The sequence below is a fragment of the Gastrolobium bilobum genome, unplaced genomic scaffold (assembly GCF_033153095.1).
Source record: "Gastrolobium bilobum isolate Gb01-03AN ecotype WA unplaced genomic scaffold, APGP_CSIRO_Gbil_v1 utg31796, whole genome shotgun sequence".
NCBI classification, from domain to species: Eukaryota; Viridiplantae; Streptophyta; class Magnoliopsida; order Fabales; family Fabaceae; genus Gastrolobium; species Gastrolobium bilobum.
Window position 1 is genome coordinate 432,636 of NW_026898399.1, and position 72,089 is coordinate 504,724.

The 72,089-nt window shown below is 34.9% G+C and overlaps 3 protein-coding genes and 1 non-coding gene across 5 annotated transcripts; 2 read left to right on the top strand and 2 right to left on the bottom strand.

Moving 5' to 3' along the window:
• Positions 1-3,396: 3,396 nt before the first annotated feature.
• Positions 3,397-3,503, bottom strand: LOC133315758 (small nucleolar RNA R71). The gene has a single exon (XR_009752130.1). It is a non-coding gene; the product is annotated as a small nucleolar RNA R71 (small nucleolar RNA).
• A 1,929-nt stretch (positions 3,504-5,432) lies between these two features.
• On the top strand, positions 5,433-6,628 carry LOC133315732 (zinc finger BED domain-containing protein RICESLEEPER 3-like). The gene is made up of 3 exons (XM_061517394.1): positions 5,433-6,221; positions 6,326-6,378; positions 6,484-6,628. Exons 1-3 carry the CDS (start codon positions 5,433-5,435, stop codon positions 6,626-6,628), a joined length of 987 nt encoding a protein of 328 aa, XP_061373378.1.
• Positions 6,629-24,383: 17,755 nt separating this feature from the next.
• Positions 24,384-25,604, bottom strand: LOC133315733 (uncharacterized). Its single transcript, XM_061517395.1, has one exon. The coding sequence runs from the start codon at positions 25,602-25,604 to the stop codon at positions 24,384-24,386; it is 1,221 nt and encodes a 406-aa protein (XP_061373379.1).
• An 11,849-nt stretch (positions 25,605-37,453) lies between these two features.
• On the top strand, positions 37,454-47,392 carry LOC133315750 (protein indeterminate-domain 5, chloroplastic-like). Of its 2 annotated transcripts, none has more exons than XM_061517414.1 (4): positions 37,454-38,011; positions 38,345-38,741; positions 41,707-42,722; positions 47,091-47,392. In XM_061517414.1, exons 1-3 carry the CDS (start codon positions 37,861-37,863, stop codon positions 42,701-42,703), a joined length of 1,545 nt encoding a protein of 514 aa, XP_061373398.1. In that variant the 5' UTR covers positions 37,454-37,860; the 3' UTR covers positions 42,704-42,722; positions 47,091-47,392. The 2 variants fall into 2 exon arrangements, with proteins under 2 accessions (XP_061373398.1, XP_061373399.1); XM_061517415.1 differs by having other exon boundaries at positions 37,960-38,015.
• The last annotated feature ends 24,697 nt before the right edge of the window (positions 47,393-72,089 follow it).

Below are 72,089 nucleotides of genomic sequence, written 5' to 3' on the forward strand. Positions count from 1 at the left end.
TACACGATACTTTTCGAGATCTACGTGCTTTGGTAAAAAAAATTTCCAAAAAATATTTTCTTGTGCCTTGTTTAGCATATTTTATCTTTGTAAATGATATTATTTAATTCTTATTCTTATTTTCACTTTTCAACACTAATAAATAATCCTTCGAGAATTTGCTAACGGGTAAATCTCTAAAATTACGTGGAATAAAAGAAAATCACTTGATTCGAATACCCTAGTCCCAAAAGTTATGGTATTTCCAAATTTTACGGTAAAACTACCAAAATTTTATGTCATGTGTCATCATAGTGTGAGTCTCAAAACTCGCTGCCAGTTCCAAACTGCCTGCCACGTGTCGATTTTGTTAAAAGCACTATGGTTACTTTGACCACCATAATTGTTGCCACTAACAGCAAATTTGGTAGCCTTAAGAAATGTGCCACATTGCAAACGAAACCTGGCGACAACCGGTAGCGGATTTGACAATATGGTCAAAGTCCCTTTGTACAAATGTCATGTTTATGTTAACGGAAACATTGATTTAAAATCACTATCATGAACTTTCAATTTTGTGTAAGACACCTGAACTTTTTTTTATGATGAGAATTAAACACATAACTTAATACAAGCTACTCAAATTTCTTATCACTAGATCAATCCTAATCTCTTTTAACTTCTTTTTTTCTTTGGATACAAGACACCCTGAACTTTGATACACTTTAAAAGAAATATTTTTATTATCTTTTGTCTTGAAATGTAAAACTAATTAAAAACAACAAACAAATTAATAAAAAAAAAACCAAACGAATTCATCATTATTGTAATACTTTAAGTAGTAAACACTAAAGTTTAAAAAATCAAAAAATTTAGCTATCCTCCGTGAAAAACAGAAAAATAACAGCAAAATTAAAAAAAGAAGTTGTAATCACTATGAGATAAAAAATTCACTTTAAAGGTGTTTGTACATTTCTTCACAACAAAAGTTAAATTAAAAAAATTATACATATATTGAAAAAAAAATGTAAACCAATGGTATAATTCTTCATTTGTATTAATGAGCACAGGGGTAATACTGTTTAACATAATTCGTTGACATGACATGAGAAATTCATATTTGGATCGAATCGTTTTCAAATTTATGTTATGTTTAACTTTTCATGATGGTAAAAATTGACATTAAAATGTTCGTATCATATCGGATGTCAACTTGCAAAAAATGACATTGACCCAAATAATATTCTTCTATATTATTTATATAGTGTTGTGTCGTTCAACACGACATTAATAAATAAAATATACAATACATTGATTATTTATATTATATCATGTCGTGTTAATTCACATAATAAATAATTCATTTTGAGGTGACGGGTTATTCATGTAGTATTTGATATGCCTCCAGCATATATATGATTTTAAGCCAAAAAGAGAAAGAATCTTGATCAATCTTGAATGAAAAGGCCCATAATGGCTATTAAATTGATAAATCGTAATAAGGTATCTTGTCACTAATTTTTTTATATTTTTTTAGGAAAAAGTACAAGAAAAGGGGCCCAAATTAATAGCAAAGGGAAGACACAAGTCTGAAGCCACCGCGCTACTAGCGCGACACTGGCGCTATCAGCGCCAGCATCACCTTTCAACATAGTACAACCGCGCTATCAGCGCGAGATTCACGCTAGTAGCGCGAAGCCACTGCCTCCAAACATAATTCTCACGCCATCAGCGCCAAACTGGCGCTAGTAGCGCGGGAAGCACGTGACAGTTTTTAATCAGGACTCAAAATGTATCTGGAGGAGATTCTAAACAAAGATATGATCAAGATTTGGACCAAGAAAACAAATTCTAAAAAAAGGGACTGAAAACCCTTAGAATATAATCTTTGGCTGGAGAGAATTGTGAGAATCAGAGAATTGAGAGAATTTTTGGAGGCTCACGCTGGAGATCAGGATTCCACAGAATTTGAATATCGAAGACAATTGATTCTTCCTCTTCCTCTTCATCTTCATCTTTTCTATTTCTTTTATGAATTCTTTTTATTATTTTGAATTGTTAATGTCAGATATGTCTGACTAATTTCTTTTTGTAGTTGGGATCACAGATCCAATGTGAATCCTTTATAGTTTTTAAATTGTTTTTATAATTAATTTAATTTGTTTAGTTTTATTCTGCCTGTATTAATTTTTCTCTATCCTTTCTAGAATTGATCGCTCTATTTATAGGGTTTTGAGGGTTAGAGCTCACAATAAAAATATTGGGGTTTTAATCTTGACAAGGGTAGAATAACAATCTGTGTATGATCTAGACATATGCTTACATAGATTGCAGACTTTTTAAATTCATTTGCTTAATGCTTAATTCAAGAGGAATTACTAGGACACTAGGATTCTAATTGGGTAAAAGGGTTGAATACACTAAGACATCAGGGTTCAAGTACTTAATAGGGAAATAATGAATTATCTGAGCTAATAAATTAATTGGTTATAAAATTCAGTTTAGAATTATAAGGGAGGATCGGAGGTGAAGTGAATCCTGACTGTAGTTTCTCTTACAATTTTAATTACTTATATTTTCTTTGACATTCTTGATCTTTTCTTGCATGCTTTTGATTATCATAGTTTCTTTAATTTCAGTCAACAAATATTATCTCAATTAAACTGGATTTTTCAAATTAAGGGAAATAGTTAAATTAATAATTGGTGCATTAATGCTTGAGGGAACGATACTTTACTTCCACTTTTATTACTTGAAACGAATGGTATACTCAACAAGTTTTTGGTGCCGTTGCTGGGGATTAATTACGCCAATATTAATTTTAACTTTCAATCTTTGAGATTGAAATTTTATTTTTCTTTTGTTACTGATTTGATTTCTCTCTTTTATGCAAGGTAAAGTTAACCGTGAATCTTTACAGTTTGATTCAGAAATTGAGAAGACTGCAAAGAAGAATAGGAAGCTAGCCAAGCTAAGGAAGCAAGATGAGTCCTCGAGTTCAGAGCCAAAAGCAGAACCCGAGATGCAGGAAATAATCTGTCACATCATGAAGAGGAGTTGATGGAGTCCATCCTCACTCCTAATTTCACATGATCAAACTCGAGTATCGTGAGACCAACGATCGCGACTAATAATTTTGAAATCAAGCCAGTGTTGGTCACACTGATTGAGCGATATCAGTTCAAAGGAGAGGATGCTGAAGATCCTCATGAGTTTCTTGACAGATTCTTGATGGTCTGTGATACTGTCAAGAACAACGGGGTGTCAGAAGATGCACTCCGACTGCGTTTGTTTCCATTTACAGTGATAGAAGGAGCACTCAGATGGATGGAGCAGTAACCAGCAAACAACATCAGCACGTGGGAAGATTTAGCTGCGAAGTTCTTAGCTCAATTCTTCCCAATGACGAAGTATAACAGGTTGGTGAATGAAATCACCAATTTCATCCAATCTGATGGAGAGACTCTGTGTGCAGCCTGGAAACGATTCAAAGAACTTCTAAGAAAGTGTCCTCAATACAAGTTGCGACCTGGAGAAAAAGTTCGAATCTTCTTCAACGGGATGACACCATCTTCAAGAATGGTTGTCAATGGTGCAGCTGGAGGTTCTATCAGGCAAAAGACACCTACTCAGACTTTGGAATTGATAGAGTCTGTGGCAAGAATGGAGAATGAGAGTATAACAGCTCAACCAAAGAGAGGAGTCCTCCAGTTAGAAAGTAATTATGCCATGCTAGCTGAGCAGAAGCTAATATCACAACAAATTGCTATTCTGAATAGTAAGCTTGAAAAACTTCAGGCTTCTATAGCTCAAGTTAAATCAGTATCCTGCGAATATTGTCAAGGAGAGCAGGAGACTAATGAGTGTAATGTACTCATTGGATCAGATCCAATTCAAGTTAATGGGATCTGGTATGATCAGAGAACTCAGCAGAATCCTCCAAGGAATCAAAACAATGCATTGGGGAATACTTTTATCTCTAAGTGGAAGAATCATAAAGGTCTGGACTACAAGTCAAATCAATATTTGCAACCTCTACCAATTCCACAGAATCAACCTTCTGAGTTAGAGAGAGCCTTGCTGCATTTGACAAAGTCCACTGATGTATTTATGAATGAGACAAGGTCTCATCACAAGTAGAGGTGGCAATATGGGTTGAACCCGACGGGTCAACCCGCCAACCCGCCAAAATGGGGCGGGTTGAGTTACACACTTCAACCCATCAACCCACTTCAACCCGCCCCGCCAAGATGTGGGTCAAAACGGGTTAGGGTCGGGTCGGGGCGGGTTAACCCGCGGGTTACCTTTTTAAAATTTAACATTAAAAATTATTGTTATATAATATTACTATTAGTAACCATTGTCTTCCGTAACCCTAAGACGCAGACCTCCAGCTGAGTGCCGACCAGCCGCCCCACCAGGAACCAGCGAGCGACCAGCCTCCGCACCGCAGTCCGCCGCCTCCTTGTAACAAATCTACTCGTTTGTCTTTCTCTTTCTCTCTCAGCTTTTTCTTCTCTGCTCTGCTCTGTTTCACAGTTTCTCTCTGTTCCCATTTGCATGCATTGTAAGTTTTGGTAACTTTTCTAGTGCCAATGGATTTGTTTTGTACTTATTTGCTTCAAGGGTTCTTTTTCTTTTCTTTTTTATTTTGTTCTGGCTTTTGCTTGATCATTTCAGAATTGCATTTGGAAAATTTAATCTTTTCCTTTCCGTGGCGTGTAGGTTGCTAGGATTTTCTTTTTAGTTCCAACCCACATTTTCTTTTGCGTTCTGATTATATAGGTATTGTTTAATTTATGTGAAAGTTTATTCTTTTCGTGAATTTTATTTTCATGGGTGATATTTCAAGTTATGTTTGTGGATGTTTCGTTTTATTAAATCAATTTTGCATTTTTCCCACTCTATTCTTCTTATTCTATCAATCGTTGTTTGTAATGGTGTGCTATTTGTGCAGCTATTTTATGCATAACTTATGGTGAAAGCCCAATGCTAATATAGTGAAGGAGGGGTGGGGTTTCTGTCTTTGCCATTACTGTAGGATAGGGTAATGGTAATCTATTTTGGTGTTTTGCTTATGGGCAGTTTCAATTTTCAAATGTGTCCCTGCTAGACATGCATAGGGGTTTAAGGGTTTTTATTGTATTTCTGCTTTATCCCTCTCTGTTCTGACTAGATTCCTTAAGAATTGTTCTGATTTTATTCTCTTTTCATGTTTGCTAGCTGTTGATTCATGTTTATAATTACTCTTGTTAGCTTTTGTCAATGTACATATGAACTCCAATACTCATAGCATATGTTGAAGCTGTTATATAGTCAGTACGCTTGGCAACTTAATTTAATTTAATTTTTTTGTGGCATATGCAAATCCAATTTCCAAATACATGTAATTGTTTATTGTACTTATACTCACCCAATCTTATTATTTTGTGCAGCACTTACTGTGTTAACAAATGGAATCAGTTAATAATTGTATTGATGTTGATGATCATGCTGAAAAGTTGGACTTTGAGATTGAAGAAGCATCTGCTTCGGTTGAACCGTCTATAAAAAAAGCCAAGTCATCAACATCAGAGTGTTGGAAATATTTCACAAAGATTGGACCGGGCAAAGATGGGATTGATAGGGCAAGATGCAATGCTTGTAAGCAAGAGTACAAAGTGGGTGGAAAGCAATATGGTACGTCAACTTTAAACCGCCACCTCTCTAAGTGCAAACAAATAAAATTTGAAGATGTTGGTCAAGTAATGTTAGATATGCAAGGCAAACTAAAATCTATGAAAATAGATCAAAGGATATCACGTGACATGTATGCTGAAGCGGTTATTGAGCATGGTATGCCCTTTAGGTTTGCTGAGTATAAGAAGTTTAGGCGTTGGCATTCCTACATATGTCCTGATTTGATTCATATTTCTAGAAATACTCTTAAAAAAGATGTCTACAATCTCTACTTGAAAGAAAAGGAGAAGCTTAAAAACACATTGGTTAGCATCCGTAATAAGATATGCCTAACTTCAGATTTATGGAAAACTGTTAATGGTAATGGTTACATATGTTTAACTGCTCATTATGTTGATACAAAATGGAGGTTAAACAGCAAAATTCTCAACTTCTGTCAGATGCCTCCTCCTCACACTGGATTTGAGCTGTCACAAAAAATACTTGATATGTTGAAGGACTGGGAAATAGAGAAGAAGATTTTTAGCATTACTTTGGATAATGCATCTGCTAATGACACTATGGTAGGTCTTTTGAGAAGTCAACTCAATATGCAAAATTGGTTGTTATGTGATGGAGTTTTTTTCATGTGCGTTGCTCTGCACATATATTGAATCTGATTGTTTAGGAAGGGTTGAAAGTTTCTAATGACGCTTTGTACAGAATCAGAGAGAGTGTCAGGTATGTAAAATATTCAGAAGGTAGAATGAAAAAATTTAAAGAAGGCATTGAACAAGTTGGTGGTGACAATACTTCAATTTGGCTGCGTTTAGATTGCCCTACTAGATGGAATTCCACTTATTTGATGCTTGAAAGTGTTCTAAAATATAAACGTGGGTTTGTATCTCTCCAATTGAGTGATAGAAATTATAAAGATTGTCCTACAACGGATGATTGGGAAAGAGGAGAGAAGCTTTGCCGGTTCTTGTAGCCATTTTATGAGATAACCAATTTGATTTCTGGAACTTCTTATCCTACTTCCAACTTGTATTTTCTGCAAGTTTGGAAAATTGAGTGCGTTCTAATTCGTATGGTAAGTGATGAAGATGAAGTTGTAAAGACCATGGCTCAAAAGATGATGAAGAAGTTTGAAAAATATTGGGATGAGTATAGTGTTGTGCTTGCACTAGGAACAGTTCTTGATCCTCGGATTAAGTTTTCTACAATATCTTATTGTTATAAAAAGATTGATGCTACTTCATCTGATGAGAAAATAGAAAATATAAGGACAAAGTTGTACGAGCTCTTTGAGAATTATACGAGCACAACTTCTTCCACTATCAATGCTCAAGTTGATGTTAGCTCTCAAGCTTCAAGCCAAGGATCAAAGGATAAGAAGGGGTGGTCTGATGAATTATATGAAGTAAGTTTATCTATATTTTAACATGATAATTTAATTACTTTGTATCTTGTAATTTTTTGAAATTTATCATATTTTAATTTTCATGTGTTTTCACTTGTAAAATATGATAGGAAATGAAAATGCACAACTATAACCTTGCAACTAATTCTGGAAGGTCTGACCTTGATGCTTATTTGGATGAGCCTGCATTGGTTTTTACACATTGGGAAAGTTTAGATACATTGCAATGGTGGAAGGATAATAGTAATCGCTACCCAGATCTCTCAGTAATGGCGCGTGACTTGTTAAGCATTCTCATTACCACTGTAGCGTCTGAATCTGCATTTAGCATTGGGGCACATGTCTTGAACAAATATAGAAGTAGCATGATATCAAAGAATGTCTCAGCTTTGATTTGTACTCGCAATTGGATGTCTGGTTTTGTTAGCGATGGTAACTTATTTAATTTAAATAAAATTATAATTTTATTTTAATTCATGATTGTTTGTCATTTTGATAATTCCACTTTTTGGATTGTTTTATGTAGATGAAAGTGATGATGACACTGATGACGACGAAGACGATGATGGGAACAAGATTTCAAGAACTAGAGTTCTAACTTCTAAAGGAGCATCTAATGCTGAATTATATTGTGGATGAGAATTTTGTTTTGTGATTGAGTGATTTTGATTTATCTGTTGTTGATTTAAATATGATTACGAGGGTGCTATTTTATCATTAGGTTTCTATTTTATCATTATATTTGTTGGTTGTTGTATTGTAGACTTGTAGTGCGGGATTGTGGTGCTGTGATGCTGTCATGTTTGCTTGATGTTGGGTTGAGACGTTGAGTTTTATTATTTATGCAAGAATTGAGTTCCTTTAGTTAATTAAGTTTTAATTGAATGAAATTACAATTAGGACACATTTGAGTTAGTGTTCTCTGCATATAAATAGTCATTTGCGGCATGTAAATAGTATATGGAAGAATGAGTAAATTATCTCTATTTTTTTCTGATTTTTTAATTAATATTTTGGTGGGTCAACCTGCCAACCCACCAACCCGCCAACCCAACAAGTTTTTTGGTGATTTGGCGGGCCAACTCGCCAACCCGCCAACCCACCTCAAAACGGGTTGGGTTGATATTTGCAACCCCCCATCCAATGGCGGGTTGGCCCGCCCCGCCCCGTTTTTGGCGGGCCGGGGCGGGTTGACCTGTTTTGCCACCTCTAATCACAAGAATCAAGATGCATCTATCAGAAACTTGGAGAGTCAAATTGGCCAACTTTCAAGACAACTAGCTGAGAGGATTCAAGGAACATTCCCTAGTGACACCATAATCAACCCAAGAGAGCACTGCAATGCCATCACTACCAGGAATGAGGAGCTAGAGAAAGAAGAAGTAGAAGTTTCTACAAGCAAGGATGAACAAGTTCAAAAGGATAAAGAAGAAGCAAAGGAGCAACCTCTGACAATTCAAAAGAAGCAATGAGATTTCTCACGTTTCGAAAAACCTCCATATCCCATGAAGCTCAAGCAACATGAGCAAAAGGAGAAATTGTCTAAATTTTTAGATATTTTTAAAAAATTACAAATTAACATTCCTTTTGCAGAAGCTCTGGAGCAAATGCCTTCGTATGCCAAGTTCCTGAAGGAGATATTATCTAAGAAGCGGAAGCTCACAGAGGATGAACCTGCTACACTAACAGAGGAGTGTAGTGCAATCATATAGAAAAATTTGCCTCCAAAATTGAAGGATCTAGGGAGCTTCAGTATTCCATGCACCATCAGCAAGACGACTATAGAGAAAGTCTTATGCGATCTTGGTGCCAACCCCTCAACCTAATGAAGAAGCTGAGAATTGATGAAGTAAAGCCAACGAGGATGAATGTTTAATTGGCCGACCGCTCAACAAAGCAAGCTCATGGTATTGTGGAAGATGTGCTCGTCAAGGTAAACAAATTTTTAATTCATGTTGATTTTGTTATTCTTGACATTGATGAAGATGTAAGTGTGCCTATGATCTTTGGGAGGCCATTCTTAGCAACCTTAGGAGCGCTAATCGATGTACCTAAGGGTGAATTGATAATGCACGTGGATGGAGAGCGAGCAACATTCAAGGTACTTACAAATGGAGCTCTATTGCCTGCATCTCAACCTAAAGATCAAGTTAACTTCATTGCGAAGAAAAAGGTTGAGGAAGGAAACAAGAAGGAAGTCCATCAGCGACATGAAGAAAGCAAGCCAAAGGTTAAGATAGAAAAGCCCAAGAGCAAAGAAAAAATGTGAAAACTAAGTTTAAAGTTCTTGAGAGTCCTCCTCCTCATCCACATGCATATGATTGTTATGGAAGGACATAATACTGGACCAAGAAGATTGAGTCATCAATAGTAACGTGCTTCCAACCACCATAATCACAAGGGGTACGTCAGGCTCGAGACGTTAAACAAGCACTAATTGGGAGGCAATCCAAAACCCATTTTCATTTTCATTTATTTAATTTTGATTAGGTAGTTTTAATTTTAGAAAGTGAGGTAAATGGTGAAAACAATGACAACAGGTGAAAAAGTATAAATCTGGGAATTGGCGCTATCAGCGCCAATCTGGCGCTAAAAGTAAGAGTGCCACAAGACTAAGAAAAAACAGTAAGCTCGCGCTTAAAGCGCGAGAGTGGCGATGTCAGTGCCATAATTTTCAAATATTACAGTAAGTTTGCCCTAACAAGCGCCAAGGAGGCGCTGTCAGCGCCAAAATCCCAGAAACTATTCGCGGTATACGCACGAAGTCCGCGCTTAAAGCGCAAGAAGGTCCACACTTCACCATTTATTTTGACTTTAGTATTTTCTTTTTATTTTGCTGTTTTGAGATTATGGTTTGATTATGTCTCTTCTTACATTCTGCTTTTATGATTATTCTGGTTGACGTTTAACAAGTGTGTGTGTGTGTGTTCCATCTGCATAGAAGTAGCTTCACTCGACTAATTTAGCTTATTGCTGGGGACAACAAAATTCTAAATCTGGGAATTGGGGCGCATATCAGATGCGGTAACTGCGAAATCACACAACAGAGACGTCTAACAGAAAAATTTTCTGTTAAAAAGGGGAGATACTTTAACCTTTTTTATTTATTCTACTATTTTAATTCATTTTAAAAAAAAATTAAAATAAAAGAGTAATAAATTCCTGAAAAAGCATTCCTGGATTTGCAAAAGCTTAATCAGTAATCAAATGGATTAAATCATAAGAAGTATAGGTGATATCTGTGGAGTAACAAAAAGTAATTGATGTCATAATCTGTGAGTCAGGATTGCTCGTTTGTATAACTTCTTTGATGAGGAATTTTTAGATAATGCTTGATGTGAAATTTCAAAATTAGATTCTAGCTTGAAATTAGACCTGTGAGAATTGAGCCTAAACAGTAATTTTCTTTAGAGAGTCCTCACTGTAGTAGTCTTCTAGAACTTGATCTATTTCTCCATATTGCATGAATTTACTGAGATGATAAAGGCACATTATTCTTATTAACTTTGAGCCAAATAGCCTACCTAGAAAGAATTTTCCATTGTTAGCCCCTTTGAGCCAAAGACTGATTGATTCAAATACCTGATGAAAGTTACTTAACCGTTTCCAAGTGACACACCTTGAAAGAAGTCGAAATGCTGATAAAAAGAAAAATAAAGGAAATTCTCAATGAAAAGTTAAGTAAGTGAAAAATGGAAAAAGAAAAATGGTCTGGCAAAATGCAGTTCAAAAGAGAAAAGAAAGAAAACATATGCAGACATGGAAAGAAAGAGGTAGTACAAAGGGAATAAGAATCCCAAGTTGACAAAAAGTGGCAAAAATTATGAATTGAGAAGTTGAAAGTATTATCAGAAATCTCAGTATTTCAGTCTCAAATATTAATCAGCCTCTGTCCAAAAGATTCTTACCCCCAAACCAGACCAAGTTACAACCCTTAAAGACCTTTTGATCAGTTTGTGCATGTCAAATGTGTTCCTCAAATCTTAGGAACCTGAGAATATGATCAAGCCTATGGAATTACTATTACATTGATGGAATGAGTGTTGAAACCTTCAAATACTAGAGTGATGAGAGTTACATATTTATCTGGTGAGGAACATTCAAGTTATGATCTGAATTTCTTGATAAAACTGAAAAGCATTGTTTGGAGTTATCAATAGTTAAGATATACATGCATAGCATTCTGATCTCTTGAGATGTTTGTGTTCCATATTTTCCCTCCATAGAGTTAATCCTTGCTGATTTTGTTTTTATCTAGTTTATTGCTGAGGACAGCAATGTCTAAATCTGAGAATTGTTTGATATGCCTCCAACATATATATGATTTTAAGCCAAAAAGAGAAAAAATCTTGATCAATCTTGAATTAAAAATCCCATAATTGCTATTGAATTGATAAATCCTAATCAGGTATCTTGTCACTAATTTTCTTATATTTTTTGTAGGAAAAAGTACAAGAAAAGGGGCCCAATTAATAGCAAAGGGAAGACACAAGTCTGAGGCCACCGCGCTACTAGCGCGGCACTGGCGCTATCAGCGCTAGTATCCCTTTTCAACACAGTACAACCACGCTATCAGCGCGAAGCCACTGCCTCCAAACATAATTCCCACGCTATCAGCACCAAACTGGCGCTCGTAGCGTGTGAAGCACGTGACAGTTTTTAATCAGGACTCAAAGTGTATCTGGAGGAGATTCTAAACAAAGATATGATCAAGATTTGGACCAAGGAAACAAAGTCTATAAAAAGGGACTAAAACCCTTAGAAGATAATCTTTGGCTAGTGATAATTGTGAGAATCAGAGAATTGAGAGAATTCTTGGAGGCTCACGCCGGAGATTAGGATTCCGCAGAATTTGAAGATCGAAGACAATTGATTCTTCCTCTTCATCTTCTTCTTTTCTATTTCTTTTAAGAATTCGTTTTAGTATTTTGAATTGTTAAAGTAAGATATGTTTGGCTAATTTCTTTTTGTAGTTGAGATCACGGATCCAATGTGAATCATTTATAGTTTTTAAATTGTTTTTATAATTAATTTAATTTATTTAGATTTATTCTACCTGTGTTAATTTTTCCATATCCTTTCTAAAATGATCGCTCTATTATAGGGTTTTGAGGATTAGAGCTCACAATAGGAATATTGGGGTTTTAATCTTGACAAGGGTAGAATAATAAACTGTGTATGATCTAGACATAGGCTTACATAGATTGCAGACTTTTTAAATTCATTTGCTTAATGCTTAATTCAAGAGGAATTACTAGGACACTAGGATTCTAATTGGGTAAAAAGGTTGAATACACTAAGAAATTAAGGTTCAACTATTTAATAAGGAAATAATGAATTGTCTAAGTTAATAAATTAATTGGTTATAAAATTCAATTTAGAGTTATAAGGGAGGATCAGAGGTGAAGTGAATCCTGACTGCAATTTCTCTTACAATTTTAATTACTCATATTTTCTTTGACATTCTTAATCTTTTCGTGCACGCTTTTGATTATCATAGTTTCTTTAATTTCAGTCAACAAATATTATCTCAATTAAACTTGGTTTTCCAAATTAAGGGGTATAGTTAAATTAATAATTGGTGCATAAATCCTCGAGGGAACGATACTTTACTTCCACTTTTATTACTTGAAACGAACGGTATACTTGCCGATTTCGCAACAGTATTGTGTTGACATAAAATAAATGAGTCATATTCATATCAAAGTGTATTTATATCGTATTCATATCCAATGTTTTTGCATCCGAGTCATACCTGATTCTGACGCGACCAAGACTTTACGGGTCTATTTTTCTTTCATAGGATGACCATTTGATGTTAATGAGCAACGTTAAAGATTCATAATCCTCCAAGATCATAGACTCGAGAAAAGCAAGAGAAACAACTTAAAGCCTATGCCAGATTGAAAGAGAACAAACATAATTGTTAATCAATGATGGGCCTGAGATAATAATTAGTTAGTTAGAGAGTTATTCTAGAATATTCTCAAATAATAGGATATAAGGAAGGGAGTGTGAAGGAGGCATGTATTCAGAATATTTGGAGTGGGGTTTTAGGAAAGGATCTCTTGGGATCTCTTTGCCCTAGGTCTATTGGCTTGAGAGTGAGTGATGTCTTTTGGTGTGTATTTTCTACATTTTATATTGTATTAGTGTATGTAAAAAGAGGTTATGCCTCCATTGTTAATGAATTCAGCATTGTATTTTTCTGGGTTCCATCAATTTGGTATCAGAGCACTTCCGATCTAGGGGTGCTTCTGGTCCAGATTTGAAAAAAAAAAGGAATACAGATTGACAAAGGTTGAGAAGAGCTTGGATCATGTGGAGGAAAGAATGGATGAAGTGGAAGACTCTGTTCATCAATTGAGAGAGACAATAATGGAACTCATTGATCGAGTGGACCCATGGGAAAAGAGGTCAGTTACCGAAAATAGAGTTATTGCTCATGGTGATGATCATGGAGAGAGGGTCCTGCATGCAACAGTGAACCAAAGGGAAGAGGTGCCATACTTCACTGGCGAATATCCATATGTGTGGATTTTTCAAGCGGACCATTATCTTAGGGTGAATCGAACCCCTGTTGAAAAACAAGTGGAGACAGCTTCTAGTGGTTTTGCGGGAAAGGAGAAAGGTTGGTTCCAATGGTGGAAACCCAGAAATCCGACGATCAAATGGGAGGAATTTCGCTCGGCAGTTCTGCAAAGGTTCAACAGCTCGGTTTGCGGGAAACCATATGAAGATTAGACGACGTTCTTGACCGGTCTGAAGGAAAAAAATCAAGCGGGAGGTGCAGAAGTAAAGGCATACGAAAAAGGAACAAAAGAAATTAAAAAAGGAAGAAAAGCGAAAGGCAGAGATTGAAGAAGAACAACAAGAATATCATGAGGAAGAGAGGAAGGCGGAGATTTGCGCTGAAATCTAGTCACATTCAGTAGCAGATATGGTGGGCATTAGGTTGTTAGCTCAATGTGAGAAAGAAAAGCGGGAAAGAAACGAAGAGAAAGAAATCGTTGTAGGGAAGACAGTGAGCAATGTTGGCCGACCTGGATCAAATGGAAATGGGTCATACACACAATTTGCACTTACTACCCATTCCAATTTATAGATGGAGAAGGAATTGGGAGAGGGGGTTCAGGTTCGCGAAATGGGCCAAACAATTTTAACCATGAGCCCAATCCAAATAATAACACTAGGACCAATATAAACACTCAACTGAATGGGCTGGGAAGAGAAAAAAAGATAGGGGCCAAAGCAAATCAGCAAAGGCCCAATATGAAGGGCACTCAAGGAGGTGCGGGGGTCTCTAATTTGGGCCATACAAACAACGACAAACCTATTGGAACTCTACAGGAAGCAGCGTCTTTCCAAGCGTCCTTCGATGGAGGTGCAAACGGCCGTGCAAAGGGCGAACAGGGGGCCACGAGATTCAGGCGACTCTCACCAGCAGGGCTTTACGACAAACAATGGCAAAATCTGGGTTTTAGGTTCGACGCACCCTTCTCACTGAACTGGTATGTCCGACACTAATTATGATTTTAGGACCAGGCGAAGCAATAATGGTGCAGGTTGCGAAGTTTCACGATGAAGGCAGAATCTTGGAACAAGAGAGAGGCAGCTTACACACAATGGCACAAGAAAAAGAGGGGATAATACATGGCTGGGATTTCATGTCAATGCACTCTATTTTTTGGCCAGAAACACTGCAACAAACAGAGCTCTGGGACAACACGGTTATACCCTGTTTGGTGACCAAAAAGGCTACAAAAACAAAGTACTAGTGGGCAACAAGGGCTCAACAATTGGTAAGGTTGCAGTAGGATCCAACGACAGTTCTTTGACTTCAAGCATAACTTGGTTTATAAGCTTCAAACAATGGGATCCTGGGGGAGGTTTGTTCGTGTCACATATCTCTTCTCTTCTTCACCTTGAGGACAAGGTGAGTTTTGGAGGGGGAGTAATGATGGGCCTGAGATAATTAGTGATGGGCTTGAGATAATAATGAGTTAGTTAGAGAGTTATTTTAGAATATTTTCAAATAATAGGATATAAGGATGAGAGTGTGAAGGAGACATGTATTCAGAATATTTGAAGTGGGGTTTTGGAAAAGGATCTCTTGAGATCTCTTTGGCCTAAGTCTATTATTGGCTTGAGAGTGAGTGAAGTCTTTTGGTGTGTATTTTCTGCCTTTTATATTGTATTAGTGTACTTAAAAAGAGGCTATGCCTCCATTATTAATGAATTCAGGATTATATTTTTCTGGATTCCATCAATCATTAAACGTAATCAGATTGGTCTTACCTAGGGATTAGGCTTCCTATTTATCCTGAGCTGGTTGGTCGTGGTGATGAGAAAATGAAGTTAATCTGGGGTAAAAACTTCAATACTGTAGTAATTAGTACTTAGTGCAGTGCAGCAACCTCTAAAATTAGAAATTTGATTTATTTAATTATATTTATTCCATTTACTTCATTATTTTTTAATGGCATATGAGTCTCACGTATTTCTAATTTTAATAAGAAAATATGCTATAACAATACAGAAAATTAGTTCTTTTGCGGAATAGTTAGTGCGAGTTGAGGGCATTAGGAGTTCTACAGATAATGTTGTTGATGGCTTCTTCTTAGATGGGCTGGCCTTGGTCTTCGATGGGTCAAACTCTTCATGGTGGCCCAATATATCGGTGATGTATAGAGACGAGGGCTGAAATTGCCCGGCCCAAATTAAAAGCTCGGCTGCCCGGTAAACCGAAGCTTCCAAACAATCAAGCTAACGGCTTAAAAGCTATAGAAAATTTTGGAAGGTATGGCTTTTGATTAAGTGAAACCTGTTTAATTATAACAAAAACATCTAATATATATATATATATATATATATATATATATATATATATATATATATATGTAGAAAAACATTTGTCTTTTTAAAAGATATAATTTTGTGTCATTTTAGATCATAACCGATGATTTTCGTCAATTAATGATATGATTTATCGCGAATTACTAATTAATTAATAAGTTTGACTCAATCAATTAAAATCGTTGATTGACGAAAATCAACGATTAAGATCTAAAATGACACAATGTTATATCCTTTAAAATGACAAATATTTTTTCCATATATATAGGTAGTTATTAATCTTACGTAACATAAGATAGATATCTTATGTAAGTGAAACAAAGTAGTGGGCCCATAATTTTCAAAAAATTTAAAAGAAAAAATGAGCACAAGTTTTCATGAGTGTGCAACATAAGACAATTATCTTATGTGACATAAGATAACTATTTTTTATGCAATACGAGAAAATTTTCTTATGCTATAGACATATCTTGTGTGGGGCCCATATCTATTAAAAAAAAAATACTGGACGAAAATCGAAGGATCACTAGTAGGAGAAAATAATTCTCGTATAACATGAGAATATATATATATATATGGGTATGTTTTTTCTAAAGTTACTTTAGATAACTTTATCTAATGTTCATTGAAACGACGTCGTTTTAGGGCGGAAATCATGGTATTTTTGTAATTTTAATTTATTTCAGGGTTATAATAGTCTTTGTCATTCTAATTTTTTAATTTTTCAACCCCAAAACGACGTCGTTTCGATGGACAGTAGACAAATTTATCTAAAGTAACATTAGATACTTTTTTCCCTATATATATATATATGATAAGTTATTCTGCCTACTCTTATTTTGCCTACCTTTGCCTACCCCTTTCAATAACGATAGATTACAATCTCATCCAACGGTGGAGATTGACATAATAAAATAAACCCTTTTACCCCTTTCTCTCTCCCACTGCCTCACACTCTTTCTCTCTCCTCCCCTTTCTCTTTCTTCAATGGTGTTTCATCATCAATAAAAGGTGCAACCTTTTTTCTCAATTCATCCAACCTAGCCATTGTTATGAGCATTTACATAATTAATTGAAATGGGATGTCAAGAAGAAATAAACCCAAATGCCCTATGTTATGGAATAGGTAGGCTTGTTGTTGAGCGTAACATAGAGAAATAAAAATGTTACGGTAATCGTGGATTAATTCAAATGAAGGGTATTTCGTGGTTTTTGGTTTTATTTTTTTGTAATTTTGTTATTTCTTCTGTGTTCAATTATATCAGATTTTGAAAATTATACTCATCAAGCAGAACCATCATGCCATTAATCATTGCATAGATTTAGATTCAAATATAAATTCTTGTTGTAAATTATGCAAATTGATAGAGAGAAAGGGAAGGAAAGAGAAAGCGTGTAGGAGACAGTAAGGAGAAAGAAAGGGAAAAATTATTTATTTTATTATGCCAATCTCCACCGTTGGATGAGATTGTGATCTAACGGTATTGAAAGGTAGGCAAAATAAGAAAAGGCAGAATAACATATCCCAATATATATATATATATATATATATATATATATATAGAGGTAGGATCCTTTGACACCAATGTCAAATTTCAAATTTGACACCTCATCTGATAGTCGTTAGATCAAAAAAGATCAACGACTCTGATTTGCAAGCATGTGACACCGTTGATATTTTCTTATTTAACGGCTATCAGATGAGGTGTCAAATTAAAATTTGACACTGGTGTCAAAGGATCCTACCTCATATATATATATATATATATATATATATATATATATATATATATATATAGGGATGATATCTTTTGTCATCGGTATCAAACTTTAAAATTTGACACTAAATCCTAACCGTTGATTGATAAAAATCAACGGTTATCATTTATTGAAAATTTCTAATTAATTAATCATTTATCCGAACCGATTTTCTTTTTTTAAAATCAGTTCATAATTTTCCAAACTGGTTTATGGTTCATAACCGGTTTTGATTGAAAATTGGTTTTAATTCAAAATCGGTTTTAAATCCAAACCGGCTATGAACCATAAACTGGTTATCAAGTTCAAAACTGGTTTTATAACAAATTCAAAATCAATTTTCGATGAATTATGCTATTTTTATAAGGAGTGATTTCTCCCGGTTATAGGTAGTTGACTAACTATTTCTTACAAGTATCTTTGTTTTGGAACTCTGTGGACGAAATGATTCTTATAGAAATTGCTTCACGTTGTTCCTAAAGTTATTGATAGAAGAACAGTTGAATTATTTTAAATTATAAAAAAAAACTACTCTTTGTTCTCTCAAAATTTATGTTAGTGAATTTTAATCTCACCAAAATACACTACCATCTGAAGCAAATCTGAGAATGCAAAATCCACACGAAACCCCAAATAGAATTGGAAAAATTCATCCGATTAGTCAAATGTTTCAACCTTTTATCCGTAACAATTACTCAACACATTCACATAATTAAGCTAAAGATTAAAGGATTCTTTCTTGAGTGTTTTAACACTTCCAGTGCTGATCTTTTGCTCCCTTTCTAATTAACCAAATCGTAATTAGGAAGTACTGCAACGGAAAACCTAACAACCGAACGTGCAAAAAGGAACTAAGAAATAAAAAATAAAAAGAGAAGAAAGTGGAAAAGGAAATCCTACAAATCGGTGCTTAAAGAAACGTTGAAGCAAAGTAGATCAGTTTGGTCATTGATAACTAATTACTTTTATGATTTGGTAAATAACCAGTTTATAAAATAAAATGCAGTTTCGTATGAAATTGATTTTATAAAAAAATTGTTTTTTAAATGTGGAGCACTTTGGTTATGGATTGGTTTGATTTTTTTGAACATTTTGAACACCCCTAATTTTCCACATTTAATGCTTTCATCTTTTGTATGGTTATATGATTCCCCATATTTAATGATTTCACACACACACACACATATATATATATATATGACAAGTTTTTGACTGCTGCACGTACAACAACTATAGAAATGCAAACCCCATATATATATATATAGGCAGGGTTATATTTACAAAAAAAAATTGCAAATTTTTGTAAATTACACTATGTACTCCCGGAAGTACATAGTGTAACAGAGTGTACTTCCGGGAGTACACAGTGTAATTTGTAAACAAAAAGTTTGTGAATATAACTCTCATATATATATATATATATATATATATATATATATATATATATTAAGAGAAATATTTTTCTCATTTTATGTGAGAAATTTTTTTCATGTTACACTCACAATTAAAAGGTGGGTCCTGTTATGGACTTGACAAATGCTCATATTCTAGAAGGTCAAATAAAGGACAACACAAAAGGAAGGAAATTTTCTATTAATGACGATCCTATCCAGACAGCTAAGCAGTTGGACTTGAGCCCTCAATATTCCTAAGAGGCCCAGAAGTACACTTTTGTCAGGTAACCCATCTATAAATAAGGGGTGTCGCAACCGGATCGCGACGTGACGTCAAAAGATTGAAAGTTTAAAAACAATGGAGTCGGCACCAAGGTTTATTTGAGAAAACATTGGAAAAACCCTTTTTGTTTGAAAATTGGTCTTTGAAAAACAACAAAAATGGATTCGGGAGTCGATTACGAGTAGGGAAGGTACGAGCACTTTACACCGTCCGTTTTAAAAACGATTACCTTATATTAATTGTGCAAATTATTGATAAAATTTTAAATATTTATTTCACCCCAAAGAATTAAACAAAAATGATTAAAGAAAACAAAACTAATTTTTTTTAAAATTTATTTTTGTGCTTGACGAGATGAGTCCCGCTCCGACGTATCCCTTGGTATAATAGAAAAATCAAAGCTACGTCGTTCTATAGAAACTATTTGTGTGTTTGTTGATTTTAATTTTTGAAAATAACTTTGAGAAAAGATTTTTGTCTTAATTTCTGAAAAGGAATCCATCGTAGCTCAAAATTTAAGGTAGCATGACTACACGTAAATTCTTACGAAGCTTACACTTGAGGATGGAAGACGATACATCAACACTGTACATCGGTGCTAGGATATTGGGAATTTTAGAACGAAAAAATTAAATAAATAAACTTTAATCTTTTTTTTTTGGAATCTTTGAAGTTGATATTTTAGGGAAAAGAATTCACATTTGCACAAAGTTTAAGATAACATAGCTATACGAAAACTCATATGATATATATAACTCTTTAGGGAATAAATCTTTGGTACTACTGCTGTTCCAAAGATTCAGTGCATCTCACCAATGAAAATATTACATGTCAGTTAAAATTCTTTTTTTTTTTGTCAAATTTATCTCTCTCCTCTGATGTGTAATACTTTCATTGATGAGATGCACTGAATCTTGGTACAACAGTAGTACCAAAGATTTATTCCTCTTGAGGATGGAAGATCATACATCAATGTTGTAAATCATTGCGTGAATTAAAATATAGTTTAAAATTCAATCTTTGTAAAAAAATTGTGTGTCATTTTTATGACAAAATAATTGATCACATCATCACTACAAATATATAAATTACACAATGAAAATGTATCATGAAGACAAACAAGAATTAAAAACAACAATAATAACACAGATTATTTTCTTTTATTTTTTTATTTTTTGTAATGTTAAAATATGGGTTTGTTTTTTCTGATGTTACTTTAGATAACTTTATCTAATGTTCATCAAAACGACGTCGTTTTGGGACGGAAATCATGGTATTTTTGTAATTTTAATTTATTTCAGGGTTATAATAGTCTTTATCACTCTAATTTTTTAATTTTTTAACCTCAAACAACGTCGTTTCGTCGTTTCGATGAACATTAGATAAAGTTATCTAAAGTAACATCGGAAACTTTTTTCCCTTAAAATATTTAGTTACATTCGCAAGCAAATAAATGAAATATTCAAAATGATAACCAAGTGTATTAAGAAAAGTGAATTATCATGGTAAGACATACTATACGATGCAACTACTTTTTATTTTTATTGTTCTTATTCTCATTTTTTAATTTTGTTCTTTTTTATTATTTTATTCATCTATTTATTTATCTTGATAACAAATCCATTGGTCCATTTAAAGTCTTGAATCTAACTAAAGATGTGAGCCCACTGAAACTAAACAAATTAATGAGCTCTGTATAATAGCCGACGAACATGTTAAACTTTGAAAGAATACAAAACACATTAAAACCTAATTTCTAAATGGTGTGGACATACAACAGCCGCTAGCAGCACATTAAACATGGCACCTTTGACTGCTAATGAGAGCGTATGGCTTGACAACGCAGTGAAGAAGGAGGTTTGGTGAGGCGCAGCGGTGCTTTGGCCGATGAGAGCATGGTGGTGCACGGTGGGGCATGGTGGTGCTCTGGCCGGTGTGAGCGTGGTGGCCACTGGCCAGTGTTTGATGATGGTTTAGTGAATGGCATACACACACATTTATTGAATTGGTTTTTTTTTTTTTTTTTTTTTTTTTTTTTTTTTTTTTCTGAGTTTGGGTTTGAAGGTGTTGTTTTTTGTTGTTGTTGATAAACTGGAGGGCCAAGCCCAGAGACAACTAAACACCCAACTTACACAAGTTCAAACACAAATGCTCCACATTCAAATTGGAGCTAAACTCTAACCAAGAAGGAAAGATATTAACAGGGGAAGTAAACAAACTCAACTCCGCACCCTTAAGCCTAAGTCCTAACTTAGCTAAAATATCAGCACAAACATTGAGGTCTCTTGGAACAAAATCCAATTGGAGCTGGTCCACATCATGGCCAGCTTTTCTGATCCTGCCGATTAAGGAAGAAAAACCATAGTTCTCAGTTTCTTCTTCGAGACAAAGGATAGCTTCTTTGCTATCACTCCCCAACCCAAGCCTTGTTGAAATTCATGTCACCTGCCATCTTGAGACCATGATAAATGCCCCATAATTCAGCTTCCAAAACCGTGCACCTACCTATGTTATAAGAGAAGCCACCTAACCACTCACCACTGGCAGAACAAATAAACCCTCCACAGGCTCCCACCCCAGAATTCAGACTGCAAGCACCATCAACATAAATTCTAACTGGAAAGAAATCACTAGACTTCCTATTTGGAGCAGAAGCAACGTCACCATCTACTTCTCACCAAAAAGGCCCAGCAATACTACATCTCTTCATATCAGCCAGAAATAACATAATTGCATGGATAGGATCATGAGGAGTTACAAACAACTCCTCATGTATAGAAAGATTCCTCCATTGCCAAAGAAGCCAACAGGTCACAAAAAGACCTCTTTCCAAGAATTCCATAGTTTACTAACATAAGGCTGAAACAGGTTGAGTCTAAACCACTCTATACCTTCAGCAGAAAGGAATTCAGGAGGGATAATACCTGAGAACCACCTCTCCCAAACCTGCCTAGCCACCTTGCAGTCCCTCAAAGTATGCAGTAAAGTTTCTTGAAACGCAGAGCAGTTTGGGCAAGCTAAATCCCCCCATACCACTGTCCAGTCATCATCCAAACTAGAAGCTTATCCAAACATGCAAGCCATAAAAATACTGCAATCCTGTATGGTCCCCTCCACCTCCAAATAGCAAACCAAACTTTATCCTTTCCTACATTTGCATCAAACAAAGAGCAGTAAGCATTCCTTACAAAGGATTTACCTGGCCTACTCCTTATCCATTGCATACTGTCTGCTGGGCTATCCTTTGTTGGAGGCTTAAAGATTTTCAGTCTAGAAATAGCAATATCATCGAGCCAAATGCTGAGGCAACCCCAGTTCCAATCCCCAGTAACAGGATCAACGAAATCACAAATTTTAGAGTCAAGCATGGAATCAGGAGGTTTAATAACAGCTTGGTCATATAAGCTGCTCTTCCAATCACCCCACACATCAGTCCAGAAGCAAATAACTTCACCATTACCAACCACCCACTCAAGGTGTTGAGCCAAATTATCTCTAGCTGTGCAAATGTATTTCCATAACACAGAATCAGCAGCTTTAGCTACTAGACCACGATTTGGGTTAAGGTTCCTACCATATTTCCCTAGCATAACTTGAACCCAAAGGCTATTTTGTTCATGCATGATCTTCCAGGCTAGCTTCTGCATAAAGGCCTCATTTTGTCTTCTTAGATTAATGATGCCTAGACCACCACACTCTCTAGGCAAACACAATTGATCCCAAGACACATAATGAGCCCTTCTTTTAATATCCGAATCCCCCCAAATGAAATTTCTCTGTAATCTCTCAACCTCCTGGCATACATGCACTGGCAGCATGTTATTTTTCATATGGTAAGATGGAATGGCTGAGATAACACTCTTTGTTAGGGTGATCCTACCAGCCATAGAGAGACATTTTGATTTCCACCCCTAAAGCCTTCCTTGCACTCTAGAGATAACATCTGCATAGTGATCCCTCTTGATTCTTCCATGTCTCAGTAAAGAACCCAGACAGAAACCCAGATTACTCACTTTTTTAAAACCACTAGCCTCAGTAATAACATTCACTGTATCTGGAGGCACATTCTTGGAGAAATAGATGCAGGATTTCTCCACACTCACACTTTGCCCAGACATCTTGGAAAAATTCTTCAAACACCGATTGATAGACTCCAATTGAGAGAGAGAAGCCTCAGCAAACAGCACAACATCATCTGCAAACATTAAGTGTGAAATAGGAGGACCTGACTTACCAGCCCTTATTGGAATCCACTTCCCAGACTCCACCTCATCCATAATTAGATGTGTTAACTTTTCCATACACAAGACAAAGAGATAAGGGGATAATGGGTCCCCTTGTCTAATTCCTCGTTGAGTATGGAAACCAGGAGTCCTAGCTCTATTCCACAGCACCTCCACGTATGGGCTAGTCACACAACCCATAATGACCTCCTCCAAAGCTCCTGTGATCTTCACATCCTCCAGAACAGACCTAATGAAGCTCCAGTTCAGCTTATCATAAGCCTTCTCTAAATCAATTTTGATAGAGAAAAAGTTTTTTCTACTTCTCATTCTATGCATAGCATGAACCAGCTCTTGTGCAATGATGATATTGTCTTGTATATGTCTTTTGGGCACAAAACTGACCTGGTTAAGGGATATAAGGCTTCCCAAGATAGGCTTAACCTTATTAGCAATGATCTTGCCGAGTCCTTTGTATAAAGTATTACAAAGGGCTATGGGTCTGAACTGTTTCATGAGACAAGGCCTATCAATTTTGGGAATAAAGGCGAGAAGAATATGATTAACTTCCTTGATTAGACCCGGCTGAGAAAAGAATTTCTGCATACTCTCAAACACTTGAGCCTTAAGGAACTCCCAATTCTTCTGATAAAACAAAGCAGGAAATCCATCCGGTCCAGGAGCTTTCAAGGGAGCCATCTGAAAGAAGGCAGCTTTCACCTCTTCCATACCAATATCCTGAGCAAGGAAGGCCAACTAATCTTCCCCTAAATCTGGCCATGAGTTATGATAATGCATCCAAACCGGATTTACAACTTCTTCTTTGAAGAGATCAATATAAAATTTCTGGCCATAGCAATAAGTGCCTCCTCCCCAATTAACCAGTGGCCAGCTGCAAGATGCAGCTTAATAACCTTGTTCCTTTTCCTCCGGATAAGGGTACTAGTATGGTAAAATCTAGTATTCCTGTCTCCATCCCTTATCCAATCCCTCCTGGATTTTTGGAACCAAAGATGCTCTTCTTGATCAAGAATACCAGAAAGTTCCTTTTTCAAATTGGCTTCCAATTTTTCTAACTGCCTGGAATTGTTACAACTACTCAATTTCTGAATCCCATCCAGTCTAGCTATGATTCTGTTCTTTTTATGCTGAATAAAGCCAAACACATTTTTATTCCTGTCCTTAAGAGCATGAGCAAAGGATTTCAAGCTATCACACATGCTAGTATCCTTCTTCCAGTTAGCTTTAAAGAAATTATTGAACCTAGGGTCACACTGCCAAGAAAGAAGGAAACTAAAAGGCCTTTCCCTCCAATCAGAATCCTCCTTAACCAATCTGACAAGAATAGGGCAGTGGTCAGAAAACAATCCAGGGAGGGTTAAGACATCAGCATCTTCAAAAGAGGTTCTCCAACACTCATTTGCCACTGCCCTGTCCAACCTCTTAAAAATCCTATTCAAGTGCAGGAACTTAGGGCCTCTCCAGGTGAATCTATTTCCACCTCCCCCCAAATCCAGCACACCACAAGCACTCAAAACATTTGAGAATTGATTACATCTATTATAATCAACAGGACCACCTCCTCTCTTCTCCTCAGCACAAACAATTTCATTAAAGTCTCCTGACACCAACCATGGATCATCCATTGTCCTCCCAATCAGTCTCAAGTCTTCCCACAAACTCTTGCGCTTCCCCTCATGGGGGCTTGCATAAACTGCCGTCCAGTAGAACCCTTTCATCTCAGCAAACTCAATCCAACAATGGATGAATTGGTCTTGCTTAGAAATGAAAGAAACCTTGACTTCATTAGAATTCCACAACAGCCAAATTCCACCAGAAAAACCATGAGCATCAACTACAATATGGTTAGAGAAGCCCAATTTATTGATTACTCTAATAGCTTTTTCACCACTCACTCTTGGCTCCAAAATAGCAGCCACCCCAACCTTGTATTTTATTTTAAATCTATTAAAGGTACTCCTAAATTGCCTCTTAACAGCCCCTCTACAATTCCATATGAAGACATTCATGATAAAAATTGATTTTATTGCAAGATCACAAAGCTCTTGCTGCTTCCATCATGATTTTCAATTCCAGAATTCTGGCTTCCAGATCGAATATCACCACCAGAAACATGACTACTAATCATTATATTATCTGAAATAACAGCATTGGATAAGTCTACTTCCATACCTGCATTTACCTCAACCAGCTTAAAAGGCTCTCCCCTGCTTTGATTCGGAGGTTCAGGTTCTTTCTGAGAGTCAAAAGCCACCATATCATCAACTGCAAACTTGTCTGCAACAATGAGATCAGACCCATTCACTAATGGGTACATAACCCCTGCCCCAATCTCTTCTCCCTCCAGTCCAATCTTGTTCTGAGCTAGAGAGCTACTGCTTGATCCAAAGCTGATAGTAGGATCCCAGCCAACTCCTTTGCCTTTTTGGGAAGAAGACTTAACCACATACTTCTTGGAGCTCACCACCGAAGGTTTGCTCCCAATATTTTTTTAACAGAGTTACTAGCCACAGCTGAGAAAAGCATTTCCAAGACTAGAGAGTCTGATTTGGAAGCCGAGGAGACATTCTCCTTGTTCACCATGCGGCTTGAAGGTCCAGGCTTAGCTTGCTTTACACTCACCCCTTTAGAGGGACTTTTTTCCTTATTATCTCCAGCCTTCTGACCCACCATGTTCTTCCTATTAGAAATATCCTCACCAAAAGCTCTGTTAAAACCAGAATCATGCTTCTGTTGAGGTTGCTGATTTTTCTTTCTACGTTGAACTACCATCCAAGGCCCTACACCCTGAGGACTGTTGCTCTCCATAGGCTTTACAATAGGCTCCTTTGGCTTGTTCTCGTGTGGAGGCTTGACATAGTCTGGACATGAATCAGAATTGTGTGCATATCTCCCACACCTTAGACAAATCAAAAAAAGACCTTCATACTCTACCCTCTTCCTTCGTCCATCCAACACATATTCACCTCTTAACGGCTGAGCAAGGTCAAGCTCAATGCATACCCTAGCAAATCTTGCTCTGTCACCAGTGGATGTTGTCTTATCCACCTTAATAACTTTTCCTATCACCGAACCTAGGTGATTCAAGAAGGGAAATTCGCAGTATTCCTGCGGTATCCCTGGAAGACGGATCCAAGCAGCTACTTTATGAATGTTGGCCTTATTAGGGTCAAAACACGGTTCCCACTTCCTAGTTGCAAGGTAGTGCCAAAGGATGACCCACGGTCCACCCGTGATTGCCAGATTCAAATCCTCCAAACTGCTAAATCTGATCGAGAAGAAATCGTTTCCAAGGTCTGCAACCGTTATACTTCCAGCCTTCGCCCACATCACTTCCAGCCTCTTCTTCATGAACCCGACACCAATCTTCCTTCCCAATAATTTCACAATCAAAGCATTCTTCCATCGTTGACACATGCGAGCTCTAGCCTCCTTGTTACTCCGAATTTCAACAGCACCATCTTCCCTAATTATGGTCTGAAACCCCCATTCAGAAATTGCACCCAAATTGGGATCCAGAGGCTCCAAGTCTGGTTCCTCTTCTTCAATCAGCCATGGAGCGTTGTAGCCTGACACACCATGCTCCACTCCAGTCACCTCTGCAAAGGATCGCGGTTTTTCCTTCGTGGATGATCCAGCTTGAAAATCCTTGATCGCTTCAGCATCACCACCTCCATTGAAATTTCCTCACCATTCTTGGTTCTCTTCGTACTCTTCCTTGCCATAATCAAAACATCATTCTCACAATCATTCATCGTTCACAAGAGATCAGATTCAAAGAAACGAAAACAGAGAGAGCAAAAAACCCTAACAGACAGAAAAAAATATCGCGCGCGTAGTGTCACGCGCCTAACCCATCACTTGGGTTTGAAGGTGTTTAAATCACAAGAAGTATGGGTTTATCTCTTATTTTCTCTCCTTTGTTTTTTTTTAGATTTGTTTTTCTTTTTTAAGGGTAACCAGAAGCTCTAAAAAAAAAAAGTTCCCTTTTGTTATGCGTTTATGATTTTTATAGAGGAAGAAAAAGAAGAGCTTCCCTCATTCTATATGTGGGTAATAGGTAGAGGTGAACTCTCCAATGTATTGCAAGGGTTCCTTGCTCAGACCACATGGAGATCTTTTCAATGTTCCATTTTTGGTCTCTGCCTTTTTCTACTTTCACAATCAAACATGGTGCCTTAACCAAACCTCCATTGCAGAACATCAGTGACAAGATTTTATTTTTATTTTTATTTTTTGTTTTGTTTTATTTTAAATTTGAATTTCCTGGACAATTTTTGGTGTCTATACTACAACAAAAGAGGTATACGGAGGCGGTTCATAAGTCATTTCACGATGGTTTGAACCGCCTCCAAATGCAGGTTTTGGCCGTTAACCAACCGTCGTAGTTACTATCGTCCAGAGGCAATTCAACGACGGTTTGATTGAACCGCTGGAATAACCGTCAAATAGAATTCAACGGCGGTTGCTGAGGCGGTTATCATCGCCTTAGCATATCCTAAAAAAATAGATGAATATTCAAAGGCGATTTCCTAACCGTTGTGGAATTCCACATGACGTCATTTATTTAACCGTCGCGGAATAAGTATTCTAAGGCGGTTGTATAAGAGTCGTTGAATAAGAATTCAAAGGTGGTTTATAAAGCGTCGTGGATTAAGAATTCCTAGGCAATTTATGTAACCGTCGTGGGATAATATCTCAAGGCGGTATTGAAACGTCGCAGAATAACATCGTGAATTAACAATTCGAAGGCGATTTAAAAGCGTCGTTAAAAAAGATGTCAAAGGCTAGCTAAGGGTCATGGAATAAGATTTTAAAGGCGGTTTAGAAATGTCGTTGAATTATACAAATTTAAATTATAATTAAATAATATTTAATTTTTTAAGAATTTTATAAAAAATTAATGCAATATTCTCTGTTGTCAAAATAAATATAATAATTTCTTTTAAAAAATTTAAACATTAAACCTAAACATTTATTTTTTTGTACACAATTATATATATATATATATATATATATTTAATTATTAGGAATAACAATATATATTTAATTATTACGAATGGAAAAATGGAGAAAGATTGAAGTTTTAATTTTTTTTAATTCAATATAACAACTTTGTAAATAAATTAAAAATGTATGCTTTTCATCCAAAATTAAAGTTAGAATCAGTAGACTTTTCTAAACACATGCACCAAATTCTAATAGTTATAAACATTGACACCGAATTCTAATAATTTTAAACCTAACTATAACTGAGAAGTGTAATTGTCAATATTGTCATAACATTAATTCACCCTGACAAATAGACACCAAAATATAAAAGTTAACTAACAAAAAGTCATTACAAAAAGCCATCACCAAAATGTCATGGGTGATATTGTTCTCAGAAACATAAAAAAGAGGACTATGGAGGAGATGGGAGTCCATGATTATGAGGTTCAGGTGAATTTGGTCCTTGTGCATTTGGTACATGGCTAGCAGAAGAAGAAGGCCTGAGTCCATTAGGAGAGCCCAAATCTTGAGGCTGCATCAAAAATTTAATAGAAAAACTAAATGTCAAATGCATAACATCAAATAAAAAAAATTAAAAAATAGGTGAAAACATCACCAACAACAATTTTAAAGCAATTAAAAACATAAGACAAGTATGAACAAAATAAATGGAAATTTCATCATAATATGCATTAAGACTTCTAATCAATTAGCAATCAATAAGTGAATCAAGCATTAAGTTTCTAAGTTAGTTTGTTGAGAAGGCCACATGGGGATATGGTAGCTAGCTTTCCAAAATACAAAAGAAAAGGATGGGAAATGCCATAAATGTTAGAAAAGGTTCACAAGAAGAACTACCAGATATGTATAAAAATGTATTCACCATGATTTATGACAGAAGTGGAGGCTGTTTTTGCCTCTTTGCACGTTTCGTTTGCATGTAAGATTGTTCCTTGGATCAACTAGCTACTGTTAATGCCATAAAGGTGTTTCTATCATTAGAGCATTGTGTCAATGATAAACCTCAGTGACATGTCATGATTTCAAATCAACTTAAAAAGTATTTAAGTGCTCTTGCTTAGCAAGGACAAATATAAAAAGAAAATAATAATGTTATTAAAGGTAAACTGAGAAAAAGTAATGTCATACGTATTAATTGAGTGCCCTTGCTGAGCACACACTTTTTTCTATTTATTATTTCTTAAAAGTTTCTATTAAAAAAAATCATTTTTGTTTACTTGAGATGGAGATGTGTCCTAAACTTTCTGGAATTTACCACGAAAAATCTAGAGGGAACTCAGCTAATTTATAGAGAACCATATATCATACGTATCTGTTTAATTATTTATATCCATAATCTAAGTCTTAGACTAAAGGGTATTATTTTGAAGAAAGCAATACTAACAATGTCAACAATAACCAGAATAATAGTCAGAGTCCTACAAAACACTATGATTAAAGGTAGACATAAAGAAAAGTACACCCAGCAATGTAATAGGTTCAAGATGCAGCAGTCACTCATATGAAACAGAAAACATAAGTTCCAATCATAATCTCAAATAGAAAATACAAGAACAATTTGGTAAATATTGTATTATATACCTGTTGCAATCCATTTGATGCAAAACCAGGGGGCATTTGACCTCCAAAGCTACGTACAAAAAAAGTCATGGTGGCGTGGAGCTAGCTCTCCTAAGGGGAATTTTTTACATACACAGGATTTAAACCTAAGACTTTGTTATGGGAATTAGCATTGCCAACTGATATTGACCGTGATCATGACTATTGTAACATAAAGGATGAGAATTATCTTTACAAACTGAATAAGATCAAGGTGCTTGGTTAGAAGATAATGATGAATGGTAATGGTGGGAACCCACGTGTGGATTGTGATAAGGTGCTTATGCAATTGATGGAGAAAAACAATGTGCAATTAATTAAGTGGTCAATGACTTTGAAAAAGAAGGTTACATGGAGCTAAACCAATTAAAAGAACTTAATAAAGTGGTCGTTCATTGCGTAGGGTGATAAAGACTAATAAAATATTATTCATTAAAAGATTAAATTCACATAGACACCCACACATATAACACATGTTTATTCATCAAAAATATTATATTCAATAAAAAGCATAAAACATCAAAGATATATAATTCAAATATATTATATTCAAATAAAATTTATATTTTGAAAATGTTTCAATTTAAATTATATTTTTCTACCCTTTTGAATTTACTAAATGCAATATTGTATTCATTAAAATATTTATTCATTAAAATAAAATAATTCACTATTTTTTATTTTTATATATATCATCTACACAAAATTTTAATAATCATTTATATCTCTCATGTCTAATAATTAATTTGTTTTGAATTTCATCTATAGGTTAAGAATGTCATATTTCTACATATTTATTAGATTTTAATGTGAGTTTTGTTTTAGACTTGTTATTGTGTTCTAACCGATCCCAACCTCCTTCTTGCCAATATACGTGTGTAGTTATTATTCATTGTGTCCACCTCTTTTGTAATCTCCCTACTACATGAATAATTGTCAACTAGCGTATCTTATACATGTGAAATGACATGAACAAACTCTCAAAATTGAAACCCATGATCAATTATTACTCCTTATAATCACATCATTTTCTCTAAGTCCTACACGTTTGATCCTGTAGAACCTGACCCATTTTTTCATTGAGCGAGCGGTACGAAATAAATTACATTGATTTTTCGATCAAATATGTGAAATCTTCGGTTTAATCTCCAAATTATACTATATCAGTTAAGTTTTCACCATTCCAATTGTCCTAGCCTACATATTGGGGCACATATAGAAATTATGTAACCATCATTCAATTTCGATACTTCATGTCTAAATTATGTAATATATATTAATAATAATAATATTATAAGGAATTCAATGACATAGTGGTTGTTGTCATTTAGTTCCTCCAATACGTTTTGTGTTCAGATCTTTTTAACTTCCATTACGTTTAAAGATTTTTCACATGCCTTCAAACCGTCACCGAATGCTAGAAACCGTCTTGAAATGTTATATTCTGGGTCGGTTGTAATCGTCGTTAAATGATGTATTCTGAGTCGGTTAGACAACCATCGTGAAATTTTATATTTTGGGTCGGTTGTAACCGTCGTGAAATGATATATTCTGAGGCGGTTACAAACCGACTCTGATATCCATCGTAGAATTCTTGTATTCAACAACGGTTCATTACAGCGTCGTAGCAACGGTCGTGATAATGTATTCTATGACGGTTTGAATCTAACCGTCGTTGATATTCAGTCGCGAAATACACCTTTTCTTGTAGTGACAAGGGGGTAAACCAATAAGGTACACAGATTCTAAACCCTCTCTCTCTTAGCTGTCAATGTGCACATATCCCACCCTTTGGCTATGCCATTTATTATATAGTACACAGTAATCCATTGATCTCTAAGGTATCCCTCCTATAGATACCTAAGAGAGGGCACACAGATCCAAGAGAAACATACCAACCATTAGGTTGGACATCCCGATTTATCAAATCGGAACAGGTCCCATATTTATTTTTTTGTCTTCTCTCTTTTTGTGGACCCCAATCATGTATTGTATGTGTAACATGAGAAAATATTCTCATGTAAAATGAAAAAATTAATTCACATACATTAAAGAATTAGTTTTTTCTTAAATATTTTAAGTCATTTATTTAATTTATTATTATTTTTTTGTGTGAAAAGGAAACATAACTATTTAAGTATCTTATACATGGACCCTAATCATCTAATGTAACTTGATAATGCATGTAATTTTAGTCCTCATAATTTTAAAACTCCATGATTCATGTTTTAATCCTCATAATTATATGGTGGTTACAATCCTAGTTTTCACTTATTTAACTTGATAATGCATGTAATTTTAGTCTATAAGATAAGATAAACTAAAAGTTTATCATGTGTCTAATTAAAAACATTTTTATACATCTCAACTTCTTAGTTTAATGCGAAGTTTCTTTAGGACAGACGACTAGGCTAAATGCGAGTTGGTCTGCCGTCTGCAACAGGTCAAATATAGTTTACGTTGATAAATTGTTTGTCTAACTTGGTCACAAGTTACCCGTATTGTGCATTTTCTTTACTCATTTATGTAATTGAAAATCAAAATGTTTATTGTAAATGATTTATTTAAATAACTTGCATTAAAAACTTAAACTAATTTATATGAAAAGATTTAAAATTAATTGTTGCATAAAATGTAATTATGAATATATTTTAAAAATTACATTCATGTATATATATATATATATATATATATATATATATATATATATATATATATAGGTAAAATCATTTCTCCAGCCACTTTACGTACAACAACGACATGTGTATGATTATGATTCTCCACATTTAATGCTTTCATCTTTTGTATGGTTATGATTCCCCACATTTAATGCTTTCACGTATATGTATAACAAGTATTTGATTGTTGCACATACAGCAGCATGCTGAAATATAAACTCTATATATATATATGTGTGTGTGTGTGTGCACACACACAACACACACACAGAGAGAGATATAGGGCTTATCGTTTCTCAAGCTGTTTGAGATAATCTTATCTTCGGCTAGTAAATCATAACCGTACAAAGATGGATCAATGGTGATAAAGGAAGAGAGAGAAAAAGAGAATCATTACCATTCAAAGGTGAATCAATTAATATAAAGAAATAAATAAATAAAACGACGTAGTTTTGGGGTAGTCAGAGATAAACTTATCTCAAGCTGCTTGAGAAATGTTTTTCCCATATATACACACACATATATGTATAGATATATGGCTTACCGTTTCTCAAGCTGTTTGAGATAATCTTATCTTCGGCTAGTAAATCATAACCGTATAAAGATGGATCAATGGTGATAAAGGAAGAGAGAGAAAAAGAGAATCATTACCATTCAAAGGTGAATCAATTAATATAAAGAAATAAATAAATAAAACGACGTAGTTTTGGGGTAGTCAGAGATAAACTTATCTCAAGCTGCTTGAGAAATGTTTTTCCCATATATATATATGTGTGTGTACACACACATATATATATATATATATGAAAAGGTATTTCTACAGTCGTTTTAGATAAAGTTATCTACATCTATCTCTTTTTTAACTAAGTCTGACTAGTCATAAATAAAAATTGCATTTTCTCTCTCCGCCACGTCAGCCGACAATGTCTTAAGAGAGAGAAAAATAGAACAGCTTTATTGTTATAACTATGTATTACTGGTCAGACTTAATTAAAAAAGGATAGTTGTAGATAACCTTATCTAAAGTTGCTGTAAAAATATTTACCCCATATATATATAGGGAAAAATATTTCTCCGGCAACTTGAGATAAGTTTATCTCCGCCCCCCCAAACTATCTTGTTTTGTTTATTTATTTCCTTATATTAATTGATTCACCTTTGAATGATTATGATTTCTTTTTTCTCTCTCTCTTTCTTTATTACTATTGACCCATCTTTGTACGATTATGATTTAGTCGCCGGAGATAAAATTATTTCAAGCAGTTTGAGAAATGATAGACCCATATATATATATATATATATATATATATATATATATATATATATATATATATATATATATATATAGTAGGGACTACCTGACTAGGGAGGATCTTTTAACTCCAAGTAAGTTTAAAATATCTTATTCTCTATTCATCTATTGTAAATTAATAAGTACCGGCATCAATCCGACTCACTTGCTGGGTGACTGAAGTTAAGCCTGGATTCACTTGCTAGTGAGGTTCATAACAGAAAATGGGCCAAGAGGGGCCTACATATACATCAATTATGTGTTGAGTGTAGGGATATATAGCAAGAGTTGTGAGCCTGAGCCAATACTAGTACATGATAAATATTTTAAAACTCTATGATTGATGTTTTAATCTTCATAATTATATGTCATGTTTTACCGGCTAGTTATAGACGTTCCATAAGTTCAAAATGTTTTGACAGTCTTGATAGTATCTGACCAATCTATATTCATCTGGATGGAGTCATTTTAACAACTATAAGCATTAATCTTTCACAAATCAATATTTTTGTTATAAGAAACAGCAGCACGTATATGGTGGTTAGATGGCATGCTCAAAGTTGTGGCCATATCTGATATAATCTCATCCCATGCCATCCACATACAAAATTAGAGCTTTATCTTTTAATTTCTATCAATCAAAAAAATCTAATTTATGGTTAGGCTGTCATTATTTCAAAGAATGACAGCTGCACCTAGCAACTATTGTTTGTTGAAAAATTGTCAATGAAATGAAATCTAAAAAGGAGGACAAATGAGCACTTAATCTGAATCAAAGGAATGAAACTTTCTTGGTAAAATTAATTTTTTTTAAAAGATATTTGAGAATAATACTAATAACTATCCCTTTCAAGACCTCACATAATTCCCAAAAAAGCACGTTTCACTTTATTCAGTTCCGTGGACTGTGATTATTTCCCACATAATCCACGGTCAGAATTTAGCTGTGTCTTGAAAGCAAGTAGCAACGAACAAGTTGGGACCATGGCAAGTGCACTCTATGTCTCAAAACGTCCACGGGTGATTTGTTTATCCTTAGTGCTTGGACTAGGTCTTTCGTTTGGTGTTCTAATTTAGATTCCCCCTCCCTTTATTAACTAATCCCTTAAATTGATCTCATGGGGTTAATCTTTAAAACATTTTATCATTAAATTAATTTTTTTAATAAAAAACATAAAATATTATTACAGTTTCCTAAATTCCACTATATTTGGATCAATTTATTTTCTAAAGTTAAATTGATCTCGGTGCATAAGACTTTCTGTAAAGAACCAATTTAACTAAAAAGTTTAAGTTAATGGATAAGGCTACATTAATGACTTTATATTTCTTTAACACGTTCCCTCACACGAGAACTTATTGAGCTTGAAGGGTGTATGATGCAATAGGCCCAACCTACCTGTGCTAAAAAATTCTACAATATGTAATTGTTTATTAACTGAATGGAGGCTATGAGAATCGAACTTGTAACCACTTGGTCACGAAGGCTCTTATACCATGTAAAGAACTAATTCAACCCAAAAGCTTAAGCTAATGAGTGATGCTACATTAATGACTTTATACTTCTCAAACCAGTCTTTGATACAATGATAAGCATCATTCCAACCAAAAACTTTAAGGTTGCGGATCTTTTTAATGATTTATATTATATTTTAACATGCCACCTTATTCGAGAGCCCACTGGGCTTGAAGAGTGGATAATGCACGACCCACCTACCTGTGCTGAAAAACCCCACAAGACTTTATTGATTATTAATTAAATGGGAGGTGGTGAGGATCGAACCCATGACATTGAGGCTCTGATACCATGTAAATAACTTATTCATCCCAAAAGCTTAATCTTTTGAATTGAATTAGTTCTTTACATGGTATCAGAGCTTCAGTAACTATAAGGTCACGAGTTTGATTATCACTCGCCCTCACTTTATAGTGGAATTAAATAAGCACAAAGTAAGCCAGAAATTAGGTATGTGTAATATACACGCTTCAAGCCCAAATGGCTCTTGCATGAGGGGGGTGTTAGAGAATAATATAAACAATTAAAAATGCTCTCATCCATAACTTTTGGATTGAATTGGTTCTTTACATGGTAAACTCCAAAATACTTAACCGATTATTAATTGTTAACGAGGACAGTAATGATTGAACCTGTGACACTGATGCTTTGATACCATGTAAAAAAAAATAGTAGCTCAGTTAGAACTAGGGAATTAAACAGTTGGGGATGAGAGCATGTGTTTGATCTTCCCAGTACCGTTTGAGAGGGGTTTAAAGCCTTAATCCTTGGACCCGCCCCGAATTGAACTAGTTGTGAAGCAATGAACCGATTAAAATATCTTCAAAAAAAAAAAAATTCAACCCAAAAACTTAAATTGTTAAATGAGGACCTTTTTAATGATTTATATTATTTTCTAACATTTTTCAATTTATGAAAGTAAAAACATGGGTAGATTATACTAAATTACTAAATTTGTAAGAAATTAATTTAATTATTTGTTTTTTAAATGACTAAATTACCCATTTCCAATTTTACATGTCCCTCCGTGATGTGACTATGAGGTACCAGCGAGCCATAGTGTTGCATGCAACCCAAGGCAGCTAAACACAGCAAAGGAAAGTTCAGAAACCTTTTTTGCCCTTTCCATGTCAATGACCTCAAACGGCAACAACACAGTACACTCTGCCTCTGCTGAATTTCAGACAACAGTTTCATTCAGCCCTTTGCCCAATCAATCCTCAGGTGTTTTCCACTTCCACAAAAACTGATTAATTATATTTACATAAAAAAATAAAAATAAAAACCCTGCTAACAATTTTATATATTTATCTATTTCCTATCTTTAATATATATTATTTTTAAATTCTTTTAATTTTTTTACAAACCAATGCTTATTTAATTTTTATCTTTTTATATATACGGTTTTGGTTCCATCACACAATTTTTCCTTTTGAATTTTCTGTAAGGTCCAGTGGGGCAGGGTGATCAGTGAAAGTTTGTCTGGGAGTGAGTCAGAATATGCGAAACAATAGAGATAGAGATAGAGATAGAGATAGAGAAAGAGAGAGAGTGTGTGTGTGTGTGGTGTAGCTGTTTCATGATGCTTACACATATCCTATGTCGTTATGTGACTAAGGATTGGGTCCACAGAGCTCTAGGCCTTACCCATTCTCTCTCTCATTTAATTTTTCATATTGTGAAATTTCATTTATGACAGAAAAACATTGAGCAAAATCTGGGAAAAAGAAAAGTTTGAAGAGAAAAAAAGGGAAGTGGGGGCAAAAAAAAAAAGAGCAAAGAAAAAGAAAGAAGCAAAATGGGGTGTGATTGTTATATGTGTTGGTGTATCTGCATGACACCAAATCAGTGAAAAGAATCATAGTATATCTATCTCAAATTTTCTCATTTGAAACAAGCCAACTTGGGAGGAAATTCATGTCAAGTGGTCATGGTGGGTTGATTTGCTTTTTCTTCCTCTTTCAACTCACATATCTCTCTCTTCTTCAGCTTTTTCTATGAGAATTCCCCTCCTTTAGATTCTCCTCTCTATTAATCTGCACAGCCCAAGGAATTCAGATTATTTTGCTCTTTTGAGTTTTGAGATTGGGATTAGAGTTGAAGGACTAAAAATTGCATGTCTTGGAGGAAGGAGGTTATGTATATATAGAGAGGATTTGTTATTAGATATGGCTGCATCTTTTTCAGCAACATCACTCTTTGGAGTCAGAGAAGAGGATCAGAATCAGATGAAGCAACAGCATTCATCAACACCATCATCATCAACAACTCCAGCTGCACCACCCCAGAAGAAAAGAAGAAACCAACCTGGAACACCAAGCAAGTATCTTAACAATTTTATCAAAAATGATCAAATCTCTGAATCATTTCCTCTCAATAAATAATTTTTTTTGGTTTCATTTCTACAAATATTTTACTAGGCCACCCATTATTATTTTTATTGTTTCTCATTAATATAAGTCCCTAGCTGATGTGGGGGAATCCTAATTTTGAAACATATAAATGTGAAATGGATTGAAATTAAAAGGGTATCTAATGGAAATCTTTGTCTTCAAGCTTTCTCTTTTTAATAATTTTTTTTAATCTTGTGAATTTTCTAATAATTAATTATTGTTTGGCATGTTTTTTATATTTTTGAATGGAAACGTATAGATCCAGATGCGGAGGTGATAGCACTATCACCGAAGACACTAATGGCAACAAACAGGTTTATATGTGAAGTGTGCAACAAAGGGTTCCAAAGGGAGCAAAACCTACAGCTTCACAGAAGAGGACACAACTTGCCTTGGAAGTTAAAGCAGAAGACTACAAAAGAGCCAAAGAGAAAGGTTTATCTGTGTCCCGAACCCACATGCGTCCACCATGACCCTTCAAGGGCTCTTGGTGACCTCACTGGTATTAAGAAACACTACTCTCGCAAACATGGTGAGAAAAAATGGAAGTGTGACAAATGCTCCAAAAAATATGCTGTTCAATCTGATTGGAAAGCACATTCTAAAACTTGTGGCACCAGAGAATATAGATGTGACTGTGGCACTCTCTTCTCCAGGTAACAACATGTCCAATAATTACTTCGCATTTTTGTTGATGCAATGAATGTGTCAAGGTCACAATTCATGAACTTTAGAAGAAGGAAAAACTGTTTTGTTTGATTTAGGTTAGTTTGGTTTGTGTTAGGGCTTATTAGATTCTTCAGGTGGCTAAAAGGACTTAGATGCTTTTTTTTTTATTTAACCCAACTATAATTATTTCTTTGAGGCGAGTTGTTTTCTCGATATTTTTATAAATTTCGACTAAAAGATTATGAAACTAATTTGGAGTGCGGGATGAATGGTCATGATGTAAATATTTAATCCCCTACCAAATGTGATATAGGAAAATTGAACCAAAACTTTTTCATTTCCAGTTACTCAAGCTCATTGCTATTATCAAAACTACCACCATTTGGTGATGATTTCTTTTTTTTCTATTGAGTTTGGTTTCCTTCTAATTGATTCCGATTCTGTCCTCTTTTTCTCGTATGGTTTCCTTTGTCATCTTTCTCTTATATTTGTATCGGGGTCCAAGCGAAATGCAAGGAGACATACCCCCCACGTGAATAATCTCTGAAAATCAGAACATTACACACGGAGGAACAGTACCCTCTTCTCTCTATCTCTTGCAAACAAACGAGAGAGAGAGAAAAAAAAGTAAAATAAAAATAAAATACTCCCATTTTCTCATTTTGCCTAGGAAACACCGCTATTTTTGTTTTGCTATGTATATTTTTTTTATTTTTTTTCTATTCACGTGTTGTTATGGTGTGAAGAAAAGAGAGGGAATAATAATGTGGTGTTGTTACTAGCTTTGTTCCCTTATGAGTTGGCTAGATGTGTTCAGAAGTACCGTGCTCTTGCAGGTGCTCCCTTTCGTGATAACGTTAGGGCCTATATAACAAACTCCGTCTTTCTTTTTCTCTCTATTTTGTCTTTGTACTGTTTTTCTATCTCTTCAACATTATTTCAAGTTTTGATTGCTGTGTTACCAGCGGATAGATTCTTTTGACAGTTTTCTTGGCTTGCTTATATATATATATATATATATATATATATATATATATATATATATATATATATATATATATATATATATATATATATATATATATAATCATTTGACAGTTCATATAAGAGCCGTCAGATCAACGGTGCCACATGTTTACAGATCAACAACTCTTAGAATGGATGTCGAAACTTTTTATTTGATAATAGTGTTTAAGTCTTTAAGATCATATATATATATATATATATATATATATATATATGAAAAAAGTATTTTTAAAATCACTTTAGATAAAGTTATCTATAACTACTTTTTTTAACTAAGTATGACCGATCATATTTTGTTATAACAATAAAGCTGTTCTTTTTTCTCTTTCCTCAGACACTGTCGATTGACGTGGCGGAGAGAGAAAATGCAATTTTAATGTATGACCGGTCATACTTAGTTAAAAAGGTAGCTGTAGACAACTTTATCTAAAGTAGTTGTAGAAATGTTTTTCCATATATATATATATATTGATATATTTATGATTTTATTGATTGATCAGTTTCACAACGTTAAATAAATTCTTCAGTTTGATTTATCTAACGCCAATTTCTTGAAATGGCATATCTAATTAATTGATTTACTAATATTTTTATCAAGTTTGGGTTAAATTATTTCACCTGCCATCCTTTGTCTTTGTTGTCATTTTTTCGGAATTTTTAGTTAATTATCTACTTAATCCCTTGTAGTGTCATTCACATTGTTCTTTTGTTTAACTACTCGTTTCATAATTACACGTAAATATTTGTCCTCAGTGTCATTATGATTTTTATTATCCTTTATGTTAAGATTTTCCTTTGTGATTGTTGTCTTTTACTTGGGAATGCCAATTAAGTCTATTTCTAGCAATGTATAAATATTTCAGGGATCTTAATAGCAGCAATAGTCACTGTTTTGATAGCAAACTTTTTTTTTATATTTATTTATTTGTCGGCACCAGGAGGGTGGGATGCATGTAAACGGTTTCATATGATTTTTTTAGTAAGGTTAAAAATCTTCTAGTAAAATTATCCGAGCTTTTGAACTATGTATATACCCGGGACATTTTTTTTTACCAAAACTGATAATTGTAAGTACCTATCACATAGTAAATTAAATTATATTGTTATAATACACAAATTTATTACCTTCCATTTCTCTAATTAGCTTTTTTAAAATGATTTACTAAATAAAATAATTTTTTTAAAATCTAATTAATGATTTTTCTGTGAGGTATTGCCATACAACTATTAAGATAACAATTTATATAAGTACACTCTGTGTGGAAAATAATAAAAAATTGAACCGAATCATGAACCGAACCGAACCGAACTGCTCCTTAAAATAATCGGTTTTTAAAAATCAGTTCATGAACCGAACCGATTTTTAGAACCAGTTTAAGAACAGAACCGGTTTTTAGAACCAATTTAAGAACCGAACCATTTTGAATTGAACCGAACCGAACTGAACCGTTTTTAAACCGAACCAAATTGATTTTTATAACTTTATTAAATTTTTAATTTTTTTTTCTTTTCAAAAGAGGGTCGACCCGAACCATTTTCGAATCGGTTCCGAACCGAACTGTTTCCCACCAAACTGAGCCACTTCTGAACCGAACCAGTTTTGAACCGAACCGAACCACTTCCGAACCGAACTATTTAAACCAATTCGGTTCGATTTTTTAAAAAAATTGATTCGATTCGACCCATGAACCTCCCTACTTTCAGTTACCAGGCACAAAGCAACATTTTATTTGTAGCATTTGCAAATTGGTAAAACGATGTATACCACACTCCCAAATAAATAAATAGCAAGATTACGAACTCAGGATATGAACTCATTAACCAAACTCTTGTTTCACTAATGCTAATATTCTTAGAATAGTCTATTTAAAGATAGTTATTATAACCTGAGATATCTAAAGTATTCTTTGAATTATATTACTGCAGAAGAGACAGTTTCATAACTCACAGGGCCTTCTGTGATGCACTGGCTCAAGAAAGTGCAAGACAACCACCGAACCTAAGCAGTGCCATTAGCAGCAACAACAACAACAACATAGCCTTATCTCAAATGGGTTCACAGATCTCCTCCATCCATGACAATAACAACAACAATTCTAGTGACCTATTACGTTTCACTGGTCAATTTGACCACATTCTCCCACCACCACCATCACATATTAGACCTTCACAACAACAACAAACCATTCACAACACAACCACACCTTCATTCTTCATCTCATCAGAATCAAACCAAAACCAAAATAATTACCACACAAACAACAATTCCCCATCTGGACCAAACCTCTTCAACCTTCCCTTTCTTTCAAGTCGCAGCAACAACAACAACAACTATTCTGAAGAACATTTCAACTATGAAGGGTCATCAAATTTCTTCTCTGCAAGTGCACCTTCTCTCTTCAGCACATCTTTCCAAAGCAGCAACACAACCATCCCTCATAACATGTCCGCAACAGCACTGCTTCAAAAAGCTGCTCAAATGGGTGCAACTTCAAGCAACAACAACAATAATAACAACAACAACACTGCATCCTCATTGCTTAGAAGCTTTGGAACATCATCAAACAATAACCAGCATAACAACTTTCAAGGCCTAATGAACTCGTTTGCAGGTAGTGGAAACTCTTCCATCTTCGAAAGCGTGTCTTCTTCTGATGCAGTGCTTGCTGGGTTTGAAGCATTCGATCATGGCATTAACAGAGAGCTTAAACTTCCAACTGTGAGCATTGGAGGCTCTGATAGACTCACCCGAGACTTTCTAGGAGTTGGTCATGTTGTGAGAAACATGAGTGGTGGTGGAGTTTCACAAAGAGAACAACAACAACAACAAAGTGGTTTCAACTTGAGCTCTTTGGAATCAGAGAGAAATAATGCTGCGCCGTCAGGACAAACTTTTCGAGGTGGAAGGAACGACTTTCAGTGAGTGAATCAAGTACAAAACGGTACGTCAACAAAAAAAAAATTTAGTCACCTTTATTGAAATGATGATGATGATTATTACATTTTGAATCCTCTCATGTGTGAAAATGATCATGTTATTTGATTACAATCACTTATTTACAAATTATATGTTTTTCTCTCTCTTAACTCATCGTCAATAAATAATTGTGATAAAAAATAACATGACCACACGACTACCTTTTCAAGTGAAAAAATCAACACTCATTGTTATATGTATTTTATGATTATTAAAGCATGGTTTCATTGGTATATGTGTTTGTTTAGGGAATACTTTTTTATTTTATTGTTTATTGGTCAATGATTTTTTATGAAAAAATTGATGCTCTAGCTTTTAAATTTGATTGAGAAAAAAAAAAAAAAAAGTTTATTAGGTTTGTGAGGGTAACATGTTGTCTTGCATGGGATGGACAGCGATGCGATGTGATGCAGTTCTTTGTTTCTTCTATTGTCTTCTACTTTTCATTTTTTTTTTTTTGGAAATATTTTAAGTGTGGGTTGGCAGAGTCACGAGTGCCCTTCCGTTCATTGGAGGGGGGGCTATTATGCTCTTATCAACTTTGATGCTATTATATTCTGTCTTTTTCTTATCTGTCCTTTTCATTCTTTTTGCTCACATTTAGCTTAAGAATTGTGGGATATATGTTATAGAAAATATAAAAATATGATACTAATAGCTTAAGAAATTTCATATTATTATAAAAATTTTATTTATCTAAAAAGCTATATTATTTTAAAATTTAGTTGATTTTATATAAAGTTAAGAAGAAGTGTTATTATGATATTTTTTTCTCTAACATTATCTTCTATAAATTTTGTGAGAGACAGCCTTGAAGAAACAAATATTTATTATTTATGAAATAAGATATTATTTTTAAATCATATTATTAAATTAATATTTTTATAATTATTATTATAATGAGTACAGAAATATAAACAATAAGAAAAAAAAATATAATTTTGAGTTTCATTTATGGTTACAGTAGAGATGTAATTTTTTTCTTTCAAAGAAACATTAAGATGTATATAAAATATACAAAATTTGTATTTATCATATTATTATACCAATATATATAACACTTTAATTTTGAATTTTAAATTCAAATTAATTAATAAAGTGTATTAAAAGAAATAAAAAATAATATTCGTAATTAAAATTTTAATTTATATGTTAAAGAGAAAAAGATTAATCACTTATACTAAATTAAAATAATTACGAATAAAATCTTCATTAAAAATTCACGTATTTATTCAAAATTATTATTCATAACTATATTTAGTATAAATAGTACAGGGGATGATTAATTAACATCCATATAAAAATATGGGAAATAAACATATTACAAGTGTAATTGATATTATAATTAATATACTGTTTTAAAAAAAACATATTTAAAATTTGATAGGTAAGAGTAATCAATATATGTTCATTTAAAAAGATAAAAGATACTTAATCACTTAAATTAAACCAAATCGGTTAATAATAAAATTTGAATTAGATTTAAAACTTTTTAAATTAGAATTAATTAGAATACATGAAAAAATAGGACTATATCAAATGAAAATGAAATGGGGGAGAAAAAAAAAACTTATGTTTACTGACATGTGACATTGATCTTACTTTCATGGTAGTTTTTATATAATAGTATATAGATACTATCTTCGTTGTAGTATTTTTAATTTTTTTAAGTTATCAGCATTTAGTTATAATTTTTTTTACATGTGATTGAAAAAGTAATATAACTTCACAATTATTTTAGAAAAACTAAATTCAAATATATGTGGGTGAGGATTAAATGACCTTGATATATTAATATTATTTAGTAATTAATTAATTTTTTTTTAAATTTATCCCTTCTTATTTTATAAATAATTGGTATGTTGATTTTATGAAAAAATATTGTTATATAATTTAAAAATTAAAACTACTTGATCAAGTTGTGAATGCTATATTTAAACACATATATTTTTTAAAAAATGTATAAATTATTTGATTTGATTATTAAGCTAGACAAATAATTTTAAATTTTAATCTTACTCATCATATTTTAAATAAATAAATATGTTTATCAACTTGTGAATATTTTTAATTTCTTAAAATTTGTAATATATATTATTGTAATCATAAATCAATACAGTAAAAACAAATATTAATAATAAGATTTTATAAATTTGATATCAGTAAATTATAATTATTTATCAATGACATAAATATATCTAAGTAAGATCTGTACTCGAAATAATTTATCGCAGCCACAGTTCTAGCATATTTTATTGCGGCCCATGTAATGTTTTTGCTTGACATTTTTTGAAGATTATATATGAAACATCTTAATTTTAAATTTGGTTGTTGTAAGTCATGTTTACTTTGAATAGACGGGGTAACTTTTTTCAAAATAAATGTAACTTTGTTATCAAACGATGAGCATTTTTCTCATTCATATGTTTTATTGTTGTTATTTTTTGTTTTTATAGTAGATACATAAAATGTGTTGTTTGTTTAATGAGATTCTGTGTAAGGATTTAGTTGTTGCATATGACAGTTAGGGGTGTAAATGGGCTAGGCCGACCTACAAGGGCCTTTGGCCTAGCCTATATAAAGCCAGACTTAATTAACCTATTACAAATAGTAAAATAGAATGTCTAAATTTTTAAAAAAATCTATTTAAAAAATAGGTTATAGGCTTTTTTGTACATGTCGGACCTATAAGCTTATAGGTTAGCCTATATCATATTATTGATTTTAAATAGATAAATAAAATTATTATTTTAGTAATTTTGAATAATAAAGTAATATTATTTTAGTTATTCTTTTAATTGTTGAATGTTTAATAGGCTTAAACAGACTAACAGGTCTAGACCAAGATTTTTATTTTTTAAATATAAGTTAGGCCAGACTTATAATTTGGGGCTTATACAGGCTAACATGTCAGGCTAGACCCAATACTTTTTACACAAACTTGGCCTATTTAAGCCAAAGTCTAATTTAGCCTAATCTATTTTTACTAAAGTGATGCGTGTTAAAACGCAAGTAAAAACGGTCTTTGGTAAAAACTGATAAAAACACCGTGTAAAAGCGTAAAAATGGTAAAAGCTTACGTCTTTACCATTTTGACCGTTTTTACTTAAAACGAAAAAAATTAAAAAAAAATAGATTTACAAAAAGAAATTAAAAAAACCCAATATTCGTTTTTCCCAAATCATATGCATAATATCTTGATATCTTTTTGTTTGGATATATGTCTTTTATAATTATGTCTTATAAAGCTGCAATTCTATTATAAGTTATGCTATGAGAATCATTTTGTGTTTTTGGATCATTGTGTGCATTGAAAGAAGTGAAATTATATCTTAATGAGCGATGATCCAAAATCTGCAGAGTGTATGAAGCAGTTAGAGCAGATTGGTTATCCATTATTTTTTAGTTATCACTGTTTATAATTTTGATACTTGGTTATCAAAAATAATTTTTCTTTTTAGACAGATAAATGGCTCAACACACATGTTCATTATGTAATATATATTTTTACATGCATATATATAATTTTGTATCTGGACCTTAAGTAGTAGAAAATAGAAACTTTACGTTTCGTGTTACGTTTCTATCACCCCTTTCCGTTTCTAAGTAGAAACTCGAGTTTGACAACATTGCTCCAATGACACTAAATGTGTACAACCTTTGTATTCGAAATTATATGTTAGTTTGAAGTATAGTGATAATCAATTTTATTACAGTTTATTACATTTTTTATTTAAGAGGGAACCCATTATTGATGAGGTCGGATGCCGGGAATAACAAAGAAAGTTAAAGGCATTGTAAGAATTTAAATTCATATTACTTTTTTAATTAAACTTCTTTAAGGAGACTAATTTATTCTTTTTTTTTACTAGGTACTAATTTATTCTTTTTAAATCCTTCCTATATAGTCTATTTTAAGTAACAGTAAAGTATGCATGTTCAATATCCTGCATATCCTATATAATGCAAGTGGATGATATGATTAATCTTTCATGGTTAAATTAGATTTGATTCAATGCAAGTGCATGTACTTGGGTGATAATATTGCTAAGGTAGTATTCTACTCGTGTTCTAATAAAGTTTTTGACTTTCATAATCGCATCTTATAAATTAATTACCAATTGAACGAAGTGGTAATAGTTTGCTGTAAGCCTTTAGAGTCATTACTTCTTGACATGGGTAAGAAATAAAGCTTTGAGATGATGATGATCTTTTATTTTTCTGAAACCATGGAGACTAAAAAAGTTATGTATTAAGCCTGAAATCTATTAATCATCTGCGTACCCGATATTTGGAATAAGAATTACAATTATTCGAGTTTGGCCTTTTGCAGGGATGTCAACTTGTTCCATTGAAAATTGACTGCTTAGTTCTTCTAATTTGGTTTTCGGGAGCAACATTGTGGAAGCATATTGGAGATCTGTATAGAACTAGCTAGCTGGAAGATTTTCAAACGAAGGAAAATTATGAAAATTTATGTAGTTAATCTAATTCTCTGTTATATTCGTATCCCTTCCCCCCTCCTTTTCTCTTCCTTCAAGTTTATTAAGATTTCAAACGAAGTTTATATTAAGATTTATGGTTTAACGTAACAGATTTTGTTATTAGACAATGCTTTAATATTTAAATTTGTGGTACCAGTCATATATTTCATAGCGCTATATATATAAAGATTAGCATTATTGCCTGTTTTACCTAGTTTTTATATATGGGAAAATTATTTATCCTTTTAAAAGATACAACTTATATCATTTCACTCTCACAAAGAGGTGGGACCCACACCTTTATTTTTTTTGTCAACTCTCTCTTCACCTTTATATATCACTTTCTGTAACACCTCGTGTATACCCGATTTGTTAACATGTCATCGTATTAAGATACGTTTAATTAAATATGCGGAAAATCTTTTTCTTTTCAATTATGACGTCAATAACTTAGCCAAGTTGATTACTTAATCAATTTCATAAAAACATCGCAAGTATATAAATTGCAAAAGACAGCTAACTGAAATACCTCAATAGATAAATAAGTGAGTATCTAAGTAACGGATCTACAACACGTAGTCCGGACAATATCATGATACATTAATACAACACGAACTAAAAGCATAAAGTCAAGTCAATGTGGCATGGACAATCCCCATGCTCACCCAAAAAACGACATAGCCATCAGAGTCTCAACAATAACATCAAATGAAGCTATAAGGATGATATCAACAGATATAAACAAGCATCCAAGCACAGTCAGCATAAGCAGATAAACATCAATCAACTAAGCTCCGACCTCCTGCCGCTAAAGGTCTCAACCCCCTGGGTTACCTGAACCTGAAATAAGCGCCCCAAACGTGGGGTGAGATCTCTAAACAGAAATCTCAGTAAGACAAGGGGTCCTCAAGGATCTTCCACCCCAAGCTCATTTACATGTGCAATATAAGTTCTAAAACAGTTCAACAATATAAGTTCCAAAACCAGTGCAATGCAGCAGATAATCATGTCATGTGTGTCAATACTATTCTACTGGCCAGAGAAATGCAGGAATACATCTATTACCTACACTAGTGCAAGACGCCACTTGCACCCACCCACATGATCACCATATTGTATGATGCCACATACTCAGGCTTACCGTCTAGATGGAACAACACATACATATTATAAGACCCTTGCACTTAACAGTTCACAAGCATTTCAAACATCAAAACATGAAAACACATCATGCATATAACCACTCCCCCATGGGGTATGGTGGAATCAACAATGGCAAAACCGAGGACACAAAAGCTTACCTTGCAAGCTAACTATCCAAGCCAAGAGTCCTCACTAGCTCAAGCCTACAAACAACACAATTACAATCTGTTATACAGTGAATAATCTTCAATAACCATTTACCAAGGTTACATTAAGTGATTAAGGCTTTCCATCTCATTTTAAGTCATTTTACGTTGTTTCTGCAGGAGGTATTTGAATACTTCTCGATGAGTATTCGAATACTACTTGTCTCCAGAAAGTATCCGAATACTTTCACTTAAGTATTCGAATACCACACAGTATCCGAATACTTTACCCCCCAAGTATCTGAATACCACAGTATTCGAATACCAAAACCCATTGTATTCAAATACTATACAGTATTCAAATACTTCTTCAAAGGTATTGAATACTTTTCTTCCCAGAAAAGTATCCCAATACTCCTACAATGAGTATCTGATTACCAGAGGACAAGTAGTCGAATACTACACGAAAAATATTCGAATACTTCTCAAACAGAATGCAGAAATTCGAACAGATTTCTTCATAATCCCACCTTTAAGGGTCCAAACGTGATTTGGAGTCCAATGACTCCATAAACAGACATTCATTAACATGTTATGAACTCATAAACACATTCCTTTACTTAAATGGTCCAAGTTTTACTTTTTAACCGATTAAACAAGCTTAAATCATCAAAATGACAAAGAGGTGATCATGGCTCACCTCCAATGCTCAAAACTTAGAAAATGAGGCAGAATAGAAGTCTCCAACTACACACCAAGGTTTTGACTTTTCCAAGATACGAAAATACACCAAAGCTTGGTCCTTTCTTCACCAAGTTAGCTTATTGGAGCCTTCAAGGGTAAGAAGATGACTCTCACCAATGGTAGCCCTCAACTCAGCCCACAACTCACCCTAAGACAGAAGCTACCACTCAGAAATGGGGAACCTTTCACTCTCCAAAGGTTTAAACACACTCACACAAAGAGTCTTTATGAAGAATTCAAGAGAAATGGTGGTCTCAAGAGGCTTCAATGGAGAGGGAAAGCAAAGGAATGGTGAAGGGAAGTGGCAATGGAACAGTGAGTGAAATCTGGTCAGCCTCCAACTCACATAGGAATAGAAAAAGCCTAGGGTTTTGAGCCCAAAAGTTGTATTTATAGCTCACTTAAGTGTAATCACACAGTATTAACAATAATAGCTACGCTTAGCATTTTAATCTCAAATTTTAGATTTAGAAACTAATCATTTTTCTAGGATTTAACATATTTTTATTTTATTTTTCACAGCATCTTTTCGGTACGCGCTTTTACATAGCCAGTATCAGTCTTGGCACCAGTTCTCATTATTTTGACTTGAAACTTGAAATCACAGTCATATATATTATTATAGGAATATTCATGCACTTATTATAATTTTCTGGGATACTTCATCGGTACGCATTTATACCGATTAGCAGAACCGGTATATGCGCTTTCCTTCATAAAAGCGACTTCCAGCATTAAGTAACCACTTACAATAAATATTTAAGCCTTCTCATAATTATTAGGGTCAATTATGGAATTATTTCCTAATTTCTCATAATTTATAATTAACTTCCTTAATTAACGGTGCAGGTTCTTACACTTTCTTTCTTTTAAAATGACACAACTTTACATCTTTTAAAATGACACACACTTTACCCTTTATATATATATATATATATATATATATATATATATATATATAAAATAAACTTTCAGAAAAATATTTCTGCAGTTAATGCAGATAAGTTATCTGTAACACCCCGTGTATACCCGGTTTGTTAACATATCATCGTATTAAGCTACGCTTAATTAAAAATGCGGAATATCTTTTTCTTTTCAATTATGACGTCATTATACTTAGCCGAGTTGATTACTTAATCATTTTCATAAAATATCGCTTGTATGTAAATTGCAAATAAACATCTAACTGAAATACCTCATGATATATATAAAGTGAGTATCTAAAGTCACGGATCTACAACACGTAGTCCGGACAATATCCTGATACATTATTACAACTCCTAATAAAGCAAGACATAATCAAGTCTATGTGGCATGGACAATCCCCATGCTCACCAAATCAACAGCATAACCAACAAAGTCTCAACATAATAATCCATAAACTGAAGCTAAGAGCATAAGACAGTAAACAGGATCCAGCATCCAACATAATCATCATAACAACAAATAATTAGCTAAGCTCCGGCCTCCTGCCGCTGGAGGTCTCAACCCCCGCATTACCTGAACCTGAAATGGTGCCCCAAACGTAGGGTGGGATCTCTAAACAGAAATCTCAGTAAGACAAGGGGTCCTCAAGGATCTTCCACTCCAAGCTCACTTACATGTGCAATATAAGTTCTAAAAGACGTAATTCAATATAAGTTCTCAAAACTATGCAGTGCAACAGATATTCATGCCTTGTGTGTTTAACTATTCTACTGGCCAGAGAAATGCAGGAATACGCCTATTTCCTACAGATAGTACAAGGAACACCGCTTGCACCTCACCCACAGCCTCACCGTAGTGTATGTACTATATACTCAGGCTTACCGTATAGGTGGAACAACACATGCATATCATAAAGGCACTAGCATAAAATAGCTCAATAGCATTTCCAAAATATCATAAGCATGTAACACAGCATGCATATAACCATACCCCCATGGGACATGGTGGAACCACAACATGGCTAAACCGAGGACACGAAAGCTTACCTTGCAAGCTAGCTATCCCAGCCAAGAGTCCACACAATCTCAAAGTCCAAACACAGCAGTATCACAATCTGTTATGGACCAATAATATATCAAAATCATACTCTACAAGCATTCAACAAAAGACAATGTCTTTTCTTTCACGTTTTACGTCTTAAGGCTTCATACAAAGCCATAAGCCTTTAATCACTTGATTCTGACTTAGTTCAATTAAAAACAGAAGTTCAACTTCAACAATCTAGGGTTCACAAACCCCCAAAAGTCCACTGCATGAATAGTGCAGCTACTGTTCCTTGAAAACCCAGAATATCTGGATATTCGTCGGGGGCATATTCGGATATCAATATCCGGATATCTCTCTTCCAATATCTGGATATCCATATCTGGATATCCAGATCTGGATATTCAGATCCTCATATCCGGATATCAATATCCGGATACCCATATCCGGATATCAATATCCAGATATTCACAACAACATATCCGGATATTTCGCGACAGAACCCAGATTCTGCCTTTCGCGAAAATCCAAACCAAAGGTCCAACTTTTACATATTACAAAAGCTTAAACATGCATTTCAAGTGTGTTAAGCATTACCCAACGTTAGGTTATCACCTTAGCTTGTTACATGCATCAAGGTTCCATTTTTAACCACTTAAACTCAAGTTCAAAGGTTCAACCACTTACCCAAACTTGAAAACAGAGGAAGGAGTGCTCTTGGAGCTCACCAATGGCTCTTCACAGTTCTGACTCTGCCAAAAATGAAAATGACAACACAAGCTTGGACCTTTCTACCCAAAGGAAGCTTCTTGAAGCTTCACAAGCCAAGAACAAGATGGTTCTCAACCCAAACTTCAAACTCAGCACTCAAACTGACTTCAAACAGTGGCAAAAGACTCAGGAAATGCACCCTCACACCCTCACAATGATAGCTCTATAGTGTTTACAAGAAGAAAAGAGAAGGATCAATGCAAAAGATGCCAACTTGCCCAAAAAAAAGTGAAGGCCAATGGAACAGTGCAAGAAAGCTCTTCAGGCGCCTAAGTCCCGTGGAAACAGAATTGTCTAAGGTTTTGTGCCCAAGGAATAAGTATATATAGTCACTTAAGTCATAAACGCGTAGTATTAACATTAATTGTTATGCTTAGCATTTTAATCCCAAACTCATGATTCTTAACCTACTCAATTTTACAAGAATTAACATATTTTTCTTATATTTTTCACATCACCTTTCCGGTACGCGCTTTTCATAGCCAGTATCAGTTTCTGGCACCAGTTCTCATTATTTTAACTTGAAACTCGTTTTACAAGTCCTATATATTATTCTAGGAATTATCATGCACTTATTATAATTTTTTGGGATACTTTTTTGGTACGCATTTATACCGACTAGCAGAACCGGTAACTGCATTTTTCGTCCGAAAAGTGACTTTCAGCATTATAACCACTTTCTATAATTATTTAAGCCTCATAATAATTATTAGGGTCAATTATGGAATTATTTTCTAAATTCACATAATTGATTAATTAATTTCCTTAATTAACGGTGCGGGTTCTTACATTATCTGCATTTACTTCCAAAACGACATCGTTTTGAGATTGTAAGATTAGAAAATTATAATTATAAAGACTATAATAACTCTGAAATAAATTAAAATTACAAAAATACCATGATTTCTGTAACACCCCGTTACCGGACCGGTGTTTTATCGACTATGTAGCACCGATGCTGATACGAGACACGTGACACGACACGACACTCTGACACGTTAATTCTAAAATATATTAGATTTTGACACGTTATGACACGTTTTGATATTAAATAATACTTTTAATTTATGTAGTATATATTATATATAATATTCAATAATTTAACAAAAAATAAAGGTAAACCTATAATACCCATCAATTTTGCAAAGAAACATAAGATATCCCAAATATTTATATTAAACTCAATAAAATGGTAATCGTAATCTAACGAATCTTATAGTTGAAACCAAAAACGTAACGTGACGCAACCTTTGAAACATTTTTTGAGTTTTTACAACACGTGTTGGAGTGTCGAAGAGTGTCGGACACGACACGTCAGAGCTTTTGAAGTGTCGGTACTTCATAGGTTATCGACAATTATGATATTAAGCGCAGTCTGTAACACCCCGTTCTAGAACCGGTTTGTTAACATCGCATTATGATATTAAGTGCAGTTACAATCACATGGGTTCAATTAAAATCCGGTTAAATTTTTCATTTTAAAACATGCCGAATTTATAATGCCCAATTGCGTGATCATAACCATATTACTTTGCGGAATCAGATAAATCAAGCTTAATATCATGTTCTTATTCCATTTTTAAAACATTAATTTAATTCTTATTTATTTCCTAACTTCTACTATATTGTAGATTTCTTCGTTAGCTACGCGTGGTTTCAAACCGCTTCTCATTTGGAGCTCTGTAGCTCAAGTTATGACAATTTTACTAACTCAGGTGTATGCTGAAAAACTACGCGGGCAGGGCGCTTAAGCGCTCTCCAGGGCGCTTAAGCGCCACAGACAGAGGGAATTTACATTTTTTAGCCACCAAGGGCGCTTAAGCTCGCTCCAGGGCGCTTAAGCGCGCTACCTGGGCGCTTAAGCCCCCATTTTGGGCGCTAAAGCCCCAGGCGGCAGAAAGCTTTTGGTCTTCACAGGTGCATCAGGGCGCTTAAGCCCCCTGAGCAGGCTTAAGCCTCCATTTGCAGGCTTAAGCCCCCTCTTCTGGGCAATTTCCTATACTCATATTTTTCATGCATCTTTCTTGGGGAATCAATCCTACACATTTTACAACCTATTTAACAAGCTTGTGATATCCCTATATCATTGCTTAACTCTCATCCTCTCATCATTGATTTAACAGAAATTGGGCAGCATAACCTTTGTTTTCCCAACGTTTCCCAACTTAGCACAAGGTACCTAATTGACTTTCCAGCTCAACATATCCAATACATAAAAATACATTCATGCATTTAACTTACAGTAAGCATTATACACAAATATCTTCATTACTTACAATATTACATCATGTCTTAATTACGAATCTCATATACATGCCAAAGGACTTAGCTACAAAATGAACATGATCAAAGCAAGTAACCATGTATCAGATACCCATTACTACTACAATGATCATGCACTAAGTCCTCCAAAATACATCATGTGGCATCAAAATATACATATAGCAATGCTAAATGGCATTCAACTCAACATGTCCAGCTATCAGATACAGTCTACTCATGCTTCTTGCCTCGATCAACCTCACCTCTATCAGTACCTGAAATGATGCCCCACAACACGGGGTGAGATATACGAATATATCACAGTAAACCAGAGGTCCTTGGAGATCACTCCACCCTAAGGTTCACTTTGATGTACACATAATCATAATAGCTTAACACATTCTTATCCACAAGCATCACATGGACTTCCAAGAGAGATCCACTATGGGCTGTTTCTCTTAGGCTCTTACCACATGGAGATCCACATAGGGTTGTTTCCAAGGGAAGTCCTTTCCTCAATCTATTCCAAGAGAGATCCTCGCAGGGCTGTTTCTCTTAGGCTCTTACCACATGGAGATCCACCTAGGGCTGTTTCCAAGGGAAGTCCTTTCCTCAATCTAGGAACCTCCAAGAGGGATCCACATAGGGCTGTTCCTCTTAGGCTCTAACCACATGGAGATCCACATAGGGCTGTTTCCAAGGGAAGTCCTTTCCTCAATCTAGGAACCTCCAAGAGGGATCCACATAGGGCTGTTCCTCTTAGGCTCTAACCACATGGAGATCCACATAGGGCTGTTTCCAAGGGAAGTTCCTACCAATCATCCTCATCATAATACTATCACTCATAACCTCAATCACAATCCTCAACCATTACCTCATTCATTATTGCTACTTCTATAACCATTCCTCAATTACTCTTAAACAATCAAACATCAACCAATAATCATCAATCAATCATAACATGTATCAATGCATGAATCAATGCATGAGCATACAATTACTATCATAATTACATATCACATCTCATAAACCATTTCTCCTCAACGGAGTATGGTGGAACACTCAATGGGATCAACCACAAGGTCCAAAGGTTTACCTTGCTCTTGAGCTTTCCTCAATTGCACACAACCCCAATGGTTGGTCACTCCACTTGGTCCTCTTGCCTAAATCCTATCAACACAAGGAATACAATCAAACAATGCTAACAATGCAAGGAAATCCATAGTTCCGAGCCTAGATTTCTCCAAACATCAAAGCATACTAAAATAACACTATAAACTCATTTCTACCGATTAAATGTCATTCCTAGCATTTTTCACAACATACTCTAAGCCTCATTTTTCCTTGAACATAGCCAATCTACTCAACATTTCATAAAAACCCTAAAACACTATTCATTAACCCTAACCATGAAATTTTCCAAGAAAACAAGGTTCAAGGGTTAGAATCTTACCACCAATGGTCACACAACCAAGGATTGATGGCTCCTCAAGCTTCAATGGAGGTTGAAACCCCCAAAACCCCAAAATCTCACAAAGGGCCGAATTTTTGAGGGGCAATATCCCTCTCCACAATGCTCCCCACTCAAAACTAAGCTTGGATTATGAAAGAGGGGAAGATTTAGAGTAGTTTAGGCTTTTGAATCACCCAAAACGGTTGGGATTTGCTCCCACTAGGTTTTCCCTCCTTCTTCCTCTCTTCTCCCTCTCTTCTCTTCTCCTCCTTTCTGTTTGCTGTCGACGGGCAATGGGGGGGAGGAAATGGGTTCTTCTTTGTTCTTTAGTCACTTAACATAGGTTAAGTGACTTTAAGCGGGTATTGGTTCGTCTATCTATTCAACTCCATTAATTACCAAACTTTACCCAAAAGTCTGGAATATTATTCTAGGAATATTACTATTTTTATTTTTATATTTTGGGTACTTTCGCCAGTACCCATTTATACCCCTTAATTTTCACTGAGTACACTTTTTAACTCTAAGTGACTCAGATTCATTTAATTAAGTCTTATACTTAATTTTACTCACTAAAACATGCTTAATTATTTAATTAAAATTAATCAATTAAATGCTTAAGTTTGGGATATTATACAGTCACAATCACAACAGTTATTTGAAATTACGAAAAAACTTTTTCTTTTTAATAACGTTCGCACTTTTAAAATAATCGTATCAAACAATATACTAACTGTGATCACAACTCAAAACTTATAGCAGAACAATGAATATATTAGCTTATTACCATACAGTTTACATTTGAAGGTGGCTAAGTGGTTCCCATAAACCAACAAAGCTAAAAAAACTCATTTTATCCATGTTTAACACTAAATGCCTTCGCCTCTTTATTTACTCTAACAATTTTATACCTCCCAAATGCTTCTCATTCCTTAATATGTTATATATTTCTTTGTTAGCTACACGTGGGTTCAAACCGCGCTCAATTTGGAGCACTGTAGCCCAAGTTATGAATTTTCTAAGAAAATGAGTGCTGAGTCACCGGGACCCCCCGCGCTGAAAGCGCCATTCTCGCGCTGACAGCGCAACTATGTTCCAGAAGGCAGAGAGGACGGCGCCCATAGCGCAATGGTTACGGCCTTCCACTGATGGTTGGCGCTAATAGCGCCAACTTGGCGCCAATAGCGCCACAGTTCTGGAGGTAGGCACCAAAACAGGGCAATTTGACCGACTTTTGTATTTTACCCATAACTTGAGTTATACTTATCCAATTTACACAATCTTGGTCTCAATGGAAAGCTAAAAGAAAGATCTATAACTCCCAAGAAGGACAAGTGGTCAAATTCTATCATATAGGAGGTGAAAATTAGGCAGCACTCTATTTATATTTTCCACAATTACCAATTCTCCAATCATGTACCTAATTAATTATCATCCCAATATTCACTTGACTATTTCACAACTCAACACATTCATTATGCCATTGATCCTTCCATCAATTATAAACCTCCATAAAATATTCTTTACAACAACTAACTTTTAAGCATAATCCAAGTAGCAATTACAATGATTCCCAATATCATAGCCATTTTAAACATCAAATGGTCTATTTACAATATAAGACTCCAAATGCCTCAAAATACACATATGTGGCCATGGACAAGTCACATGCTCACCAAAATACAAATATAACAAGAGGCATAAATGTACATCAATACAAGGACTTAGAATCTAATCATGAACACCACAAAAGCTTGGAAATCTCAACATGCAATATGTTCATGATCTAGGTCCAAAATGCTAAATGTCATACTATGTGTGTAAGAACTCGCACCGTTAATTAAGGAAATTAATCAGTTAATTATGAGTTTAATGAGATAATTCCATAATTGACCCTAATAATTATTATGAGGCTCTAATAATTATAGTAAGTGGGTAATAATGCTGAAAGTCGTTTTTCTGACGAAAAGTACAGATACCGGTTCTGCTAGTCGGTATAAATGCGTACCGAAAAAGTATCCCGGAAAATTATAATAAGTGCATGATAATTACTAGAATAACATGTAGGACTTGTAAAACGAGTTTCTAGTTAAAATAATGAGAACTGGTGCCAGAAACTGGTACTGGCTATGAAAAGCGCGTACCGGAAAGGTGATTCGAAAAATATGATAATTCTTGTAAAATTGAGTAGGTTAAGAATCCTGAGTTTGGGATTAAAATGCTAAGCGTAGCAATTAATGTTATATCTGTGTATTAATTGGTTAAGTGGCTATATATAGGCTTGTTAAGGCACAAAACCCTAGGCATTCAGAATTCTCTACGTGGAGGGTGGCTGACTAATTTTCTTAAACACTATTCCATGGCTTCTTCATCTTGTTCTTGAGCTTTGGGGTCGTTTCCTTCACAAATTCTTCTCCTAAACACTTGTAGCTTGTGAGAGTTGGCTTTAGAGGGGTGTGGAGAGTATCATTCTGAGTTTGTGACCTCTGTTTGGGGAGTGTTTGTTGCTGACTTTGGAGGTTGGGGGTTGTTGAGCCATTGTAGTGGCATTGTGAGCTTCAAGGAGCCATCTTTGAAGAGAAAGGTCCAACCTTGTGTTGTATTTTCGTGCTCTTGCAAAGTCAGAATCTTTGAGCCTTGTTGGAGAGCTCCAAGAGCCTTCTTTTTGCTGAGTTTGAACCTCCATTGGTATACCTTGAACTTTCCTTTGAATTTCCTTGATAATGGCTTGTTTTTGGTTATGAAATGAGTTAACTTTAATCATTCAAGCTTAAGGTTGTTAATCTAAGTCTAAAATGTGGTATTGAACTTCTGTTTTGGGTCAAAACCGGACCTTGGGTCATGGGGTGGCAATTTGGCTTCGGATTATGCAGAAAAAATCTGCATAATGCTGTTCTGCCCACGTGGTAATCGATTACTTTTGATTGGTAATCGGTTACCATGTGTGGTAATCGATTACCTTGCTGGTGGTAATCGATTACCATGTGCAGTAATCGATTACCAGCCCTTGGTAATCGATTACCACCTGTGAAAATGACCAGAAAATCAGTTTGTTGTGCGTGGGACAGTTCCCATGTGGGCTTGATGGCCTAGGAAGTTGGTGTTAATGTTGGGAAACAGTGATACCTATAATTAAGGGACTTAGTGCTTGATAATTATGATCTAGAAAAGACGTAATCGAATAAGGAAATGTTGTCATAATGAAACGAACCTTTAAGGTATGGTTAATATTGATATTTCTCATATAAACAGATTGTGATTGTGCTGTTTGTGTGTCCTGAGCTTGTTCGGACTCTTGGCTTGGATAGTTGGCTTGCAAGGTAAGCTTTCGTGTCCTCGGTTTAGCCATGTTGTGGTTCCACCATGTCCCATGGGGTTATGGTTATATGCATGCTGTGTTACATGCTTTGAATATTTGAAATGCTTTTGAGCTTTATGTGTAATGGCTTTTAATATGCATGTGTTGTTCCATCTTGACGGTAAGCCTGAGTATGTGGCGTCATACAAGACGGTGATCCAGGGTGAATGCAAGTGGCGTCTTGCACTATGTGTGGGTATTAGACGTATATAAATCCTGCATTTCTCTGGCCAGTAGAATAGAATTGACACACATGACATGATTATCTGCTGCATTGCACTATTTTAGAACTGATGATGATAAACTGCTTTTGAACTTATATTGAACATGTAAGTGAGCTTGGGGTGGATGATCCTTGAGGACCCCTTGCCTTACTGAGATTTCTTGTTTAGAGATATCACCCCACGTTTGGGGAATGCTTATTTCAGGTTCAGGTAGTATGGGGACCGATGTCTCTGGTGGCAGGAGGCCAGAGCTTAGTTGATGTTTTGTGCTGTTCATATTATGCTGGCATGACTGGATTGGATGCTGTTTATGTTTTTCGCCTTTATCTTTATGTTTCTGTTGAGTTGAGACTTATGTTGGGCTTTGTTGCCTTATTTTGGGGTGAGCATGGGAGTTGTCCATGCCACCATGTTGTTAGTACTTTTGAGTTGATTTGTATAAACTGCTAGTTGGTCCGGTCTACGTGTTGTAGCTCTGTGACTAGAGACATACTTATGTTATTTTAATTAATGAGGTATTTCAGTTAGCTGTTTTATTGCAATTGCATACAGGCGATGTTTTATTAATTGATTAATAAGCAAGTTGGTAATGATAATGACATCATAATTGAAAAGAAAAAGATATTCCGCATTTTTAATTAAGCGCAGCTTAATACGATAGTATGATAACATTACCAGATATATACGGGGTGTTACAATGTGCATCAAATAAACTCCTCCAAAATGCCATGCTCTCCATATGCACATCATCTCCAACTCATCCACTAAGCAAGCCTCTTGCCCGAAGCTCCTCCTTGCTCACTATAGCTTGAAATAATGTCCCCAAAAGCGGGGTGAGATATACAAATATATCTCAGTAAACCAAGGGTACTAGAGGATCACTCCACCCCATGGCTCACTCAATGTGCAACAAATAACATCATGTACAAATGCATAACATATAAAATCACAAACAACTGGGCACAAATCCAAGAACATCCACATAAGGATTCCGTTCAAGGATCCCATCATATACCTCCCGAGAAGCTTCCTGGTGCCTCTCCCATGGATGAGATGACCCCATAGCAAAACCCAGCTGGAACTTCTCATGAGCCCTATCCAGTGGAAGTCCCATGTTTGGATCATCCTGGTACCGCTCCCAGAGTCGGCCCCACGGCAAAACCCTACCGGAATCCCTAAAGGATATCTCCAGCGGAAGTCCAAACCAACACACATATACTGGCCAGAGATCACACAATTTCACACACAACATGCTCCAAGTATGTCACACAATCAAGCAATGATGCATGAACATACATATTCACATCATGTCAAAAAGCACAAAATCCAACCACAACCTTCCACTAGGTGTGGTGGAGCACACAAGGGATTAAAACCCAAGTTCCAAAGGTTTACCTCAAGTCCAAAGCAACGCTCTCCAACGCATGCTCCAAGTTTATTCCGTTTCTATAGCGTCTGTGAGAGGCAACCTATATGATCAACAAAATGACCATAAATACCATTTCAATGCATATCAATTCATTTCACACACATCATAACGAATTAGAATCACCTAGGCCTAATGGCACTATCTCATTTAATTCAACTACTTTAACTCATTTAGTCATCAAACTAACTCACCAATCCCACATCCTATGCATCAAAATATCAACCATCAATTGTACACATTTTTCACCTCATTTTTTTCCTTCCAACCACTACATGGTTCGAATTCCTCAATGAATGGTACCCCAATGTTTTCAATCCATTCTAACCCTTATACACATCATATAATCCTACCATTAATCCATACCAACATGTTTATGATTACAACCAAAAATTCCATCATTTTCCACCAATTTTCACTAAGTTACAAAATTATACATCACCGTAAATTTTATTGGTTCAATCATCATTATACATCATTACAATCAACAATTTACAAAGGAGCAACATCATTAAAGGTTCCTAACCACCACCACTCATCAACACATCATCAAACATAAACCCAATTTATGATTTCCATGAAAACTCAAAGGGAACAAGGATTCTTACCACCAAAAGCTTGCAAATGTTCCTAGAAGTAGTTTCCAACCAATAGAACAAGTCTAAGCACCCACAAAAGCCTCCCACCACCACAATTTCACCCAAAGGAGGTGGAGAAGGATCTCCTCACACACTCACTTTCAAGACACCCCCAAGAAAGGAAAGATACTCACAATCTCAATACAAACAACTTTGATGTTTAGACTTTTGTGATTTGGTGGCTAGATTGGGAGGAAAAAGGCAAGCAAAACATTTCCCTATACTTCCATGGAGGAGCTCCACGATGAAGGAGAAGGAGAAGGAGAGGAGAGAGAGCGTGCAGAATTTTTGTTCCAAAAGTACTCTCACATGTGCTTAGTTCACTCACTTAAGTGGGAGTGGGTCTCACTCGTCACTTAACTTTCTTAAATCACTCAATTTAACCCACAAATTCATAGCCTACGTATTTTTCTCGTTCACATCTTATTTTTACTTCGTAAAAATACTGATCATAATTTTGCGCTTAACAGTACAATTATACCGCAGTATTTTACACCGGTAAAATCACTATTCATCAAATTTTCCGAAACTTACTTGTCCACTCGATTTTTTGTCTTGGATCCATTTTCAGCATTATTTTTATCATTTGAGATCTTCTACTCAATTTTTCATGCATAGGGATACGTGTTTGGTAAATTATCAGTTTGCCCTTTTTACAGATTTTGGCCCTAATTTCTGGATTTTCACTAATCTTACCCTTTTAATCAACATTATCACATATAGTCATACATTTACAATTACGGGGTGTTATAATTTCCACCCCAAAAAGACATTGTATTGAGCTTACTGCAGATATCTTATCTGTAGTAACTGTAGAAAAAGCAAACTCATAAACTTTCTTTGTTATTCCCACATGCCATTATACATAATTTGAAAGTTAGACTCATTATACATATTATTAACCATTATACAATTAATAATTAAATAAAAATATTTCTCTCGGTCCCTAAATATTTTGAAAGCAAGCATTTGAAGCGTAGCTGTTCCAAATACGAAGCTTAGGAAATCAATGGCAAAGAGTTCTGCAGCAGTTTTTTATAAAGCAAATTTATGAAATAATATTAGAGAATAATATAAACCATTAAAAAGATTTTAATTTGAATTTATTCTTTATATGGTATCAGAGCTTCAGTGACTATAAGGTCACGAGTTCGATCTTCACTACCTCCATTTTCGAGGGTTATTAAAATAAGCACAAGGTAAAACTAAAAAATTTGGGTCTGTGCAATATCCACGCTTCAAGTTCAAAGTACTCTTGTACGAGAGAATAATATAAACCATTAAAAAGACCATCACCTAATACTTTAAGGTTTTGAGTTGAAATAGTTCTTTATAAATAATGGAATGAAGAAATTTATCTTTTTCTTATTTTCAAAACCTAATGTATTTATGTTTGAGATTTTTCTTATACATAACCGGGAAAACAACACTAACAATGATGTAAACAATTAATTCAACCCTCCCAAGAGTCCTTTAAGGCTCAAAGCATGAATAATGAATAGTCACATCTTTTTTTAGGGCTTGAAACATGAATAATACATAGGCCCAACTATATTGTGCTCAAATTTTTATTAGAAGGATGGGCCGGCGAGAATCGAATTCTAGACCATTTGGTCATTGAGATGCTTTGATATCATGTCATGAATTAACTATCTTGAAGCTTTAAGTTTTTAGGTGAAAGGAAATAAATGATTTAAGTTACTCCTTTTAACACACCCATCACAACAAGAGCCTATGAGGTGGTAATAATCAAACTCTAGATTATCTAGCCATAATACCATGTCATGAACTAATTAATAGAAAAGTTCAAGTTATTAGATGAACAATACATTTATGATTTTATATATTATATCTCTAACAAATCACTCATCTCTATTTTTTTTCTTAGAAGAATCCTTAGAATTGTCATTGCTTAGTCTTCAATTCAACTCTGACCATCAAATGAAATGTAAAACCCATCCTCTTCTATTTGAAACAAGGGATGCTTTTGGTTTCGTAGGTGTCTGAAACAATTTTATCTTCTCCATATTACCATGTCATTAGAGTCAATAACTTTAGATGATGAACTATTGGATTCAATCACTTGTGGTCATTACTCTTTTAGTTTTCTGTTTAGATTTATCATGAGGTACTCCAATCGATCAATGATCAATTTCTAGGTTTCGTCATAAATTAAAAAATAAAAAAATAAAAACTCTGGAAGAGAAATCATCTTTACAAATTTCATTTTTGAACATCGTGAATTTAATTAAAAATGTGACCCTAATTAATCATGCTTTGAATCTAACCTTCAGAATTAGTTTGAAGAATATGATGAATTGACGTATGATGAAAAAAATAGTAGGATCCACGGGCCCCTCCTTTTTTTTTTTTGGGTAGCTTTAGGAGCCACGTAACTGCAACTTGAAGTAAGTCTGCGCTCGTTATGGATTGATTGTTACAGCTTATCTACCCAATGCCGTGTTCGGATTGTGCATATATAGTTTGCACACCTTTGAGCAGTGTAAACTTATTTATGGAAAATATTATTTTCCTTTGAGATAACATAACTTCTTTCATTATCTCTCCTTTATTTATACATTAAATATTATATAAAAAATAACTATCCAAGTGTAGTGGCTTAGTTGGTAGTATGGGGACTGAGTGGTGGGAGAGAACCTCAGTTCGAATCCCACCAACACCATCTAGGGAGGGGCATAAGTACCGTAATCCTTGGACTCGCAGAGTTGAATCCTAGGGATACCGGGGGTTCTGATTTGCCTCAATGAGATAATCAGGATCAGTTTCAAAAAAACAAAAAACTGAGTTATTACAAACATAATTTTAATTTTTAAATACGATTTAAATGAGAGTGATTTTTTTATTAGGTTAAATCATGATGAGGGGAAAACCTTAACCTTATATAACCTAACCAAAATTCAGAATCAAATAGAATGGATGCAAAATGCTGCGTATTAATTTACTTGTACGTGTCAAACATGTTGAGTTTTTAGTGTCGTAGTGGTTAATTAAATTATGATGTTAAATACATAATTCCTTTAATACGGACCTCTTTTTATTATCATGTCCAATTTGAAGCTTTAGTGCATTTATAGAGAATTCGTCAACAGCAGAGCCAATAAATAATTTTAGCTTTTGTAAAGATTATTGTATCATTTTCAACAAAAAAAATAAAAATTATTGTATCATTTTTTAAAACTCAGCCAATGCCAAAGCCGTATCATAATATTTAAAGAAAGGGTTTGCTTTTTCTGAGTAACTGCTTATCTGCAGTAACTCTAAGATGATATTTTTTAGGGGTAAAAATTATGGTGTTTTTATAATTTTAATTTATTTCAGGGTTATTATAGTCTTTATAATTATAATTTTTTTATTTTTTAATCCCAAAACGACATCGTTTTGAGAATAAATGTAAATAACTTATCTGCGGTATGCAGAAATATTTTTCTGTTAAAAATAAAACATGTATTATTTTTGAAAACTAGCACGTGACAAGGCCCTAGCAGCTCTCTAAATGATTCCGCAAGTGGAATTCATTATCACATTCGAGTCAATTATTAATGAGAGTTAAACTTACAAGAACAATTTGATTATTAGAAGATGGAATAAAGGTGTATCACAACAGCCATGTGGACTAATGTCTTCCAGATGTGCTAGTCATGTCACATACAGAGTTTTTATTTCTTTATTTTTTAAAATAAAAAAAAAGTATTTATTATTTAAAATGACACAACTTTATGTCATTTTAATTGAAACGATATCATTTTAATACTTAATTGATAATTTTTTACATTCTCTCTTTCTAATTTTATGGAAGAGAGAATATAAAAATTAAATATTCATCAAAACGATATCGTTTCATTTAAAAACGTGACATGAGATATCATCTTGCATATGTAATGTGTGTAATATGAATTTTATTTTTATTTTTTTACTTAATTAATTTCGAAAAAAATTATTATTATTTTTTTCATTCGTTCCTTCTTGTATATAAAATAACAGCATGGTTGAATGTATTTTTCACTCAAGCAAATTCATAGATGTATTTAAGTTTTAAACCTTTTCAAGTGATATATTATTCTTATTGGTGCGTAAATATGTTTAGTGATTTTTTTGTGCTCCTATTTTTTTCTTTTAATTTATGTTATGATATGAGACAGTTCCTAGACTTATAGTATAGATAGCTGATACAAGAAACTTCGCGGTCTGGATTAGATCAGTTTTGGAAGCAAAAATCATCCGATCCAATCCCTTCGGTTTGATCATATAATCATCCATTCGGTTTGGATTTTTTTTCAAATCCGATCTGATCCAATCCAATTTTGTTCGGTTTTGATTGGATCGGTTTTTGGTTTTTTAAAAATCCTAAAATTTATTTCATTATTATTGTGCAAATAACATCTTTTGTATATATTGACTTTGTAATATTTTTTTTTATTGAAATACAAAAGCATTAGTAAACTATAATATAGTTTTTTTTTTTGCAATTAGATATGAAGCTCTACAAAGATAAAATTTTGTTAATGAGATGTTACTAGATTTTTTCTTAGGTTTAGTTGATGGGTTAATGGGTCTTGGGTTTATAAATTTTTAGGCTATGTTTGGGGAAAGACCCAAGTAGGTAGAGAGAAATTAATATATTGAATCAGTTTGGATTGTATCAGTTTTCATCAACCCATCCAAAAACTGATCCAATCCAATTAAAATTTGCAGTTTTTTTTCGATTTTTTATTTTTCGGTTTTCGGTTTTTCGGTTATCGGTTTTTCGGTTCGGTCACTGCAGTTTGAATCGGTTTGGATCGGTTGATGAACACCCCTACAAGAAACTAACTAACTAACAAAAAGGTAACAGAAGGTGTAACTGATAGGAATAACTAACAAACTTGAAATGCCACATGAGGCACACGTGCATAAAATACAAAAACTACACACATGTATCTCATCAATTTACATGTTGGCTATTAAGTTATTTCTCACAATTTCTAATTCAACATACATGCAATGGGGAAAGATACAAAAAAAGAGAGGGGTTTGAGTAGATTGTATAAGATCATGTATTCAATTCTCACTTATTTAAAAAAAAATGACAGCTTTTGCAACTTGGTTTGCGTTGCAAGTTGGCGCTTGATCTTTCAAACAGAAACCTTTGATTAATATTTTGAGAAATTTGGAAATGTGGTCATCTTTAAATGGTAATGCAATTTCGTAAAGGATACAAATAAAAGAGGATGAATTATACAAGATAACTTGTATGGTAATTAGGGAAAAACAAGTGTACTGTTTTAGGAAGATTTTTATGTTATGCTACAGAGACATCGAACAGCGTGATTTCATTTTTTTTTATATTTTAAACATGGACCCCACCATTAAATGTTTCTGTTGGAATAAGAGGAAAAATCATGTTGCAGGACACTCATAAACCCCAAAAAAAAAAAAATTATTATTTTAATACAAAAATTATAAAAATATAGTTATTTTAAACCTATTTACAAATCTATTGCACTCAGTTGCGCACTTGGTGGACACAACAAGTAGCTCCCGTGGTAGAGGTGGTAATATGAGTTGAATCCGACGGATCAACCCGCCAAAACGGGGTGGGTTGAGTTACACATTTCAACCCACCAACTCACCCCGTTGGGTTGTGGGTCAAAACGGGTTAGCCTGCCGGGTCAATTTTTTTTTTTTTACTATTAAGTAGTATTTTATTTATCTTTAAGCTTTTGTGATATCCAATTTTGTGTTATCTTAGTACTCTCTGAAAAAATAAAGAAAAATAATTTTATTTATGACAAAGGTAATCTATATATGGAGATAAAAATAAGTTTGTAAAGAATGTATGACTAAATAATAGCATGCATTTATTAGGGGTGCTAAACGAATCAGAGGCCTTTGACTCGGCTCGTGAAGGAATGAGCTTACATGTATAAAATTGCTTGTTGGAACCAGGCTTGGACTTGTACAAAAGCTCGTTTAATAAAAAGGCCTCAGGATCCAATTCAAAAGCTCGACTTTAAAGCTTCTCAAGCTGACCTAGTATATTAATTTTTATTTTTATTTTATTTTTTATACTACTTGTAATAGCCTTCTCTCTCCTCAATTCATTTCACCCTATTTTATTTGTTAAACAGATTTTTTGAATGATTTTGTTTTATATTATGTTGTTTGGATATACATTAAATTTATAAATATTTATAGAATTACTAGTGTTGTTAATTGTATATTCTGTTTGGATAAATTTTTGTTGTCTTATTTTTAATAAACAGGCTAACAGGCTAACTTAGGCTTTTATCTTTTGTAAATAAGTCAGGCCACAGGCAGATAATTATATTTATAACAGGTAACAGGTTTGGTTAGACTGTCACATTTAAACACAGGCTTAACCTTTTAAGAACAAAGATCGGTTCGGCTCGGCCCGTTAACACCCTTAGAATTTAGGCTTAAGATTGGGTAAAAAAACTAAGGGGAATGTAATATAAAAAAAAGTAATATTATAATATTAATAAAATATAATTTATTTTTTATTTTTTATGTGGGTTGACCCCCAACCCACTACAAAACGGGGCGGGTGAGGATTTTCAACTTACATTCAAGAGGCGGGCGGGGCGGGGCTAGCTGTAACACCCCGTATATGTCCGGTAATGTTATCATACTATCGTATTAAGCTGCGCTTAATTAAAAATGCGGAATATCTTTTTTTCTTTTCAATTATGATGTCATTATCATTACCAACTTGCTTATTAATCAATTAATAAAACATCGCCGGTATGTACATTGCAGTTTAACAGCTAACTGAAATACCTCATTAATTAAATAACATAAGTATGTCTCTAGACACGGAACTACAACGCGTAGACCGGTCCAACATACAGTTTATACAACTCTAACTATAAGTACTAACAACATAGTGGCATGGACAACTCCCATGCTCACCCAAATAAGGCAACAAAGCCCACATCGTCTCAACTCAATAATCATAAATGACAGAAAACATAAACAGCATCCAATCTAGTCATGCCAGCATAATATGAACAACATTAAACATCAACTAAGCTCTGGCCTCTTGCCGCCAGAGGCATCAGTCCCCATACTACCTGAACCTGAAATAAGCATTTCCCAAACGTAGGGTGAGATCTCTAAACAAGAAATCTCAGTAAGACAAGGGGCCCTCAAGGATCTTCCACCCCAAGCTCACTTACATGTGCAATATAAGTTCAAAAGCAGTTTATCATCATCAGTTCTAAAATAGTGCAATGCAGCAGATAATCATGTCATGTGTGTCAATACTATTCTACTGGCCAGAGAAATGCAGATGTATATACTTCTAATACCCACAAATAGTGCAAGACGCTACTTGCATCCACCCCGGGTCACCGTCTTGTATGACGCCACATACTCAGGCTTACCGTCAAGATGGAACAACGCATGCATATTAAAAGCCATTACACATAAAGCTCACAGCATTTCAAATATCCAAAGCATGTAACACAACATGCATATAACCGTACCCCCATGGGACATGGTGGAACCACAACATGGCTAAACGGAGGACACGAAAACTTACCTCTTAAACAATCAATCCAAGTGAAGTCCACACAAGCTCAATGTCCAAACACAGCAAATCACAATCTGATTTAGGACCAGCAAGCATATCAATATTCATAGCTCCAAAGCATAAACATAAAGACTACGTTTTCCTTTTACGTTTTACGTCTTAAGGCTTCACACAAAGCCATAAGCCCTTAATCAGTTGATTCTGACTTAGTTAAGTAATTACAGAAGTTCAACTCCATCAAAATAGGGTCCACAAACCCATAGCTCAGTTCTGTATGAACAATACCTCATTGTTCCTCGAAATCCCAGAATATTCGGATATATGTCGGGGGCATATCCGGATATCAATATCTGGATATCTCACTGGCAATATCCGGATATCCAGATCCCCATATCCGGATATCAATATCTGAATATTTATCAACCAAATATCCGGATATTTTGCGATAGAATGCAGTTTCTGCATTTCGCGAAGATATCCACCAAAGCTCCAACTTTTACCAAATAAAAGCGTTCAAGACTCCATTTTTATGTCTGTACAGGTTCATACACATGTTAGTTAATTGCTTAACCCATTTACATGCAAAGACACCACCTTTAAATCATTTAAACTCATGATTAAGGTTAGGCAACTCACCAAAGCTTCAAACTCAGAAATGGAAGGCTCTTGGAGCTTACAACCAAGTCCAAAGGTTCTGACTTGGTCCCAAAACGAAAATGATCACACAAGCTTGGACCTTTCAACACAAGGAAGCTCCTTGAAGCTTCACAAGCCAAGAACAAGACGAATCTCATGCAACTCTCAAACTCAGCACAAGAACCTCACCCACAGCAGCTTAGAATCTCAGAAAAGGCTACCCCTCACCCTCACAAAGCCACCCACAAGTGTTTACAAGGAGGAAATGTGAAGGAAAATCAAGAAAGATAGCAACGTGGTCTCAAAATGGAGAAGAGAACCCAAGGACAAGGCACCAGCTGACCAGCCTCCAAGCACTCACGTAGGATAGTGTTATGGCCTAGGGTTTGGTGCCCAAAATAAGTATTTATAGTCACTTAACCATAAAACACACAGTATTAACTTTAAATGCTACGCTTAGCATTTTAATCCCAAACTCAGGATTCTTAACCTACTCAATTTTACAAGAATTATCATATTTTTCTTATATTTTTCGGAGCACCTTTCCGGTACGCGCTTTCCATAACCAGTACCATTTTCTGGCACCAGTTCTCATTATTTTAACTTGAAACTCGTTTTACAAGTTATATATATTATTCTAGGAATTATCATGCACTTATTATAATTTTTCGGGATACTTTTTCGGTACGCATTTATACCGACTAGCAGAATCGGTATCTGCGTTTTTCGTCCGAAAAGCGACTTTCAGCATTATTAACCACTTTCTATAATTATTTAAGCCTCATAATAATTATTAGGGTCAATTATGAAATTATCTCATTAAATTCATAATTAATTGATTAATTTCCTTAATTAACGGTGCAGGTTTTTACATTCACCCCACCTTTTTAGGATTTTGACCTCAGAATCAGAATATACCTGTCTTGGAAATCGGGATACTTCCGGAGAAGCTCATCCTCTCGCTCCCAGGTACACTCCTCAGGAGTCCTTCCTGACCATTGCACTTTGACCATCGGAATGATCTTGCTCCTCAGCTGCTTCTCGCCACGATCGAGAATCTTGAGTGGTCCGACGGGAGTTTTCAAGTTCTGCCGAACCTCCACATCATCAGGTTGCACCACGTGGAAAGGATCCGCTACATACTTGCGAAGCTGAGACACGTGAAACACGTCGTGGATGTTGGCCAAGTTCGGAGGCAAGGCAAGCCGGTAAGCAACATGTCCTACTCTACCAAGAATCTGGTATGTCCCAATAAATCGCGGGCTCAGCTTCCTCACTCCGAGTGCCTATCCAACACCGGAGACAGGTGAAAGTCTCACAAACACGTGGTCACCCTCACTGAACTCTAGTGGACGATGCTTGACATCGTAGTAACTCTTCTGGCGATTTTGCGCCTGCTTCAGCTTTTCCCTGATAATCTGGATCTGCAGGGTGGTATCTTAGACAAAGTCCAAGCCAAACAACTCACGATCCCCAACCTCAGACCAGCAGGTAGGTGTACGACACTTCTTACCGTAGAGCGCCTCGTAGGGTGCCATGCCCAGGCTAGCATGGAAACTGTTGTTATACAAAAACTCAACCAACGGAAGGTACCTATCCCATGCCGAGCCCTGCTCCAATGTGCAAGCCCGCAACATGTCCTCCAAGGTCTGGATAGTCCGCTCAGTCTGTCCATCAGTCTGAGGGTGATAGGCTGTACTCAATCTCAACTGATTACCAAAAGCTCCCTGCAGCGCCTCCCAAAACCGAGATGTGAACTTCGGGTCCCTATCACTGATGATACTCCCGGGAACCCCGTGAAGCCTCACGATCTTGCGAACATAAAGTTTGGCCAACTGCTCAGTAGTGAAGCTCACCTTCACTGGAAGAAAATGGGCAGACTTCGTCAGTCTGTCTACAATGACCCATATCGAGTCACAGCCAACCTGAGTCTTCAGCAAACCCACAACGAAGTCCATGGAAATGATCTCCCATTTCCATTCCGGAATCTCAAGAGGTTGAAGTTTACCAAACGGCTTCTGACGTTCAATCTTCACCTTCTGGCAGATCAAACACTTAGACACATAAACAGCTATGTCCTTCTTCATACCTGACCACCAGAAGTTTCTCTTTAAGTCTTGGTACATCTTAGTCGCACCAGGGTGGACCGTAAACTGGCCTTTATGGGCCTCTGCCATAACCTCTTTGGTCAAAGGACCTCGAGGAATCACAACCCTCTTCTGAAACAACAGAAGTCCGTCCTCATTCCAGGACATGCCATCCTGATCCTTTACATAGTCAAGGCACTCTCTCTGCACTTACGCCTCTTTAATCTCTTCCATGAGCTCATTCTCCACTCTCACAGTCTCCATCTCGAGAAGTGCACCCCCAAATAAGGAAGTCATTGTCAAATCTCGAAACTGCTCAATGATATCGTAATCACCCATGGTCAAACTGGATAGACTCACGGATTTCTGACTCAAAGCATCCGCTACCACATTGGCCTTGCCAGGATGGTACTTCAACTCAAAGTCGTAGTCCTTCA

Excerpts from the sequence above, each read along its gene's own strand:
- LOC133315732 (XM_061517394.1), top strand. The coding sequence starts at position 5,433 with ATGGAATCAGTTAATAATTGTATTGATGTTGATGATCATGCTGAAAAG. Across the intron at positions 6,222-6,325 it reads CATCTGCTAATGACACTATG|GAAGGGTTGAAAGTTTCTAA; the intron begins GTAGGTCTTTTG and ends CTGATTGTTTAG. Across the intron at positions 6,379-6,483 it reads AGAATCAGAGAGAGTGTCAG|ATGGAATTCCACTTATTTGA; the intron begins GTATGTAAAATA and ends TTGCCCTACTAG.
- LOC133315733 (XM_061517395.1), bottom strand. The coding sequence starts at position 25,604 with ATGAATGTCTTCATATGGAATTGTAGAGGGGCTGTTAAGAGGCAATTT.
- LOC133315750 (XM_061517414.1), top strand. The coding sequence starts at position 37,861 with ATGGCTGCATCTTTTTCAGCAACATCACTCTTTGGAGTCAGAGAAGAG. Across the intron at positions 38,012-38,344 it reads AAACCAACCTGGAACACCAA|ATCCAGATGCGGAGGTGATA; the intron begins GCAAGTATCTTA and ends GGAAACGTATAG. Across the intron at positions 38,742-41,706 it reads TGTGGCACTCTCTTCTCCAG|AAGAGACAGTTTCATAACTC; the intron begins GTAACAACATGT and ends ATATTACTGCAG.